The sequence below is a fragment of the Taudactylus pleione genome, unplaced genomic scaffold (assembly GCF_031769625.1).
Source record: "Taudactylus pleione unplaced genomic scaffold, aTauple2 ptg000634l, whole genome shotgun sequence".
Lineage (NCBI taxonomy): Eukaryota > Metazoa > Chordata > Amphibia > Anura > Myobatrachidae > Taudactylus > Taudactylus pleione.
The window spans coordinates 2,642,139-2,714,227 of record NW_028285036.1 but is presented as its reverse complement, the minus strand read 5'-3'; the positions used below and the strand labels follow the sequence as shown (position 1 = coordinate 2,714,227).

Sequence of the window (72,089 nt, the reverse complement as noted above, 5' to 3'; positions counted from 1 at the left end):
TACACCTCCACATACATGACCCACATCAATCACACCTCAACATACATGACCCACATCAATCTCACCTCAACAAACATGACCCAAACCATTTACACCTCCACATACATGACCCACATCAATCACACCTCCACATACATGACCCAAACCAATTACACCTCCACATACATGACCAACATCAATCACACCTACACATACATGACCCACATCAATCACACCTCCACATACATGACCCACATCAATCACACCTCCACATACATGACCCACATCATTTAAACCTCCACATACATGACCCACATAATTTGCACCTCCACATACATGGCCCACATTAATCACACATCCACATACATGACCCACATCATTTACACCTCCACATACATGACCCACATCATTCACACCTCAACATACATGACCCACATGAATCATGGCTCAACATACATAACCCACATCAATCACACCTCCGCATACATGACCCAAATGATTTACACCTCCACATTCATGACCCACAACAATCACACCTCAACAAACATGACCCACATCAATCACTCATCATCATACATGACCCACATCAATCACACCTCAACATACATGACTCACATCAATAACACCTCAACATACATGACCCACATCATTTACACCTCAACAAACATGACCCAAACCATTTACACCTCCACATACATGACCCACATCAATCACACCTCCACATACATGACCCACATCAATCACACCTCCACATACATGACCCACATCATTTACACCTCCACATACATGACCCACATCAAGCACAAGTCAACATACATGACCCATATTAATCACACATCAACATACATGACCCAAATCATTTACACCTCCACATACATGACCCACATCAATCACACCTCCGCATACATGACCCAAATGATTTACACCTCCACATTCATGACCCACAACAATCACACCTCTACATACATGACCCACTTCAATCACACCTCCACATACATGACCCACATCAATCACACCTCCATACATGACACATCATTTACACCGCCACATACATGTCCCACATCAATTACACCTCCACATACATGACCCACAACAATCACACCTCCACATACATGACCCACATAATTTGCACCACCACATACATGACCCACATAATTTGCACCTCCACATACATGACCCACATTAATCACACATCCACATACATGACCCACATCATTTACACCTCCACATACATGACCCACATCATTCACACCTCAACATACATGACCCACATCAATCATGGCTCAACATACATGACCCACATCAATCACACCTCCGCATACTTGACCCAAATGATTTACACCTCCACATTCATGACCCACAACAATCACACCTCAACAAACATGACCCACATCAATCACTCATCATCATACCTGACCCACATCAATCACACCTCCACATACATGACCCACATCAATCACACCTCAACATACATGACTCACATCAATAACACCTCAACATACATGACCCACATCATTTACACATTAAAATACATGACCCACATTAATCACACCTCAACATACATGACCCACATCAATCACACCTCAACATACATGACCCACATCAATCACACCTCAACATACATGACCCACATAATTTACACCTCCACATACAAGACCCACATCAATCACACCTCCACATACATGACCCACATCAATCACACCTACACATACATGACCCACATCAATCACACCTCCACATACATGACCCACATCATTTACACCTCCACATACATGACCCACATCAAGCACAAGTCAACATACATGACCCATATTAATCACACCTCAACATACATGACCCAAATCATTTACACCTCCACATACATGACCCACATCAATCACACCTCAACATACATGACCCACATCAATCACACCTCAACATACATGACCCAAACCATTTACACCTCCACATACATGACCCACATCAATCACACCTCCACATACATGACCCAAACCATTTACACCTTCACATACATGACCAACATCAATCACACCTACACATACATGACCCACATCAATCACACCTCCACATACATGACCCACATCAATCACAACTCCACATACATGACCCACATCATTTAAACCTCCACATACATGACCCACATAATTTGCACCTCCACATACATGGCCCACATTAATCACACATCCACATACATGACCCACATCATTTACACCTCCACATACATGACCCACATCATTCACACCTCAACATACATGAGCCACATGAATCATGGCTCAACATACATGACCCACATCAATCACACCTCCGCATACATGACCCAAATGATTTACACCTCCACATTCATGACCCACAACAATCACACCTCAACAAACATGACCCACATCAATCACTCATCAACATACATGACCCACATCAATCACACCTCCACATACATGACCCACATCAATCACACCTCAACATACATGACTCACATCAATAACACCTCAACATACATGACCCACATCATTTACACCTCAACAAACATGACCCAAACCATTTACACCTCCACATACATGACCCACATCAATCACACCTCCACATACATGACCCACATCAATCACACCTCCACATACATGACCCACATCATTTACACCTCCACATACATGACCCACATCAAGCACAAGTCAACATACATGACCCATATTAATCACACATCAACATACATGACCCAAATCATTTACACCTCCACATACATGACCCACATCAATCACACCTCCACATACATGACCCACATCATTTACACCTCCACATACATGACCCACATCAAGCACAAGTCAACATACATGACCCACATCAATCACTCATCAACATACATGACCCACATCAATCACACCTCCACATACATGACCCACATCAATCACACCTCCATACATGACACATCATTTACACCGCCACATACATGTCCCACATCAATTACACCTCCACATACATGACCCACATCAATCACACCTCCACATACATGACCCACATAATTTGCACCTCCACATACATGACCCACATAATTTGCACCTCCACATACATGACCCACATTAATCACACATCCACATACATGACCCACATCATTTACACCTCCACATACATGACCCACATCATTCACACCTCAACATACATGACCCACATCATTCACACCTCAACATACATGACCCACATCAATCATGGCTCAACATACATGACCCACATCAATCACACCTCCGCATACATGACCCAAATGATTTACACCTCCACATACATGACCCACATCAATCACACCTCCACATACATGACCCACATAATTTGCACCTCCACATACATGATCCACATTAATCACACATCCACATACATGACCCACATCATTTACACCTCCACATACATGACCCACATCATTCACACCTCCACATTCATGACCCACAACAATCACACCTCAACAAACATGACCCACATCAATCAATCATCATACATGACCCACATGAATCACACCTCCACATACATGACCCACAACAATCACACCTCAACAAACATGACCCACATCAATCAATCATACATGACCCACATCAATCACACCTCCACATACATGACCCACATCAATCACACCTCAACATACATGAGTCACATCAATAACACCTCAACATACATGACCCACATCATTTACACATTAAAATACATGACCCACATTAATCACACCTCAACATACATGACCCACATCAATCACACCTCAACATACATGACCCAAACCATTTACACCTCTACATACATGACCCACATCAATCACACCACAACATACATGACCCACATCAATCACACCTCAACAAACATGACCCAAACCATTTACACCTCCACATACATGACCCACATCAATCACACCTCCACATACATGACCCACATCATTTAAACCTCCACATACATGACCCACATAATTTGCACCTCCACATACATGGCCCACATTAATCACACATCCACATACATGACCCACATCATTTACACCTCCACATACATGACCCACATCATTCACACCTCAACATACATGACCCACATGAATCATGGCTCAACATACATGACCCACATCAATCACACCTCCGCATACATGACCCAAATGATTTACACCTCCACATTCATGACCCACAACAAACATGACCCACATCAATCACTCATCATCATACATGACCCACATCAATCACACCTCCACATACATGACCCACATCATTTACACCTCCACATACATGACCCACATCAAGCACAAGTCAACAATATATGACCCATATTAATCACACATCCACATACATGACCCACATAATTTGCACCTCCACATACATGACCCACATTAATCACACATCCACATACATGACCCACATCATTTACACCTCCACATACATGACCCACATCAATCACACCTCCACATACATGACCCACATAATTTGCACCTCCACATACATGACCCACATTAATCACACATCCACATACATGACCCACATCATTTACACCTCCACATACATGACCCACATCATTCACACCTCCACATTCATGACCCACAACAATCACACCTCAACAAACATGACCCACATCAATCAATCATCATACATGACCCACATCAATCACACCTCCACATACATGACCCACAACAATCACACCTCAACAAACATGACCCACATCAATCAATCATCATACATGACCCACATCAATCACACCTCCACATACATGACCCACATCAATCACACCTCAACATACATGACTCACATCAATAACACCTCAACATACAAGACCCACATCATTTACACATTAAAATACATGACCCACATTAATCACACCTCAACATACATGACCCACATCAATCACACCTCAACATACATGACCAAACCATTTACACCTCCACATACATGACCCACATCAATCACACCACAACATACATGACCCACATCAATCACACCTCAACAAACATGACCCAAACCATTTACACCTCCACATACATGACCCACATCAATCACACCTCCACATACATGACCCACATCAATCACACCTCCACATACATGACCCACATCATTTAAACCTCCACATACATGACCCACATAATTTGCACCTCCACATACATGGCCCACATTAATCACACATCCACATACATGACCCACATCATTTACACCTCCACATACATGACCCACATCATTCACACCTCAACATACATGACCCACATGAATCATGGCTCAACATACATGACCCACATCAATCACACCTCCGCATACATGACCCAAATGATTTACACCTCCACATTCAAGACCCACAACAATCACACCTCAACAAACATGACCCACATCAATCACTCATCATCATACATGACCCACATCAATCACACCTCAACATACATGACCCACATCAATCACACCTCCACATACATGACCCACATCAATCACACCTCCACATACATGACCCACATCATTTACACCTCCACATACATGACCCACATCAAGCACAAGTCAACAATATATGACCCATATTAATCACACATCCACATACATGACCCACATAATTTGCACCTCCACATACATGACCCACATTAATCACACATCCACATACATGACCCACATCATTCACACCTCCACATTCATGACCCACAACAATCACACCTCAACAAACATGACCCACATCAATCAATCATCATACATGACCCACATGAATCACACCTCCACATACATGACCCACAACAATCACACCTCAACAAACATGACCCACATCAATCAATCATCATACATGACCCACATCAATCACACCTCCACATACATGACCCACATCAATCACACCTCCACCTACAAGACCCACATCAATCACACCTCCGCATACATGACCCACATCAATCACACCTCAACATACATGACCCACATCAATCTCACCTCAACAAACATGACCCAAACCATTTACACCTCCACATACATGACCCACATCAATCACACCTCCACATACATGACCCAAACCAATTACACCTCCACATACATGACCAACATCAATCACACCTACACATACATGACCCACATCATTTACACATTAAAATACATGACCCACATTAATCACACCTCAACATACATGACCCACATCAATCACACCTCAACATACATGACCCAAACCATTTACACCTCCACATACATGACCCACATCAATCACACCTCAACATACATGACCCACATCAATCTCACCTCAACAAACATGACCCAAACCATTTACACCTCCACATACATGACCCACATCAATCACACCTCCACATACATGACCCAAACCAATTACACCTCCACATACATGACCAACATCAATCACACCTACACATACATGACCCACATCAATCACACCTCCACATACATGACCCACATCAATCACACCTCCACATACATGACCCACATCATTTAAACCTCCACATACATGACCCACATAATTTGCACCTCCACATACATGGCCCACATTAATCACACATCCACATACATGACCCACATCATTTACACCTCCACATACATGACCCACATCATTCACACCTCAACATACATGACCCACATGAATCATGGCTCAACATACATAACCCACATCAATCACACCTCCGCATACATGACCCAAATGATTTACACCTCCACATTCATGACCCACAACAATCACACCTCAACAAACATGACCCACATCAATCACTCATCATCATACATGACCCACATCAATCACACCTCAACATACATGACTCACATCAATAACACCTCAACATACATGACCCACATAATTTACACCTCCACATACAAGACCCACATCAATCACACCTCCACATACATGACCCACATCAATCACACCTCAACATACATGACCCACATCAATCACACCTCAACATACATGACCCACATAATTTACACCTCCACATACAAGACCCACATCAATCACACCTCCACATACATGACCCACATCAATCACACCTACACATACATGACCCACATCAATCACACCTCCACATACATGACCCACATCAATCACACCTCCACATACATGACCCACATCATTTACACGTCCACATACATGACCCACATCAAGCACAAGTCAACATACATGACCCATATTAATCACACATCAACATACATGACCCAAATCATTTACACCTCCACATACATGACCCACATCAATCACACCTCCGCATACATGACCCAAATGATTTACACCTCCACATTCATGACCCACAACAATCACACCTCTACATACATGACCCACTTCAATCACACCTCCACATACATGACCCACATCAATCACACCTCCACATACATGACCCACAACAATCACACCTCCACATACATGACCCACATAATTTGCACCACCACATACATGACCCACATAATTTGCACCTCCACATACATGACCCACATTAATCACACATCCACATACATGACCCACATCATTTACACCTCCACATACATGACCCAGATCATTCACACCTCAACATACATGACCCACATCAATCATGGCTCAACATACATGACCCACATCAATCACACCTCAACATACATGACCCACATCAATCACACCTCAACATACATGACCCACATCAATCACACCTCAACATACATGACCCACATAATTTACACCTCCACATACAAGACCCACATCAATCACACCTCCACATACATGACCCACATCAATCACACCTCAACATACATGACCCACATCAATCACACCTCAACATACATGACCCACATAATTTACACCTCCACATACAAGACCCACATCAATCACACCTCCACATACATGACCCACATCAATCACACCTACACATACATGACCCACATCAATCACACCTCCACATACATGACCCACATCATTTACACCTCCACATACATGACCCACATCAAGCACAAGTCAACATACATGACCCATATTAATCACACCTCAACATACATGACCCAAATTATTTACACCTCCACATACATGACCCACATCAATCACACCTCAACTTACATGACCCACATCAATCACTCCTCAACATACATGACCCAAACCATTTACACCTCCACATACATGACCCACATCAATCACACCTCCACATACATGACCCAAACCATTTACACCTTCACATACATGACCAACATCAATCACACCTACACATACATGACCCACATCAATCACACCTCCACATACATGACCCACATCAATCACAACTCCACATACATGACCCACATCATTTAAACCTCCACATACATGACCCACATAATTTGCACCTCCACATACATGGCCCACATTAATCACACATCCACATACATGACCCACATCATTTACACCTCCACATACATGACCCACATCATTCACACCTCAACATACATGAGCCACATGAATCATGGCTCAACATACATGACCCACATCAATCACACCTCCGCATACATGACCCAAATGATTTACACCTCCACATTCATGACCCACAACAATCACACCTCAACAAACATGACCCACATCAATCACTCATCAACATACATGACCCACATCAATCACACCTCCACATACATGACCCACATCAATCACACCTCAACATACATGACCCAAACCATTTACACCTCCACATACATGACCCACATCAATCACACCTCCACATACATGACCCACATCAATCACACCTCCACATACATGACCCACATCATTTACACCTCCACATACATGACCCACATCAAGCACAAGTCAACATACATGACCCATATTAATCACACATCAACATACATGACCCAAATCATTTACACCTCCACATACATGACCCACATCAATCACACCTCCACATACATGACCCACATCATTTACACCTCCACATACATGACCCACATCAAGCACAAGTCAACATACATGACCCACATCATTCACACCTCAACATACATGACCCACATCAATCATGGCTCAACATACATGACCCACATCAATCACACCTCCGCATACATGACCCAAATGATTTACACCTCCACATACATGACCCACATCATTCACACCTCAACAAACATGACCCACATCAATCACTCATCATCATACATGACCCACATCAATCACACCTCCACATACATGACCCACATCAATCACACCTCAACATACATGACTCACATCATTTACACATTAAAATACATGACCCACATTAATCACACCTCAACATACATGACCCACATCAATCACACCTCAACATACATGACCAAACCATTTACACCTCCACATACATGACCCACATCAATCACACCACAACATACATGACCCACATCAATCACACCTCAACAAACATGACCCAAACCATTTACACCTCCACATACATGACCCACATCAATCACACCTCCACATACATGACCCACATCAATCACACCTCCACATACATGACCCACATCATTTAAACCTCCACATACATGACCCACATAATTTGCACCTCCACATACATGGCCCACATTAATCACACATCCACATACATGACCCACATCATTTACACCTCCACATACATGACCCACATCATTCACACCTCAACATACATGACCCACATGAATCATGGCTCAACATACATGACCCACATCAATCACACCTCCGCATACATGACCCAAATGATTTACACCTCCACATTCATGACCCACAACAATCACACCTCAACAAACATGACCCACATCAATCACTCATCATCATACATGACCCACATCAATCACACCTCAACATACATGACCCACATCAATCACACCTCCACATACATGACCCACATCAATCACACCTCCACATACATGACCCACATCATTTACACCTCCACATACATGACCCACATCAAGCACAAGTCAACAATATATGACCCATATTAATCACACATCCACATACATGACCCACATAATTTGCACCTCCACATACATGACCCACATTAATCACACATCCACATACATGACCCACATCATTCACACCTCCACATTCATGACCCACAACAATCACACCTCAACAAACATGACCCACATCAATCAATCATCATACATGACCCACATGAATCACACCTCCACATACATGACCCACAACAATCACACCTCAACAAACATGACCCACATCAATCAATCATCATACATGACCCACATCAATCACACCTCCACATACATGACCCACATCAATCACACCTCCACCTACAAGACCCACATCAATCACACCTCCGCATACATGACCCACATCAATCACACCTCAACATACATGACCCACATCAATCACACCTCAACATACATGACTCACATCATTTACACATTAAAATACATGACCCACATTAATCACACCTCAACATACATGACCCACATCAATCACACCTCAACATACATGACCCAAACCATTTACACCTCCACATACATGACCCACATCAATCACACCTCAACATACATGACCCACATCAATCTCACCTCAACAAACATGACCCAAACCATTTACACCTCCACATACATGACCCACATCAATCACACCTCCACATACATGACCCAAACCAATTACACCTCCACATACATGACCAACATCAATCACACCTACACATACATGACCCACATCAATCACACCTCCACATACATGACCCACATCAATCACACCTCCACATACATGACCCACATCATTTAAACCTCCACATACATGACCCACATAATTTGCACCTCCACATACATGGCCCACATTAATCACACATCCACATACATGACCCACATCATTTACACCTCCACATACATGACCCACATCATTCACACCTCAACATACATGACCCACATGAATCATGGCTCAACATACATAACCCACATCAATCACACCTCCGCATACATGACCCAAATGATTTACACCTCCACATTCATGACCCACAACAATCACACCTCAACAAACATGACCCACATCAATCACTCATCATCATACATGACCCACATCAATCACACCTCAACATACATGACTCACATCAATAACACCTCAACATACATGACCCACATCATTTACACCTCAACAAACATGACCCAAACCATTTACACCTCCACATACATGACCCACATCAATCACACCTCCACATACATGACCCACATCAATCACACCTCCACATACATGACCCACATCATTTACACGTCCACATACATGACCCACATCAAGCACAAGTCAACATACATGACCCATATTAATCACACATCAACATACATGACCCAAATCATTTACACCTCCACATACATGACCCACATCAATCACACCTCCGCATACATGACCCAAATGATTTACACCTCCACATTCATGACCCACAACAATCACACCTCTACATACATGACCCACTTCAATCACACCTCCACATACATGACCCACATCAATCACACCTCCATACATGACACATCATTTACACCGCCACATACATGTCCCACATCAATTACACCTCCACATACATGACCCACAACAATCACACCTCCACATACATGACCCACATAATTTGCACCACCACATACATGACCCACATAATTTGCACCTCCACATACATGACCCACATTAATCACACATCCACATACATGACCCACATCATTTACACCTCCACATACATGACCCAGATCATTCACACCTCAACATACATGACCCACATCAATCATGGCTCAACATACATGACCCACATCAATCACACCTCCGCATACATGACCCAAATGATTTACACCTCCACATTCATGACCCACAACAATCACACCTCAACAAACATGACCCACATCAATCACTCATCATCATACCTGACCCACATCAATCACACCTCCACATACATGACCCACATCAATCACACCTCACCATACATGACTCACATCAATAACACCTCAACATACATGACCCACATCATTTACACATTAAAATACATGACCCACATTAATCACACCTCAACATACATGACCCACATCAATCACACCTCAACATACATGACCCACATCAATCACACCTCAACATACATGACCCACATAATTTACACCTCCACATACAAGACCCACATCAATCACACCTCCACATACATGACCCACATCAATCACACCTACACATACATGACCCACATCAATCACACCTCCACATACATGACCCACATCATTTACACCTCCACATACATGACCCACATCAAGCACAAGTCAACATACATGACCCATATTAATCACACCTCAACATACATGACCCAAATCATTTACACCTCCACATACATGACCCACATCAATCACACCTCAACTTACATGACCCACATCAATCACTCCTCAACATACATGACCCAAACCATTTACACCTCCACATACATGACCCACATCAATCACACCTCCACATACATGACCCAAACCATTTACACCTTCACATACATGACCAACATCAATCACACCTACACATACATGACCCACATCAATCACACCTCCACATACATGACCCACATCAATCACAACTCCACATACATGACCCACATCATTTAAACCTCCACATACATGACCCACATAATTTGCACCTCCACATACATGGCCCACATTAATCACACATCCACATACATGACCCACATCATTTACACCTCCACATACATGACCCACATCATTCACACCTCAACATACATGAGCCACATGAATCATGGCTCAACATACATGACCCACATCAATCACACCTCCGCATACATGACCCAAATGATTTACACCTCCACATTCATGACCCACAACAATCACACCTCAACAAACATGACCCACATCAATCACTCATCAACATACATGACCCACATCAATCACACCTCCACATACATGACCCACATCAATCACACCTCAACATACATGACTCACATCAATAACACCTCAACATACATGACCCACATCATTTACACCTCAACAAACATGACCCAAACCATTTACACCTCCACATACATGACCCACATCAATCACACCTCCACATACATGACCCACATCAATCACACCTCCACATACATGACCCACATCATTTACACCTCCACATACATGACCCACATCAAGCACAAGTCAACATACATGACCCATATTAATCACACATCAACATACATGACCCAAATCATTTACACCTCCACATACATGACCCACATCAATCACACCTCCACATACATGACCCACATCATTTACACCTCCACATACATGACCCACATCAAGCACAAGTCAACATACATGACCCACATCATTCACACCTCAACATACATGACCCACATCAATCATGGCTCAACATACATGACCCACATCAATCACACCTCCGCATACATGACCCAAATGATTTACACCTCCACATACATGACCCACATCATTCACACCTCAACAAACATGACCCACATCAATCACTCATCATCATACATGACCCACATCAATCACACCTCCACATACATGACCCACATCAATCACACCTCAACATACATGCCTCACATCAATAACACCTCAACATACATGACCCACATCATTCACACATTAAAATACATGACCCACATTAATCACACCTCAACATACATGACCCACATCAATCACACCTCAACATACATGACCCATATTAATCACACCTCAACATACATGACCCAAATCATTTACACCTCCACATACATGACCCACATCAATCACACCTCCATACATAACACATCATTTGCACCGCCACATACATGTCCCACATCAATTACACCTCAACATACATGGCCCACATCATTTAGACCTCCACATACAAGACCCACATCAATCACACCTCCACATACATGACCCACATCAATCACACCTACACATACATGACCCACATCAATCACACCTCCACATACATGACCCACATCATTTACACCTCCACATACATGACCCACATCAAGCACAAGTCAACATACATGACCCATATTAATCACACCTCAACATACATGACCCAAATCATTTACACCTCCACATACATGACCCACATCAATCACACCTCCGCATACATGACCCAAATGATTTACACCTCCACATTCATGACCCACAACAATCACACCTCTACATATATGACCCACATCAATCACTCAACAAACATGACCCACATCAATCACACCTCCACATACATGACCCACATCAATCACATCTCAACATACATGACCCAAATCATTTACACCTCCACATACATGACCCACATCAATCACACCTCAAAATACATGACCCACATCATTTACTCATCAACATACATGACCCAGATCATCTACGCCCTCACATGACCCACATCATTTACACCTCAACATACATGACCCACATCATTTACACCTCAACGAACATGACCCACATCAATCACACCTCCATACATGACCCACATCATCTACGCCCTCACATGACCCACATAATTTACACCTCCACATACATGACCCACATCAATCACACCTCCACATAGATGACCCACATCAATCACACCTCCACATACATGACCCACTTCAATCACACCTCCACCTACATGACCATCATAAATAAAACCTCCTCATACATGACCCACATCAATAACACCTCCACATTCATGACCCAGATCATATGCACCTCCACATTCATGACCCACAACAATGACACCTCTACATACATGACCCACATCAATCACTCAACATACATGACCCATATCAATCACACCTCCACATACATGACCCACATCAATCACACCTCCATACATAACACATCATTTGCACCGCCACATACATGTCCCACATCAATTACACCTCAACATACATGGCCCACATCATTTAGACCTCCACATACAAGACCCACATCAATCACACCTCCACATACATGACCCACATCAATCACACCTACACATACATGACCCACATCAATCACACCTCCACATACATGACCCACATCATTTACACCTCCACATACATGACCCACATCAAGCACAAGTCAACATACATGACCCATATTAATCACACCTCAACATACATGACCCAAATCATTTACACCTCCACATACATGACCCACATCAATCACACCTCCGCATACATGACCCAAATGATTTACACCTCCACATTCATGACCCACAACAATCACACCTCTACATATATGACCCACATCAATCACTCAACAAACATGACCCACATCAATCACACCTCCACATACATGACCCACATCAATCACATCTCAACATACATGACCCAAATCATTTACACCTCCACATACATGACCCACATCAATCACACCTCAAAATACATGACCCACATCATTTACTCATCAACATACATGACCCAGATCATCTACGCCCTCACATGACCCACATCATTTACACCTCAACATACATGACCCACATCATTTACACCTCAACGAACATGACCCACATCAATCACACCTCCATACATGACCCACATCATCTACGCCCTCACATGACCCACATAATTTACACCTCCACATACATGACCCACATCAATCACACCTCCACATAGATGACCCACATCAATCACACCTCCACATACATGACCCACTTCAATCACACCTCCACATACATGACCATCATAAATAAAACCTCCTCATACATGACCCACATCAATAACACCTCCACATTCATGACCCAAATCATATGCACCTCAACATACATGACCCACAGCATTTACACCTCCACATACATGACCCACATCAATCACACCTCTATACATGACCCACATCAATCACACCTCCATACATGACACATATCATTTACACCTCCACATATAAATGTCCCACAATCACACCTCAACATAAATGACCCACATCATTTACACCTCAACGTACATGACCCACATCATTCACACCTCAACGTACATGACCCAAATCATTCACACCTCAACGTACATGACCCACATCATTCACACCTCAACGTACATGACCCACATCATTCACACCTCCACGTAAATGACCCACATCATTCACACCTCCACGTAAATGACCCACATCATTCACACCTCCACGTATATGACCCACATCATTCACACCTCCACAAATATGAACCACATCAATCACACCTCCATACATGACCCACATCATTAACACCTCCACATACATGACCCACATCAATCACACCTCAAAATACATGACCCACATCATTTACACCTCCACATACATGACCCACATCATTCACACCTCAACATACATGACCCACATCATTCACACCTCAACATACATGACCCACATCAATCATGGCTCAACATACATGACCCACATCAATCACACCTCCGCATACATGACCCAAATGATTTACACCTCCACATACATGACCCACATCATTCACACCTCAACAAACATGACCCACATCAATCACTCATCATCATACATGACCCACATCAATCACACCTCCACATACATGACCCACATCAATCACACCTCAACATACATGACCCATATTAATCACACCTCAACATACATGACCCAAATCATTTACACCTCCACATACATGACCCACATCAATCACACCTCCGCATACATGACCCAAATGATTTACACCTCCACATTCATGACCCACAACAATCACACCTCTACATATATGACCCACATCAATCACTCAACAAACATGACCCACATCAATCACACCTCCACATACATGACCCACATCAATCACATCTCAACATACATGACCCAAATCATTTACACCTCCACATACATGACCCACATCAATCACACCTCAAAATACATGACCCACATCATTTACTCATCAACATACATGACCCAGATCATCTACGCCCTCACATGACCCACATCATTTACACCTCAACATACATGACCCACATCATTTACACCTCAACGAACATGACCCACATCAATCACACCTCCATACATGACCCACATCATCTACGCCCTCACATGACCCACATAATTTACACCTCCACATACATGACCCACATCAATCACACCTCCACATAGATGACCCACATCAATCACACCTCCACATACATGACCCACTTCAATCACACCTCCACATACATGACCATCATAAATAAAACCTCCTCATACATGACCCACATCAATAACACCTCCACATTCATGACCCAGATCATATGCACCTCAACATACATGACCCACAGCATTTACACCTCCACATACATGACCCACATCAATCACACCTCTATACATGACCCACATCAATCACACCTCCATACATGACACATATCATTTACACCTCCACATACATGTCCCACAATCACACCTCAACATAAATGACCCACATCATTTACACCTCAACGTACATGACCCACATCATTCACACCTCAACGTACATGACCCACATCATTCACACCTCAACGTACATGACCCACATCATTTACACCTCCACATACATGACCCACATCAATCACACTTCCGCATACATGACCCAAATGATTTACACCTCCACGTAAATGACCCACATCATTCACACCTCCACGTATATGACCCACATCATTCACACCTCCACAAATATGAACCACATCAATCACACCTCCATACATGACCCACATCATTAACACCTCCACATACATGACCCACATCAATCACACCTCAAAATACATGACCCACATCATTTACACCTCCACATACATGACCCACATCATTCACACCTCAACATACATGACCCACATCATTCACACCTCAACATACATGACCCACATCAATCATGGCTCAACATACATGACCCACATCAATCACACCTCCGCATACATGACCCAAATGATTTACACCTCCACATACATGACCCACATCATTCACACCTCAACAAACATGACCCACATCAATCACTCATCATCATACATGACCCACATCAATCACACCTCCACATACATGACCCACATCAATCACACCTCAACATACATGACCCACATCATTCACACATTAAAATACATGACCCACATTAATCACACCTCAACATACATGACCCACATCAATCACACCTCAACATACATGACCCATATTAATCACACCTCAACATACATGACCCAAATCATTTACACCTCCACATACATGACCCACATCAATCACACCTCCACATTCATGACCCACAACAATGACACCTCTACATACATGACCCACATCAATCACTCAATATACATGAACCATATCAATCACACCTCCACATACATGACCCACATCAATCACACCTCCATACATAACACATCATTTGCACCGCCACATACATGTCCCACATCAATTACACCTCAACATACATGGCCCACATCATTTAGACCTCCACATACAAGACCCACATCAATCACAACTCCACATACATGACCCACATCAATCACACCTACACATACATGACCCACATCAATCACACCTCCACATACATGACCCACATCATTTACACCTCCACATACATGACCCACATCAAGCACAAGTCAACATACATGACCCATATTAATCACACCTCAACATACATGACCCAAATCATTTACACCTCCACATACATGACCCACATCAATCACACCTCCGCATACATGACCCAAATGATTTACACCTCCACATTCATGACCCACAACAATCACACCTCTACATATATGACCCACATCAATCACTCAACAAACATGACCCACATCAATCACACCTCCACATACATGACCCACATCAATCACATCTCAACATACATGACCCAAATCATTTACACCTCCACATACATGACCCACATCAATCACTCCTCAAAATACATGACCCACATCATTTACTCATCAACATACATGACCCAGATCATCTACGCCCTCACATGACCCACATCATTTACACCTCAACATACATGACCCACATCATTTACACCTCAACGAACATGACCCACATCAATCACACCTCCATACATGACCCACATCATCTACGCCCTCACATGACCCACATAATTTACACCTCCACATACATGACCCACATCAATCACACCTCCACATAGATGACCCACATCAATCACACCTCCACATACATGACCCACTTCAATCACACCTCCACATACATGACCATCATAAATAAAACCTCCTCATACATGACCCACATCAATAACACCTCCACATTCATGACCCAGATCATATGCACCTCCACATTCATGACCCACAACAATGACACCTCTACATACATGACCCACATCAATCACTCAACATACATGACCCATATCAATCACACCTCCACATACATGACCCACATCAATCACACCTCCATACATAACACATCATTTGCACCGCCACATACATGTCCCACATCAATTACACCTCAACATACATGGCCCACATCATTTAGACCTCCACATACAAGACCCACATCAATCACACCTCCACATACATGACCCACATCAATCACACCTACACATACATGACCCACATCAATCACACCTCCACATACATGACCCACATCATTTACACCTCCACATACATGACCCACATCAAGCACAAGTCAACATACATGACCCATATTAATCACACCTCAACATACATGACCCAAATCATTTACACCTCCACATACATGACCCACATCAATCACACCTCCGCATACATGACCCAAATGATTTACACCTCCACATTCATGACCCACAACAATCACACCTCTACATATATGACCCACATCAATCACTCAACAAACATGACCCACATCAATCACACCTCCACATACATGACCCACATCAATCACATCTCAACATGCATGACCCAAATCATTTACACCTCCACATACATGACCCACATCAATCACACCTCAAAATACATGACCCACATCATTTACTCATCAACATACATGACCCAGATCATCTACGCCCTCACATGACCCACATCATTTACACCTCAACATACATGACCCACATCATTTACACCTCAACGAACATGACCCACATCAATCACACCTCCATACATGACCCACATCATCTACGCCCTCACATGACCCACATAATTTACACCTCCACATACATGACCCACATCAATCACACCTCCACATAGATGACCCACATCAATCACACCTCCACATACATGACCCACTTCAATCACACCTCCACATACATGACCATCATAAATAAAACCTCCTCATACATGACCCACATCAATAACACCTCCACATTCATGACCCAGATCATATGCACCTCAACATACATGACCCACAGCATTTACACCTCCACATACATGACCCACATCAATCACACCTCTATACATGACCCACATCAATCACACCTCCATACATGACACATATCATTTACACCTCCACATACATGTCCCACAATCAAACCTCAACATAAATGACCCACATCATTTACACCTCAACGTACATGACCCACATCATTCACACCTCAACGTACATGACCCACATCATTCACACCTCAACGTACATGACCCACATCATTCACACCTCAACGTACATGACCCACATCATTCACACCTCCACGTAAATGACCCACATCATTCTCACCTCCACGTAAATGACCCACATCATTCACACCTCCACGTATATGACCCACATCATTCACACCTCCACAAATATGAACCACATCAATCACACCTCCATACATGACCCACATCATTAACACCTCAAAATACATGACCCACATCATTTACACCTCCACATACATGACCCACATCATTTACACCTCCACATACCTGACCCACATCATTTACACCTCAACGTACATGACCCACATCATTTACACCTCCACGTACATGACCCACATCATTCACACCTCCACGTATATGACCCACATCATTCACACCTCCACAAATATGACCCACATCAATCACACCTCCATACATGACCCACATCATTTACACCTCCACATACATGACCCACATCAATCACACCTCAACATACATGACCCAAATGATTTGCTCCTCCACTTTCATGACCCACATCAATCACTCATCAACATACATGACCCAGATCATTTACAGCTAAACATACATAACCCACATCATTTACACATTAAAATACATGACCCACATCAATGACACCTCTACATACATGACGCACATCATTTACACCTAAACATACATGACCCACATCAATCACACCTCCACATACATGACCCACATCATTTACACCTCCACATACATATCCCACATCAATAACACCTCAACATACATGACCCACATCAATCACACCACAACATACATTACCTACATCAACCTCACCTGAACATACATGATCCACATCAATCACACCTCCACATACATGACCCACATCATTTACACCTAACGTACATGACCCACATCATTTACACCTCAACGTACATGACCCACATCATTTACACCTCAATGTACATGACCCACATCATTTACACCTCCACATACATGACCCACATCATTTACACCTCAACGTACATGACCCACATCATTTACACCTCAATGTACATGATCCACATCAACCTCACCTGAACATACATGACCCACATCAATCACACCTCCACATACATGACCCACATCATTTACACTTCCTAATAGATGACCCACATCAATCACACCTCCACATACATGACCCACATCATTTACACCTCAACATACATGACCCACATCATTTACACTTCCTCATAGATGACCCACATCAATCACACCTCTACTACATGACCCACATCATTTAAACCTCCACATACATGACCCACATCATTTACACCTCAATGTACATGACCCATATCAATCACACCTCAAAATACATGACCCACATCATTTACACCTCCACATACATGACCCACATCAATCACACCTCAACATACATGACTCACATCATTTACATCTCAACATACATGACCCACATCAATCACTCCTCAATATACAAGACCCACATCAATCTCTACATAGCATACATGACCCACATCATTTACACCACCACATACATGACCCACATAATTTGCACCTCCACATACATCAGCCACATCAATCTGCACCTCCACATACATGACCCACATCAAGCACAAGTCAACATACATGACCCACATTAATCACACCGGAACATACATGACCCACATCAATCACACCAGAACATACATGACCCACATCAATCACACCTGAGCATACATGACCCACATCAATCACACCTCAACATACATGACCCACATCATTTGCACTTCAACATACATGACCCACATCATGTACACCTCAACTTACATGACCCACATCATTTACACCTCAACTTACATGACCCACATCATTTACACATTAAAATACATGACCCACATCAATCACACCTCCATATACATGAGACACATCAATCACACCTCAGCATACATGACCCACATCATTTACACCTCCATATACATGACCCACATCAATCACACCTCAACTTACATGACCCACATCAATTACATTTTAAAATACATGACCCACATAATTTACACATTAAAATACATGACCCAGATCAATCACACCTCCACATACATGACCCACATCATGGCTCAACATACATGACCCACATCAAGCACACCTCGATACATGACCCACATCATTTACAGCTCCATATAGATGACCCACATCATTTACACATTAAAATACATGACCCACATCAATCACACCTCCGCATACATGACCCAAATGATTTACTCCTCCACATTCATGACCCACATCAATCACTCATCAACATACATGACCCACATCAATCACACCTCCACATACATGACCCACATCAATCACACCTCAACATACATGACCCATATCATTTACACCTAAACATACATGACCCACATAATTTACACATTAAAATACATGACCCAGATCAATCACACCTCCACATACATGACCCACATCAATCACACATCCATACATGACCCACATCATATAAACCTCAACATACATGACCCACATCATTCATACCTCCACATACATGACCCACATCATTTACACCTCCTCATACATGACCCACATCAATTACACCGAAACATACATGACCCACATCAATCACACCTCCACATACATGACCCAAATCATTTACACCTCCACATACATGACCCACATCAATCACACCTCCACATACATGACCCACATAATTTAGACCTCAACATACATGACCCACATCAATCACACGTCCACATACATGACCCAAATCATTTACACCTCCACATACATGACCCACATCAATCACACCTCCACATACATGACCCACATCATACGCTCATCAACATACATGACCCACATCAATCACACCTCCACATACATGACCCACATCATTTGCTCCTCAACATACATGACCCACATCATTTAAACCTCAACATACATGACCCACATCATTTAAACCTCCACATACATGACCGACATAATTTGCATCTCCACATACATGACCCACAACAATCACACCTCTATATACATGACCCACATCAATCACACCTCCATACATGACCCACATCATTTACACCTCCACATACATGACCCACATCAATCACACCTCCACATACATGACCCACATCATTCACACCTCCACATACATGACCCACATCATTCACACCTCCACATACATGACCCACATCATTCACACCTCCTCATACATGACCCACATCATTCACACCTCCACATTAATGATCCACATCATTCACACCTTCAAATACATGAGCCTCATCAATCACACCTCCACATAAATGACCCACATCATTTACGCCTCAACAAACATGACCCACATTATTTATACCTCAACTTACATGACCCACATAATATACACATTAAAATACATGACCCACATCAATCACACCTCCATATACATGACCCACATCAATCACACCTCAACATACATGACCCACATCATTTACACCTCCACATACATGACCCACATCAATCACACCTCCACATACATGACCCACATCAATCGCACCTCCACATACATGACCCACATCAATCGCACCTCCACATACATGACCCACATCGTTTACTCCTCAACTTACATTACCCACATCAATCACATCTCCACATACATGACCCACATCATTCATACCTCCACATACATGATCCACATCAATCACACCTCCACATAAATGACCCACATCAATCACACCTCCACATAAATGACCCAGATCATTTACGCCTCAATATACATGTCCCACATATTTTAAACCTCCACATACATGACCCACATCAATCACACCTCCACATACATGACCCACATCATTCACAACTCCACATACATGACCCACAGCATTCACACATGCACATACATGACACACAACAATCACACCTCAACATACATGACCCACATAAATTACACCTTAACATACATGACCCACATCATTTCAACCTCCACATACATGACCCACATCAATCACACCTCCACATACATGACCCACATCAATCGCACCTCCACATACATGACCCACATCATTTACACCTCCACATACATGACCCACATCAATCACACCTCAACATACATGACCCACATAATTTACACCTCAACATACATGACCCACATCATTTAAACCTCCACATACATGACCCACATCAATCACACCTCCACATACATGACCCACATCAATCGCACCTCCACATACATGACCCACATCAATCACACCTCAACATACATGACCCACATCATTTACACCTCCACATACATGACCCACATCAATCACACCTCAACATACATGACCCACATCAATCACACTCCACATACATGACCCGCATCATTTATACCTCAACTTACATGACCCACATAATTTACACATTAAAATACATGACCCACATCAATCACACCTCCATATACATGACCCACATCAATCACACCTCAACATACATGACTCACATAATTTACACATTAAAATACATGACCCACATCAATCACACCTCCATATACATGATCCACATCAATCTCACCTCCACATACATGACCCACATCAGTCACACCTCCACATACATGACCCACATAATTTGCACCTCCACATACATGACCCACATTAATCACACATCCACATACATGACCCAAATCATTTACACCTCCACATAAATGACCCACATCATTCACACCTCAACATACATGACCCACATCAATCAATCATCATACATGACCCACATCAATCACACCTCCGCATACATGACCCACATCAATCACACCTCAACATACATGACTCACATCAATAACACCTCAACATACATGACCCACATCATTTACACATTAAAATACATGACCCACATTAATCACACCTCAACATACATGACCCACATCAATCACACCTCAACATACATGACCCACATCAATCACACCTCCACATACATGACCCACATCAATCACACCTCCACATACATGACCCAAACCATTTACACCTCCATATACATGGCCCACATCAATCACACCTCCACATACATGACCCACATCAATCACACCTCCACATACATGACCCACATCATTTAAACCTCCACATACATGACCCACATAATTTGCACCTCCACATACATGACCCACATTAATCACACATCCACATACATGACCCACATCATTTACACCTCCACATACATGACCCACATCATTCACACCTCAACATACATGACCCACATCAATCATGGCTCAACATACATGACCCACATCAATCAAACATCCGCATACATGACCCAAATGATTTACACCTCCACATTCATGACCCACAACAATCACACCTCAACAAACATGACCCACATCAATCACTCATCATCATACATGACCCACATCAATCACACCTTCACATACATGACTCACATCAATAACACATCAACATACATGCCCACATCATTTACACATTAAAATACATGACCCACATTAATCACACCTCAACATACATGACCCACATCAATCACACCTCAACATACATGACCCACATCAATCACACCTCAACATACATGACCCACAACAATCACACCTCAACATACATGACCCAAACCATTTACACCTCCACATACATAACTCACATCAATCACACCTCCACATACATGACCCAAATGATTTACACCTCCACATTCATGACCCACAACAATCACACCTCTACATACATGACCCACATCAATCACTCATCAACATACATGACCCACATCAATCACACCTTCACATACATGACCCACATCAAGCACAAGTCAACATACATGACCCATATTAATCACACATCAACATACATGACCCAAATCATTTACACCTCCACATACATGACCCACATCAATCACACCTCCACATACATGACCCAAATGATTTACACCTCCACATTCATGACCCACAACAATCACACCTCTACATACATGACCCACATCAATCACTCATCAACATACATGACCCACATCAATCACACCTTCACATACATGACCCACATCAATCACACCTCCATACATGACACATCATTTACACTGCCACATACATGTCCCACATCAATTACACCTCCACATACATGACCACATCAATCACACCTCCACATACATGACCCACATAATTTGCACCTCCACATACATGACCCACATTAATCACACATCCACATACATGACCCACATCATTTACACCTCCACATACATGACCCACATCAATCATGGCTCAACATACATGACCCACATCAATCACACCTCCGCATACATGACCCAAATGATTTACACCTCCACATTCATGACCCACAACAATCACACCTCAACAAACATGACCCACATCACTCATCATCATACATGACCCACATCAATCACACCTCCACATACATGACCCACATCAATCACACCTCAACATACATGACTCACATCAATAACACCTCAACATACATGACCCACATCATTTACACTTTAAAATACATGACCCACATTAATCACACCTCAACATACATGACCCACATCAATCACACCTCCACATACATGACCCACATCAATCACACCTCCACATACATGACCCACATCATTTACACCTCCACATACATGACCCACATCAAGCACAAGTCAACATACATGACCCATATTAATCACACCTCAACATACATGACCCAAATCATTTACACCTCCACATACATGACCCACATCAATCACACCTCCGCATACATGACCCAAATGATTTACACCTCCACATTCATGACCCACAACAATCACACCTCTACATACATGACCCACATCAATCACTCATCAACATACATGACCCACATCAATCACACCTCCACATATATGACCCACATCAATCACATCTCAACATACATGACCAAAATCATTTACACCTCAACGTACATGCCCCACATCATTTACACCTCCACGCATATGACCCACATCATTCACACCTGCACGTATATGAACCACATCAATCACACCTCCATACATGACCCACATCATTAACACCTCCATATACATGACCCACATCATTTACAGCTAAACATACATGACCCACATCATTTACACATTAAAATACATGACCCACATCAATGACACCTCTACATACATGACCCACATCATTTACACCTAAACATACATGACCCACATCAATCACACCTCCACATACATGACCCACATCATTTACACCTCCACATACATGTCCCACATCAATAACACCTCAACATACATGACCCACATCAATCACACCTCCACATACATGACCCAAATCATTTACACCTCCACATACATGACTCACATCAATCACACCTCCACATACATGACCCACATCATTTACACCTCCATATACATGACCCACATCATTTACACATTAAAATACATGACCCACATCAATCACACCTCCGCATCCATGACCCAAATTATTTACTCCTCCACATTCATGACCCACATCAATCACTCATCAACATACATGACCCACATCAATCACACCTCCACATACATGACCCAGATCAATCACACCTCCACATACATGACCCACATCAATCACACATCCATACATGACCCACATCATATACACCTCAACATACATGACCCACATCAATCACACCTCAACATACATGACCCACATCATTCATACCTCCACATACATGACCCACATCATTTACACCTCCACATACATGACCCACATCAATCAAACCTCAACATACATGACCCACATCAATCACACCTCCACATAAATGACCAACATCATTTACACCTAAACATACATGACCCACATCATTTACACATTAAAATACATGACCCACATCAATCACACCTCCACATACATGACTCACATCATTTACACCTCCTCATACATGTCCCACATCAATCACACCTCCACATACATGACCCACATAAATCACACCTCTACATACATGACCCAAATCATTTACACCTCCACATACATGACCCACATCAATCACACCTCCACATACATGACCCACATCAATCACACCTCAACATACATGACCCACATCAATCACACCTCCACATACATGACCCACATCATACGCTCCTCAACATACATGACCCACATCAATCACACTTCCACATACATGACCCACATCATTTAAACCTCAACATACATGACCCACATCATTTAAACCTCCACATACATGACCCACATAATTTGCATCTCCACATACATGACCCACAACAATCACACCTCTATATACATGACCCACATCAATCACACCTCAACATACATGACCCACATCAATTAAACCTCAACTTACATGACCCACATAATTTACACCTCAATATACATGACCCACATCAATCACACCTCCATACATGACCTACATCATTTACACCTCAATATACATGACCCACAAACAAACCTCCACATACATGACCCACATCATTCACACCTCCACATACATGACACACATCATTCACAACTCCACATACATGACCCACATCATTCACACCTCCACATACATGACCCACATCATTCACACCTCCTCATACATGACCCACATCATTCACACCTCCACATTAATGACCCACATCATTCACGCCTTCAAATACATGAGCCACATCAATCACACCTCCACATAAATGACCCACATCATTTACGCCTCAACATACATGACCCACATCATTTATACCTCAACTTACATGACCCACATCAATCACACCTCAACATACATGACCCACATCATTTACACCTCAACATACATTACCCAAATCATTTAAACCTCCACATACATGACCCACATCAATCACACCTCCACATACATGACCCACATCAATCGCACCTCCACATACATGACCCACATCAATCGCACCTCCACATACATGACCCACATCGTTTACTCCTCAACTTACATGACCCACATAATTTACACATTAAAATACATGACCCACATCAATCACACCTCCATATACATGACCCACATCAATCACACCTCCACATACATGACCCAAATCATTTACACCTCCACATACATGACCCACATCAATCACACCTCCACATACATGACCCACATCAATCACACCTCCACATACATGACCCACATCATTCATACCTCCACATACATGACCCACATCAATGACACCTCCACATAAATGACCCACATCATTCACACCTCCACATAAATGACCCACATCATTTACGCCTCAATATACATGTCCCACATCATTTAAACCTCCACATACATGACCCACATCAATCACACCTCCACATACATGACCCACATCATTCACACCTCCACATACATGACCCACATCATTCACAACTCCACATACATGACCCACAGCATTCACACCTCCACATACATGACCCACATCAATCACACCTCCACATAGATGACCCACATCAATCACACTCCACATACATGACCCGCATCGTTTACTCCTCAACTTACATGACCCACATAATTTACACATTAAAATACATGACCCACATCAATCACACCTCCATATACATGACCCACATCAATCACACCTCAACATACATGACCGACATCATTTACACCTCCACATACATGACCCACATCAACCTCACCTGAACATACATGACCCACATCAATCTCACCTCCACATACATGACCCACGTCATTTACACCTCAACATACATGACCCACATCAATCATACCTCCACATACAAAACCCATATCAATCACACCTCCACATATATGACCCACATCATTTACACCTCAACATACATGACCCACATCAATCATGGCTGAACATACATGACCACATCAATCACACCTCCACATACATGACCCACATCAATCACACCTCCACATACATGACCCACATCATTTACACCTCCACATATATGACCCACATCATTTACACCTCCACATACATGACCCACATCATTTACACCTCCAAATACATGACCCACATCATTTACACCTCAACATACAAAACCCATATCAATCACACCTCCACATATATGACCCACATCAATTACACCTCAACATACATGACCCACATCAATCAGGGCTCAACATACAGGACCCACATCAATCACACCTCCATACATGACCCACATCAATCACACCTCCACATACATGACCCACATCAATCACACCTCCGCATACATGACCCAAATGATTTACACCTCCACATTCATGACCCACAACAATCACACCTCTACATACATGACCTACATCAATCACTCAACATACATGACCCACATCATTTACACCTCAACATACATGACCCACATCAATCACGGCTCAACATACATGACCCACATCAATCACACCTCCACATACATGACCCACATCAATCACACCTCCACATACATGACCCACATCAATCACACCTCCATACATGACCCACATCAATCATACCTCCACATACAGGACCCACATCAATCACACCTCCACATACATGACCCACATCAATCACACCTCCACATACATGACCCACATCATTTACACCTCCACATATATGACCCACATCATTTACACCTCCACATACATGACCCACATCATTCATACCTCCACATACAAAACCCATATCAATCACACCTCCACATATATGACCCACATCATTTACACCTCAACATACATGACCCACATCAATCATGGCTCAACATACATGACCCACATCAATCACACCTCCATACATGACCCACATCATTTACACCTCCACATACATGACCCACATCAATCACACCTCCGCATACATGACTCAAATGATTTACACCTCCACATTCATGACCCACAACAATCACACCTCTACATACATGACCCACATCAATCACTCATGAACATACATGACCCACATCAATCACCTCCACATACATGACCCACATCAATCACACCTCAACATACATGACCCACATCAATCACACCTCCACATACATGACCCACATCAATCACACCTCCACATACATGACCCACATCAATCACACCTCCACATACATGACCCACATCAATCACACCTCCACATACATGACCCACATCATTTACACCTCCACATATATGACCCACATCATTTACACATCCACATACATGACCCACATCATTCATACCTCCACATACATGACCCACATCAATCACACCTCCATACATGACCCACATCATTTACACCTCCACATACATGACCCACATCAATCACACCTCCGCATACATGACTCAAATGATTTACACCTCCACATTCATGACCCACAACAATCACTCATCATACATGACCCACATCATTTACACCTCCACATACATGACCCACATCATTTACACCTCCACATACATGATCCACATCATTCACACCTCCACATACATGACCCACATCATTTACACCTCCACGTACATGACCCACATCATTTATACCTCCACGTACATGACCAACATCAATCACACCTGAACATACATGACCCACATCATTTACACCTCAATGTACATGACCCACATCATTTACACCTCAACGTACATGACCCACATCATTCACACCTCCACGTACATGACCCACATAATTCACACCTCCACGTACATGACCCACATCATTCACACCTCCACATACATGACCCAAATCATTCACACCTCCACATACATGACCCACATCATTCACACCTTAAAATACATGACCCACATAATTTACACCTCAACATACAAAACCCACATCAATCACACCTCCACATATATGACCCACATCATTTACACCTCAACATACATGACCCACATCAATCATGGCTCAACATACATGACCTACATCAATCACACCTCCATACATGACCCACATCATTTACACCTCCACATACATGACCCACATCATTTACACATTAAAATACATGACCCACATCAATCACACCTCCGCATACATGACCCAAATGATTTACACCTCCACATTCATGACCCACAACAATCACACCTCTACATACATGACCCACATCAATCACTCATGAACATACATGACCCACATCAATCACACCTCCACATACATGACCCACATCAATCACACCTCAACATACATGACCCACATCAATAACACCTCAACATACATGACCCACATCATTTACACCTCAACATACATGACCCACATCATTTACACCTAAACATACATGACCCACATCATTTACCCATTAAAGTACATGACCCACATCATTTACCCATTAAAATACATGACCCACAACAATCACACCTCAACATACATGACCCACATCAATCACACCTGAACATACATAACCCACATCAAATCACACTAAAACATACATGACCCACATCATATACACCTCCACATACATGACCCACATTATTTACACCTCAACATACATGACCCACATCATTTACACCTCAACATACATGACCCACATCAATCACACCTCAACATACATGACCCACATCAATCATACCTCCACATACATGACCCACATCAATTACACCGAAACATACATGACCCACATCAATCACACCTCCACATAAATGGCCCACATCATTTACGCCTCAACATACATGACCCACATCATTTAAACCTCCACATACATGACCCACATTTATCACACATCCATACATGACCCACATTTATCACACATCCATACATGACCCACATCAATCACACCTCAACATACAGGACCCACATCAATCACACCTCAACATACATGACCCACATCAATCACACCTCAACATACATGACCCACATCATTTACACCTCAACTTACATGACCCACATCATTTACACATTAAAATACATGACCCACATCAATCACACCTCCACATACATGACCCACATCGTTTACTCCTCCACATACATGACCCACATCATTTACACCTCAACATACATGACCCACATCAATCACACCACAACATACATGACCCACATCAATCACACCTCCACATACCTGACCCACATCATTTACACCTCCACATACATGACCCACATCATTTACACCTCCACATACATGACCCACATCAATCACAGCTCAACATACATGACCCACATCATTCACACCTCCACATACATGACCCACATCATTCACACCTCCGCATACATGACCCACATCATTCACACCTCCGCATACATGACCCACATCATTCACACCTCCGCATACATGACCCACATCATTCACACCTCCGCATACATGACCCACATCATTCACACCTCCGCATACATGACCCACATCATTCACACCTCCGCATACAGGACCCACATCATTCACACCTCTACATACAGGACCCACATCATTCACACCTCCACATACAGGACCCACATCATTCACACGTCCACATACAGGACCCACATCATTCACACCTCCAGATACATGATCCACATCATTCACACCTCCACATACAGGACCCACATCAATCACACTCCACATACATGACCCACATCATTTACACCTCCACATACATGTCCCACATCATTTACACCTTAAAATACATGACCCACATAATTTACACCTCAACATACAAAACCCACATCAATCACACCTCCAGATATATGACCCACATCAAGCAAACCTAAACATACATAACCAACATCATTTTCACCTCAACGTACATGATTCACATCATTTACACCTCCACGTACTTGATCCACATCATTTACACCTTCACGTACATGACCAACACTGCACAAGAGACACTGCATAGCTGAAAAAACAAGGGAGCTGAACAGATAGATGGGTTGGAGACGCACTGGGCAGCTGGAGAGACAGAAGGGGACCGAAACGGCAACGACACAGGGGTCTGGAGAGACAAGGAGGCTGGAGTGACACCAAAAGACTGGAGAAACATTGATTATCTGTAGAGACACTGGGGGGCCTGGAGAGACATTGGAGTGCTATAGAGACACAAGGGGGTTGAGACTGAAGAGATAGAAGAGGCAGTGGCTGGAGATTATCCATGACTGGCAGGATTAGATGGAAAAGGCTCTGGAACAGTAATCTTCATTAAGGCACACATTTTAAAGAAACTGTCACATTTTGCCATGCACCAATACCTCTCTTACTATGTATTAGCTGGCTGAACCTTTGCTATATGGTGCTGACATTTGTTATATTCCTACGCAAAAAGACATCTACCAGACCATTCAATCACCTATGTGAATAGTAAATACAGACTAAAGCTGGCCACACATCTAAAGATTATCTGTCCAACCAGCCAACTTGTTGATTGGTTGGAATGAAAATCTGGTAATGTTTGGGAGTAACTGATGATCAGCAATTTGCTCCTAAATGCCAGAAAACAGATGAAAATGGCGTCAGACAAGTTTGTTAAATGTTTGATCTAAACAATTTGTTCAAACAACAGTTTTTGTCCATTTTCCGGAGTTTGGGAGCAAATTGCTGATTGTCAATTACTCCCATTCCTTACCAGATTTTCATTCCAACCAATCAACAAGTTGGCTGGTTGGATGTAAGTTGGTCTAGTGTGTGGCCAGCTTAAGGGCCTGATTCAGAGCCAGACGCAATTTGCGGACGGTCGTTCAGGAAAAGGGGGTGGCTATTCAAATGAACCGTTCGCTCTTTGCGGTCTGTTCACGCCTCTATGTCTGAACGAGCGAACAAAACTTGCGGTCGTTTTTTGGATAACTACGCCCCCTGGCCGCTCGCATCCTACCTCATGTCCGCTATTTATTAGATTAATCGAGTACATCGACCAGGGTATGAACTGCTCGCTATTCTCGTGGTTGGATTTTCCTACCACAATCTTGCAAGCAGTTCTGACTATAAAATAACCCAGTGACGTGGTCAATGACGCTGCTGTATTAATTATGCACACCCATAAAACGCCCGTTTTGACCTTTAAGCACGCCTGCGTTCGGATCTCCACTCCCCGTTTACAAGCACCTTCCCCTGTTACCACCCACATACGCCTCCTCCTGTCACTCATATTAGCAGGCATTCGCTATTTAGCGAACAAACGATTTTCGCCCGCACTGACTGGTTCGCGCATGCGTATTATGATCCGTACGCATGCGCAGTTGGGCAAACATCGCTCGGAGCTTACGAGCGGCTCTGAATAAGGCCCTAAAGCCACCTTCTGCCCAGGGAGGATCAATTGCTACAGAGGTTCCCCATTGCAGAGAAACCACCATTTAGGTAAGGAAGACTCTTGTGCCAACTGACCTGTACCGGCCGAGGACTAGGGATGGACATCGGAATCCCGGCATCGAATAGTTGCCAGGCTTCCGACATCAAATCAGATGCGATGCCATGGCAACTAGCCATTGCATAGCAACAATTCAATGCGATGGTCATAGTACCGGCCGAAAAGGGGACGGAAACTCTGGGAAAGGGGTGGAGCCTTTCGGCACCCCAGCTCGTGTCACTGTGGGGGCATGCCCAGCACTCTCCGAGATGCTGGGCTGCCCCCAGGCTCCCCCTATACAGAACATACGCACTGCATCTATTCTCCTGCTGCTTTGCAGAGCAGGGGTGTGTGCTCCCCCTTCACAGCCAGCCATCTGGGCATCGGAAAGCTGCATTCAATGGCTGGCAACCATCGAGTTTCCGGTATTTGATGAAAAAAGTATTTCCATCGAATCAGAAACATTGATGATTGCTAACCATCGGCTTCCGATGTCCATCACTACCGAGGACAGGGGGTATGGAAAGCTCATTGTATAGTATAAGTGAAATGGCAGAGGGGGAGCTACTGCACAAGTCACTCCTCATGGCTCCAGCAGCAACACAAGAGGTAAGGTGTGGCTGGCGATGCTGTTCTGACTGCATCACAGTTAATATTGACACAAGGCCTGATTCAGTTGTGCGCAATGCTGGTTGCAGATTCCAGATTAGAAATATGAGCGTGCGCAGGAGCCGTTCTATGAATGTGCAGAAGCCTGGTTGACAGGCAGAGGCATTTAAGGGGCGATGCGGGCTTTCCCAGAAACGGGGGCGTTGGCCCCATTTTCCGGGAGTGGCAAAGCCAGGGACTGTGTCTACGGATGCAGTTTCCTACCATCGCAAGGTGGCCAGCCTGAGTAAACCTCAGCTGACCAGCCGCTGCCCGCCGCCGGCCACCATCACAACTACAGAGCTGACACTCTACATGAGGTGTAATGGGGAGGAGCGCTCAGCAATAAGAACAGCCAGCTCCCTGCACCCACAGAGCTGACACTCTACATGAGGTGTAATGGGGAGGAGCGCTCAACAATAAGAACAGCCATCTCCCTGCACACAGAGTTGACACTCTACATGATATGTAATGGGGAGGAGCGCTCAGCAATAAGGAGAACAGCCATCTCCCTGCACCCACAGAGCTGACACTCTACATGAGGCGCAATGGGGAGGAATACTCAACAATAACAACAGCCAGCTCCCTGCACCCACAGAGCTGACACTCTACATGAGGTGTAATGGGGAGGAGTGCTCAACAATAAGAACAGCCAGCTCCCTGCACCCACAGAGCTGACACTCTACATGAGGCGCAATGGGGAGGAATACTCAACAATAACAACAGCCAGCTCCCTGCACCCACAGAGCTGACACTCTACATGAGGTGTAATGGGGAGGAGTGCTCAACAATAAGAACAGCCAGCTCCCTGCACCCACAGAGCTGACACTCTACATGAGGTGTAATGGGGAGGAGTGCTCAGCAATAAGAACAGCCATCTCCCTGCACCCACAGAGCTGACAATCTCATGAGGTGTAATGGGGAGGAGTGCTCAGCAATAAGGAGAACAGCCATCTCCTTGCACCCACAGAGCTGACACTCCATATGAGGCGTAATGGGAAGGAGTGCTCAGCAATAAGAACAGCCAGCTCCCTGCACCCACAGAGCTGACACTCAACATGAGGTGTAATGGGGAGGAGTGCTCAACAATAAGAACAGCCATCTCACTGCACCCACAGAGCTGACACTCTACATGATATGTAATGGGGAGGAGCGCTCAGCAATAAGGAGAACAGCCATCTCCCTGCACCCACAGAGCTGACACTCTACATGAGGTGTAATGGGGGGGAGTGCTCAGCAATAAGAACAGCCAGCTCCCTGCACCCACAGAGCTGACACTCTACATGATGTGTAATGGGGAGGAGTGCTCAGCAATAACAGCCAGCTCCCTGCACCCACAGAGCTGACACTCTACATGAGGTGTAATGGGGAGGAGCGCTCAACAATAAGAACAGCCATCTCCCTGCACCCAGAACTGACACTCTACATGATGTGTAATGGGGAGGAGTGCTCAGCAATAAGAACAGCCATCTCCCTGCACCCACAGAGCTGACACTCTACATGAGGCGCAATGGGGAGGAGCGCTCAATAAGAACAGCCAGCTCCCTGCACCCACAGAGCTGACACTCTACATGAGGCGTAATGGGGAGGAGTACTCAGCAATAAGGAGAACAGCCATCTCCCTGCACCCACAGAGCTGACACTCTACATGAGGCGCAATGGGGAGGAGCGCTCAATAAGAACAGCCAGCTCCCTGCACCCACAGAGCTGACACTCTACATGAGGCGTAATGGGGAGGAGCGCTCAGCAATAAGGAGAACAGCCATCTCCCTGCACCCACAGAGCTGACACTCTACATGAGGTGTAATGGGGAGGAGTGCTCAGCAATAAGAACAGCCAGCTCCCTGCACCCACAGAGCTGACACTCTACATGAGGTGTAATGGGGAGGAATGCTCAACAATAAGAACAGCCATCTCCCTGCACCCAGAGCTGACACTCTACATGAGGTGTAATGGGGAGGAGTGCTCAGCAATAAGAACAGCCATCTCCCTGCACCCACAGAGCTGACACTCTACATGAGGTGTAATGGGGAGGAGTGCTCAACAATAAGAACAGCCATCTCACTGCACCCACAGAGCTGACACTCTACATGATATGTAATGGGGAGGAGCGCTCAGCAATAAGGAGAACAGCCATCTCCCTGCACCCACAGAGCTGACACTCTACATGAGGTGTAATGGGGGGGGAGTGCTCAACAATAAGAACAGCCAGCTCCCTGCACCCACAGAGCTGACACTCTACATGATGTGTAATGGGGAGGAGTGCTCAGCAATAACAGCCAGCTCCCTGCACCCACAGAGCTGACACTCTACATGAGGTGTAATGGGGAGGAGTGCTCAGCAATAACAGCCAGCTCCCTGCACCCACAGAGCTGACACTCTACATGAGGTGTAATGGGGAGGAGCGCTCAACAATAAGAACAGCCATCTCCCTGCACCCAGAACTGACACTCTACATGATGTGTAATGGGGAGGAGTGCTCAGCAATAAGAACAGCCATCTCCCTGCACCCACAGAGCTGACACTCTACATGAGGCGCAATGGGGAGGAGCGCTCAATAAGAACAGCCAGCTCCCTGCACCCACAGAGCTGACACTCTACATGAGGCGTAATGGGGAGTACTCAGCAATAAGGAGAACAGCCATCTCCCTGCACCCACAGAGCTGACACTCTACATGAGGCGCAATGGGGAGGAGCGCTCAATAAGAACAGCCAGCTCCCTGCACCCACAGAGCTGACACTCTACATGAGGCGTAATGGGGAGGAGCGCTCAGCAATAAGGAGAACAGCCATCTCCCTGCACCCACAGAGCTGACACTCTACATGAGGTGTAATGGGGAGGAGTGCTCAGCAATAAGAACAGCCAGCTCCCTGCACCCACAGAGCTGACACTCTACATGAGGTGTAATGGGGAGGAATGCTCAACAATAAGAACAGCCATCTCCCTGCACCCAGAGCTGACACTCTACATGAGGTGTAATGGGGAGGAGTGCTCAGCAATAAGAACAGCCATCTCCCTGCACCCACAGAGCTGACACTCTACATGATGTGTAATGGGGAGGAATGCTCAACAATAAGAACAGCCATCTCCCTGCACCCAGAGCTGACACTCTACATGAGGTGTAATGGGGAGGAGTGCTCAGCAATAAGAATAGCCAGCTCTCTGCACCCACAGAGCTGACACTCTACATGAGGTGTAATGGGGAGGAGTGCTCAACAATAAGGAGAACAGCCAGCTCCCTGCACCCACAGAGCTGACACTCTACATGAGGTGTAATGGGGAGGAGTGCTCAACAATAAGGAGAACAGCCAGCTCCCTGCACCCACAGAGCTGACACTCTACATGAGGTGTAATGGGGAGGAGTGCTCAGCAACAATAAGAACAGCCATCTCCCTGCACCCAGAGCTGACACTCTACATGAGGTGTAATGGGGAGGAGTGCTCAGCAATAAGAACAGCCATCTCCCTGCACCCACAGAGCTGACACTCTACATGAGGTGTAATGGGGAGGAGTGCTCAACAATAAGAACAGCCATCTCACTGCACCCACAGAGCTGACACTCTACATGATATGTAATGGGGAGGAGCGCTCAGCAATAAGGAGAACAGCCATCTCCCTGCACCCACAGAGCTGACACTCTACATGAGGTGTAATGGGGGGGAGTGCTCAGCAATAAGAACAGCCAGCTCCCTGCACCCACAGAGCTGACACTCTACATGATGTGTAATGGGGAGGAGTGCTCAGCAATAACAGCCAGCTCCCTGCACCCACAGAGCTGACACTCTACATGAGGTGTAATGGGGAGGAGCGCTCAACAATAAGAACAGCCATCTCCCTGCACCCAGAACTGACACTCTACATGATGTGTAATGGGGAGGAGTGCTCAGCAATAAGGAGAACAGCCATCTCCCTGCACCCACAGAGCTGACACTCTACATGAGGCGCAATGGGGAGGAGCGCTCAATAAGAACAGCCAACTCCCTGCACCCACAGAGCTGACACTCTACATGAGGCGTAATGGGGAGGAGTACTCAGCAATAAGGAGAACAGCCATCTCCCTGCACCCACAGAGCTGACACTCTACATGAGGCGCAATGGGGAGGAGCGCTCAATAAGAACAGCCAGCTCCCTGCACCCACAGAGCTGACACTCTACATGAGGCGTAATGGGGAGGAGCGCTCAGCAATAATGAGAACAGCCATCTCCCTGCACCCACAGAGCTGACACTCTACATGAGGTGTAATGGGGAGGAGTGCTCAGCAATAAGAACAGCCAGCTCCCTGCACCCACAGAGCTGACACTCTACATGAGGTGTAATGGGGAGGAATGCTCAACAATAAGAACAGCCATCTCCCTGCACCCAGAGCTGACACTCTACATGAGGTGTAATGGGGAGGAGTGCTCAGCAATAAGAACAGCCATCTCCCTGCACCCACAGAGCTGACACTCTACATGATGTGTAATGGGGAGGAATGCTCAACAATAAGAACAGCCATCTCCCTGCACCCAGAGCTGACACTCTACATGAGGTGTAATGGGGAGGAGTGCTCAGCAATAAGAATAGCCAGCTCTCTGCACCCACAGAGCTGACACTCTACATGATGTGTAATGGGGAGGAGTGCTCAGCAATAACAGCCAGCTCCCTGCACCCACAGAGCTGACACTCTACATGAGGTGTAATGGGGAGGAGCGCTCAACAATAAGAACAGCCATCTCCCTGCACCCAGAACTGACACTCTACATGATGTGTAATGGGGAGGAGTGCTCAGCAATAAGGAGAACAGCCATCTCCCTGCACCCACAGAGCTGACACTCTACATGAGGCGCAATGGGGAGGAGCGCTCAATAAGAACAGCCAGCTCCCTGCACCCACAGAGCTGACACTCTACATGAGGCGTAATGGGGAGGAGTACTCAGCAATAAGGAGAACAGCCATCTCCCTGCACCCACAGAGCTGACAGTCTACATGAGGCGCAATGGGGAGGAGCGCTCAATAAGAACAGCCAGCTCCCTGCACCCACAGAGCTGACACTCTACATGAGGCGTAATGGGGAGGAGCGCTCAGCAATAAGGAGAACAGCCATCTCCCTGCACCCACAGAGCTGACACTCTACATGAGGTGTAATGGGGAGGAGTGCTCAGCAATAAGAACAGCCAGCTCCCTGCACCCACAGAGCTGACACTCTACATGAGGTGTAATGGGGAGGAATGCTCAACAATAAGAACAGCCATCTCCCTGCACCCAGAGCTGACACTCTACATGAGGTGTAATGGGGAGGAGTGCTCAGCAATAAGAACAGCCATCTCCCTGCACCCACAGAGCTGACACTCTACATGATGTGTAATGGGGAGGAATGCTCAACAATAAGAACAGCCATCTCCCTGCACCCAGAGCTGACACTCTACATGAGGTGTAATGGGGAGGAGTGCTCAGCAATAAGAATAGCCAGCTCTCTGCACCCACAGAGCTGACACTCTACATGATGTGTAATGGGGAGGAGTGCTCAGCAATAACAGCCAGCTCCCTGCACCCACAGAGCTGACACTCTACATGAGGTGTAATGGGGAGGAGCGCTCAACAATAAGAACAGCCATCTCCCTGCACCCAGAACTGACACTCTACATGATGTGTAATGGGGAGGAGTGCTCAGCAATAAGGAGAACAGCCATCTCCCTGCACCCACAGAGCTGACACTCTACATGAGGCGCAATGGGGAGGAGCGCTCAATAAGAACAGCCAGCTCCCTGCACCCACAGAGCTGACACTCTACATGAGGCGTAATGGGGAGGAGTACTCAGCAATAAGGAGAACAGCCATCTCCCTGCACCCACAGAGCTGACACTCTACATGAGGCGCAATGGGGAGGAGCGCTCAATAAGAACAGCCAGCTCCCTGCACCCACAGAGCTGACACTCTACATGAGGCGTAATGGGGAGGAGCGCTCAGCAATAAGAACAGCCATCTCCCTGCACCCACAGAGCTGACACTCTACATGAGGTGTAATGGGGAGGAGTGCTCAGCAATAAGAACAGCCAGCTCCCTGCACCCACAGAGCTGACACTCTACATGAGGTGTAATGGGGAGGAATGCTCAACAATAAGAACAGCCATCTCCCTGCACCCAGAGCTGACACTCTACATGAGGTGTAATGGGGAGGAGTGCTCAGCAATAAGAACAGCCATCTCCCTGCACCCACAGAGCTGACACTCTACATGAGGTGTAATGGGGAGGAATGCTCAGCAATAAGAACAGCCATCTCCCTGCACCCACAGAGCTGACACTCTACATGAGGTGTAATGGGGAGGAATGCTCAGCAATAAGAACAGCCATCTCCCTGCACCCACAGAGCTGACACTCTACATGAGGTGTAATGGGGAGGAATGCTCAGCAATAAGAACAGCCATCTCCCTGCACCCACAGAGCTGACACTCTACATGAGGTGTAATGGGGAGGAATGCTCAGCAATAAGAACAGCCATCTCCCTGCACCCACAGAGCTGACACTCTACATGAGGTGTAATGGGGAGGAATGCTCAGCAATAAGAACAGCCATCTCCCTGCACCCACAGAGCTGACACTCTACATGAGGTGTAATGGGGAGGAATGCTCAGCAATAAGAACAGCCATCTCCCTGCACCCACAGAGCTGACAGGTGTGTCTATAAGGGGAGAATAGAAAGACTGAGAAGTCTGCCTCATTATATAACCCTCTGTTGATGAGTCTCCTCCACCACCACCAGGGCTGGGGACAGATTCCCTTCAGTAAATGTAGAGCACCACTGGCCGGAAGCGGAGTGTGCACCGTGTTATTATGTGCCCCGGAGCTCTTGTCGCTGAGTTCCGGGGGTCGGACCGGAAGAGAAGCGGGGCCGGGGCGGGTCCTGGCTGCTGTACCCGGAGCATGTGAGGAGGCTGTGAGGAGGCTGTGGTGTGGAGCTTGGGCAGCAGAGAGAGGCAGCAGGATGCCGGGCTGGGCTCTGATAACCCTGCTCCTGGGAGCCGGCTCCGCCGCGGGTGAGTCCTGTGCCCCGGTCCCCAATTACTATTACTCCTGCTGCTGGGGGGTTGTTATAATATATACCTGGTGTAATATAGAGCTGCCTGTGCTGGGATATTATTATATACCTGGTGTAATATAGAGCTGCCTGTGCTGGGATATTATTATATATGTATATTATATACCAGGTGTAATATAGAGCTGCCTGTGCTGGGATATTATTATATATGTAAATTATATACCTGGTGTAATATAGAGCTGCCTGTGCTGGGATATTATTATATATGTATATTATATACCTGGTGTATTATAGAGCTGCATGTGCTAGTTGATTATAATATGCCTGCTGGTGTCTACATTGCACTGCAATATATGTGTGTGTATTATGTCACATACACATTTCTTCTAAAAAGAGTTATGTATTATACTGCATCTTTCGTATTATATAAGAAATGTTTCTGCATTTCTCTCCTGCTATATTAGATACATCCCTGTATTTCCCTTTTGCTATATTACATAGATTCCTGCATTTCTCTCCTGCTATATTAGATACATTCCTCTATATTAGATACATCCCTGTATTTCCCTTTTGCTATATTACATAGATTCCTGCATTTCTCTCCTGCTATATTAGATACATTCCTGTATTTCCCTTCTGCTATATTTGATATGACGCTGTATCTCTCAAGGTGCCTACACACATAGCGATGTGCTCACGGTCAGCCGATGTGTACGATTTCCCTTGACACTCTCCCCGGCAGCTCTGCACATGATCTGCACAGGATTTGGTGTCTAATCTTCACACGATCTCCCCTGCATCTAGACTTTTTACATTGCTTTGCGTCCTAGATTGTCAGATCTGCCCTACAGCACGGCAGATCTGACGATGCGACCTGCGGGGACGCGCATCGTATCGCCATCGTGAGTGGGGATTCACAATTTGGGCATTTTTTACACGATCTGTCGTTCCGATGCATCAGAATCGTCCAGATCGGGTAAAACATCGCTGTGTGTGTGTAGGTACCTTTACAGTGTTTACATATTACATCACTGCATTTCCCAACTACTAGATATGTGACTGTGTATTTGTCCTGTGCTATACATGCTTCTGCTTTCCCTCTTATTATATCCTATACCCTGTTGCACATCTCTTCCAGTTTTGTCATACTCATTATTTTGGTATACATATCTTTCTGTTATGTTACTGTATTGTCACACTCTATATTGTATACGTTATTGAGTGTCTAAGCACCATCACACGTTACTGTATCTCTCTACTGGTTTATATCATATACATTATTGCATCTCTGCTGAATACGTGTGTGGGAGGAGTTTCTATTACCAGCAGTGCATTAAAAATAAACCATGAGCAGATACATCCTTATAACTAGGTTCTGGTTTTCCATGTTTGGCCAGTAAATTCATAGGCGCATATAGCTGGTGTGTGCGCGTGTCCTATTGTTCTATATATTTTCTTGTATTGTCTGTATAAAGTGGGTGTGGCTTGTATCATCCTGTAACCAATCACAGCATTTTTACTTACCACTGATCACCACAAAATACTTTCTCGCTTTTAATAATTATAGTTAAAAAACCCCTTCATTACAAATAAAGAAGACAGCAGTTAATTACGTGTCACCCGCCTTGTTTTAATACTCGGTAGACTCTCCTTGTGCTGCAGTTAATGCCAGGAGTGAGTATTTGGGCACATCGTGAACTTTATAACATTGGAATCTGCAATTTTCACCCGTTTCTTTTTTTGCAGCACTGCGAACATTCCACTGATCTCTATGGGATTAAGGTCTGAGCGCCCCCTGGGCCGCCCCAATTCAATTTTGTTTTCTTTATCTTTTTGCTTTTTAAGTCACTACAATGTGGCTTTTAAAAAAAATTCTTTGTGGGCATTTATCTCTCGTCCAAAGTGCCCAGGAGCTATTCAACTGATTTTCTCAGCAACCCCCGAAGCTGCATTTATCTCGGAGGGTGCAAAAAGAGATCGGCGTAAAATAGGGCTTCGTGGCTGGTTACAAGTGCCGGCGCGCCGTAACTGCAGAGCGTCCTCCACTTAGCATAGTTTAAGTTGCTTAACACGGCCAATCCCGTGCGTTCACATGCGAGAAAGTGTCCGTCATGGGAATTAATTGAATAGCTGTTGGGCACTTGCATGCTAAATTAGCCTAACGATGAAATCGCCCCCATTATGGGTCCACCTGTGTAGTTAGTGTTGGGATGATGCACAATTTTAGGCTCGTGACAAACATTTCTCCTACCAGTGAGGCCAAGAAAGTGATATCTTGGTCCTGTTAGACCAGCATGCGTTCTCCACTCAGTAGTACCCTCTGCCAAACTCTAGGCAAATATTTTATGGGGCCTTTTCACTATCGAGCTCCATTGGCCCCCGTTGATTTAAGTATCCAACTCGCGGCGAGTTGCCGCATCAGATATTAATATACCGGGGCAATGCCAGGACAACTGCTTGGTGACGCAGCTGACCTGCGAGCCACTTTCACCGACGATGATGGTTTCCCCTGACAGGCAGTGTCACTGCGCAAGTGTGACCTTCTTCCAATAGTAAGGAGTTGGGCTCCAGGGGCTGGCTTCATCTGAAAAGAGCTTGATGAATAAAGGGAATCCACATTGGGACTCCAATAATGAATGGGCCTATTATAGAAAAAAACAAAAAAAAAACAAACGTATACGGCTTCTACATGTATAACAGGCCTGTTCACCTTGTCGGTGTCGGTAAGTATCATATATAGGTCTTAAGTCTAGCAATTCTAGGGGTGTCTCATTCTGCTCTGGTGCTTCTAGCACACTCAGCTGATGCAACAAACTACTGATATATGGACCAGTGTGTGCTAGAAGCACCAGAGCAAAGCGCGCCACCCCAGGCAAGTAAGAGGAACTGCAGGGCGCTAGAACGAAGACTACTATATAATTTCACAGTACTAGTATTGTGCTCTTTTCCGCCAAATCCATTTTGATTTGATGATAACGGAAAGGTGAGTTCTGGTGATCTCTGTAAAACATTCTGGACCTCCTCCTCTATCTCTATTTCCAACTAACCCTTCAACAAACTTTCCTATGTATTGCTAATCAATACAGAATATAGCTGAGCCTTACTGCATAGTATTTACTAAACTAAACCCCATCAGCTAACAAACCTCTATCTCACATAATTATACCTTCTCTTATGAAGCAATATGTAAATGCATATTTGGAAGTGAACTATGTAACTGGGGCTGTGTGACTGACACGCACTAAATTACACTTGTCTTATCACTGGGACGCACAGTGCAATCTGCAGCATCAGGTTTGTGATGGCAGGGGGCGTGGCTACAGAGCTTGTGACCTATCGCATTGCAGTTTAATAAATAGTGGGTGTTCCCAATAAATTTCAAATAATATTGCTCTTGGCAAATGAAAACTTCTACTGGTACACTAAAACCTATTTAGGAGGCCATGGTTTATAAATGTAATTACATATTGATACTTTGCCTTGGTCTGTGCAAAGAATGCCCCCTTGTTTAAATATATGAACTCGCGAGACAGTGTAGGGTTACTAATCTGCTGGCGTTTTGTACCACTAGTAGTGCGTTTGACAAGCGTGTCCGCAAGGTTTGAAAAAGCTTCCTCTAGCCATCCTGATCCGTGCAGCCGTGTTAAACGCGAAGCAATGGAAGATGATGTGTTCCGTAAAACTAAACGCAATGCAACGCCGGTGGCAGCAGGTCTGGTAAACGCAATGATTTATACAGTCAGACCTGCTAATGTGCTTTTTTACTTTGTGTTTAGAAGTGCAAGTAAAACGCGTGTTACAAATGGCAGTGGCGAGGTGGCTTTAGAGCTTACGGTACTAGGCAATTTGCCACGTTGGTTACCGAGACCCACTCTGGCGTCCATTAGAAAATGCCCCCATCGCTGATTGTATGGGAGCCTCTCCTCCTATAATTAAGTTAAGCTCTCACTGACAGGAATAGAGCAGCTTTGTAAGCCTCAATGAGACGCATTTCACAGCTGATCACAAGTTCTGTCATGGGTTGTGAACAGTGTATTTCATGTGCAAGTCTCTCTGGCCCCCCGCTGGCACGTCCTAGTTCTAATGAGTGAGATGTGATGCTTCCAGCGACCTTGTGGTCATTGACCTCTTAAAGCAAAATTCCGTCTTTAGGTTCATTATTTCAAATTGGATGAAATAAAAGGACTTGGCATTTACACATTTGTCATAGCGCCATAACGATGTTTGTGATTAGTTCTCGGAAGACTTGCCCTAATGGTTTATGGTTATACTGTTGCGTTTCTTATGTTCACATAAATCTTACTTTGGATGTCAGGCCGATACATTATATCAGTCACTAGTTTTATTGTAGTATGGCGGTACTATAAAGGCCTTGACCCGCCACTGATTGAACACCAAGAGGTGTTGGTGAGGTCCTATCTTGAATCAATCAGTTCTTTACTGTAAGCAATATTTTTGCTAATCATTTTAAATAAATTTTATGGTTAATTGATTGGCCATTTATTAATATTTGGCCTATATGGCCGTTTTTTGGGTGTACATTTGGTGAAGGGTTCCATCTATAGTGTCCCCTCTAGGCTGTTTTAGGAGGGCAAAAAGCACCCTGCGCTCACAGCCTGCGGGTGCCGTCTTCACCCGCGGAACGGCATCTATTCTCACTGTCTGCAGCGCTTGGGGGCTGCCCGGCGTGTCTGTAAGTGCCGGGCACGCTCCCAAGTACGACGAAAAGGGGACGCGTCTTATAGACACGCCCCTTTTCATGGCCACGCCCCTTTTTCGGACGTGCGCGCCTTCGACGCGCGCACAAAGTTGCCCTCTCTAGCTCCAGCGCCCTGCCTCCCTCCGGAGCTAGAGTGAACACTACATCCAGATTCGCTTGGATTGTCGTTTGGACTACCTATGAAGTCATCAAGTCCATTTGGTTGAAAGAATACATCTCTTAAAGAACTAAAGGCCCCAACCAGTCTATTGAGGCTAAAAATCATCTGGACTGCAGAGCCATATAAGACGTGTCGAATCATCTTTTATGAACTGCCAAAAAGACTTCTAGAGGTTAATTATTGTGCACCCTAATATATAAACCCCATAGGGGTTGATGACAAAGTGGAGAATCATAGTATGTACATGAGAATGAACAAACTATTCTCTGATAAGGATTAGGAATGTAATATTATGTTGGATAATACGGTCGCTGCGATATCACCACACTTTTTTCTTTTCTTGTCCTCCGCCTGCCTGTCTGGAGAGAAGAGTAGTCGATTATGTTGGATTTGTTGTGACACAAACTTTTTAGGGAGTCTTCCTGGAAATACTTCTGCAATAGCTGCAGTACTTCTGCTTCATGTCACAGTTCCGTAGTGCTGAGTGTGTGCAGTTATTTAAGTATTTCCCTTTTTTTTAGTGGTCACCACAACACTAGCCTCCGGGGTCTCGGGCGTTGTAAAATGCGATGAGCATCTGATTGTGGTCTTCTATGAATATCCCCTGTGCTAGGGATGCTTTCTTCTCTCTGACCCTTATCACTGCATCTACACAGCAGAGGTTTACTTATTTGACCTCTTTTGCTGCTGAGACTTTACCCAGCCCTGTGCTGAACCTATTTTGGCTGGTCACATTGCAAAATCACTATTAACAATTTTTCGCAGAAGACTTTTCAGAAAATAGTATTAGTCTGCCTATTCCTCCCGACACAGCAAATAAAATCTTTAAAGAATTTGGCCGAATTTATTACCCTTATGTGTTGTGACAAGTGCAATGTTTGTAGTCCTTCACCAGTCACTAACTTGCGGTGCTGATGAGTTGAAGTGCACAAGAGTGTGGGCCTGATTCAGAGTCGCTCGCTCTGAATCATGGCGGGGATTTTTTTTAATTTTTTTACCAGGCCGCTCGCTAAGCTGTGGGTGACCACCCACAGCTTTTGCGAGCGGCCTGGAGTCCGTCGCGATTATTGTGACCATTGGGATTGCGAGGAGACCCTGTGGTAGGGTCTCAGGTCTCGCAAGTCCGAGTGGACTCCCTGCTCTAATAGAGCAGGGAGTCCACTACTGACATCACGAGTGATGTCAGTAGGGCCGCCTACAAACGCCAGGCGTTCCTAAGGGAACGCCTGCTTCTGTGCAGCCCCCCCCCTCCTCGCCTACAAAATGGAGCGAGCTGTCAATCAACATCGACAGCCGCCACGTCTTGTAGCGAGACCCGTAGCGACGGAGCTGCCATCGCAGGACGGGTCTCGCGCATGCCGGAGGCGGTGCATGCCCAGAGGGGGACCTGTGCGCTTGCGAGCGGGTCTGAATCGGCCCCTGTGGCTGAAGTACAGTACGTGTGCTGGGGTTAGAACTAAAGTACAATAGCCCCAAGCTTTACCAGATTCCCCTGTTGCAGAGTGTGTCCTGTAATGTTCTGTAATAATGCTTGGCTGTTTATTAGTTCTCTGTCCACTGTAGGGGTTCCCAGCAACCATCCACTACTTCTGTTTTTCCTTCCCATAGTATGGGGTCTATATTTCTCTAAAGGTGCCCATACACGGGGCAATTTGTATCAGATCCGATCTCCTATACAATTACCTTGAAATTTCTTCCCTTGACATTCTCTGCGGTTTGTATTTAGAAAAGGTACGATTGTACAAACGCCCATACGATCCGATGTATTAAGATGCATCACATCGTACTGTTTGCTCGAAATTCTTCTGCAAAACCATTTGATCTACGATGCCGATACACGACTGCGGGGACGCGCATCAGCATTTTTTTTTTACACGATTGGTCATTACGATCAGACAAAAACAGCCATATCGTGTGAAAAATCGCCTTAAAGCAGCTATAACATATTTTTTTCTCTGTTTGATGCATGGACTTAAAATTTTTTGCTGCAACATTTATATAAAAAAAAAGGAAAAGAGTATTTTTAATATATTTGTCTTAAGAAAAGCATTTTTGTGAAATTAGAACGCATTTTATTCTAGTAAGCGTCCTGTGCTCCTCGCCATCCTGAGATGGCAATAGGGGGGCAGTGGCGGTCCACTGGCCTTGTTACGTAGGACGCTTTGTCAAAGATGCTGCGAACGTGATCTCCAGCTGGGGGGCTTCACAAGATGGGGGCGGGGGGGAGGGCAACCCAATCTCTGGGTAAAATGGGTGTTTTTGCAGGACATATGGCTTTTCTCCCTATAATAAATAGGCCCGTATTGCAGTTAGAGACCCCACCGCTAACTCTGTGCGGCTTCTCCCAATACTTGGCAGCGGGCACATCCCGTGGGTTAACTTTTAAATCTTTATTAAGGGCAGTTAAGTTCCTCTTGAAAAAGTTGCTCTCGGAACCAATTGGATAGAATTTGTTTTACTGATTGCCGACCATTCCTAATCATGGGCCGGGCAATGCCGTATAATGGCCCCTTATTGCTGGGAGATAACACTCCCACGTACTGTAACACGTGATAATTGGGTTTGTTGATGACAGGAAACGCTGGACATGTGCTAGACATGTGCTGCAATGTTTCCTACTGATCAGTATGAGGCAGCGCTTTCATGTGACTAATGAAATAATCAAAATGAAGACAGGACCCCAGTCAGTATCCACAGGGGTAAATTATCCAGTAATGGCCATAAATCCGGCTGCTCCTCCGGCTCTTTAAATAACTGTGTGTGTGTCTCTGTGTGTGTGTGTGTCTCTGTGTGTGTGTGTGTCTCTGTGTGTGTGTGTGTCTCTGTGTGTGTGTGTGTCTCTGTGTGTGTGTGTGTCTCTGTCTCTGTGTGTGTGTCTCTGTCTCTGTGTGTGTGTGTGTCTCTGTGTGTGTGTGTGTCTCTGTGTGTGTCTCTGTGTGTGTCTCTGTCTGTCTCTGTCTGTCTGTCTGTGTCGTGTTTTCCAGCAAAAGGTACCGGTTCCTGCTCGGCACGGTCAAACAGGCTGACCTGCAGAAGGGGGCTACGGGGGGGGGGGGTGTTGTACAATAGTTTCTAATATTGCACCCACCCCGCACTGGATCTGCCATTGTTGAGCAGGCATTGCTCTAACCCCCCCCCCCTTACCCAATTAAACTATCATACCCTAAAAAGTACCTCCAACAGATGCAGGAAGCATAGCGCCTAGCAGGTGAGTAATAGTATGGGTTTTATTTGTCTTTTATATATTTCAATGGCGCCTCAATGTCTTCCTCTGTATGGCTATGGTAGTATTTTATATGCAGGTCCACTGTATTGTCTAGAAGAACCTTGCACAGCTGTCTGGTCTCGCTCGGTGGTCTGGCTCGTACTTGTCACTCATGGTGTCTGCGGTAGACTCCAAGCGTTAGGCAACATTATCAGCCAATCAGTGATTTAAATTAGAACAATAATAAGTTTGGTAAAGTCTGCTGTGCTCACGATTATCGTCTCCCCTTTGGAAAGAATCGTGTTTCATTGATTCTTGCATTTCCAGGTAATTATTTTGCACGGATACAGTATGTTGTGTTCAGCTGAGCATAAGAGACCATTAGGATCTGTCTGGGCATCGTGCAGGGGTGGAAATCTATGTATCGGTGAGCTAGAAATCTGCTGCGTGCAGCCTGAGTGAATAAACATGAACCAAACCCTGAGTAAATACTCGCACAGCTGCCACAAGACATCATGGTGGTTGTATAAACAGATTTACTATACATCTTATCTGATCTTTCTGTCTCCATCTGTCCAGGACTTCTGGAAGTCTCCATGGGGCGGTTTGTGGACGTGAAGCTGGGGGTCTCCTCGCCCACCGAATTTGTTCTGCAGAACATTCCCGGGAATGTCTCCCTCATCCTATTCCAAGTCCACAGCCAGTACATGAATGTGACCCTCTCCTTCAACAAGGTATGTCCCCAGCGCGCGGAGCGCTACCGAACATTAAAGGGAACCCCGCCACCAGGAGACACTCTCTATCATGATTGGCTGGGAGCTGGGAAGCAGTGTGTGTGTGGGTGGGGGGCACCTAGCCAATGAGGTAGCATTGACTGATCACTTACCCGGGGATCCACTCTTTTTTTAGATTTATACGTCCCATTGCTGCTGTGTTAATCTGCTGGTCACAATACTGAGATTGGAGATTTCCTTCCTTGTAACGAACAAAGTTAATAGACTTGTGTGGAAATAATACTTAACGGCGTGTACTTGGAGGATTGAAACCTGTGGTTGTATCGTTAGATTATTCTGTTTATAAGAGGAAGCGCTTATGTAACCGATGAGAAGTTTGTAACTAAGTAATAAAAAAATGTTGAAACTTTTTAATTTGACTCCACGAGGAGGTAACGTTTTCTGTCCTAATCGCTGTTCCTTACCCCAACCAGCCCTATATAAATGTGCCCTGTACTATGGGCTGATTTGCTAATGTCACCGTCCGGTCTCACTGACTATACATCACGCCATACTTTATTGCTCCTACACAAAACATAGGATTACAGTGAGACAGACAGACGCTACACACGACTAAAAACCAGAGCTGGCATTTGTAGTTCAGCTTGGCTGTAATTGTGGCGCCCTAAGTTGCCTGCAGCGTCTATTTGATGTTACACAAAGGTAATAATAAGGTGTTTTCCACGGCGGGTGGTTACTATAATGCGCTCGCTGTATGTTATGTAAGTGATGACTGCTGGTACATTATCTTTGGGAGTCCTTCTGTTGGTGCAGATTGTTCCCGGCTCCTGTTAGACGTCACTCGCTGGCTCCTGGGTTTTCACGTAGTTTGTCCTCTCCTGGTTACTGTAAATATGTTGCTGGAAAGCTCCGGAGAGAACCAGTGGTGATTATAGGGTATGAGTAATGTGTGGGTTACCCTGATAAAGAGGATGTCGCTGAACGCTGTGCGTAATATCCCTGCAAACTAGGGCCACAGTGTAGATCTAATTATTGTGCTATTGTTCTTTGGTTTCATTTAGGGAAAACCCTGGTTACTTCCATCAGATGTCACATTTGTTACCTGATGTATGGAACCATTGTCCCATAGCTGATGGCTGAAGAACAATCACGTTCTGCCGTCTGGCCTGTTTGCTGGCTGACGTTCTGCCGTCTGGCCTGTTTGCTGGCTGACGTTCTGCCGTCTGGCCTGTTTGCTGGCTGACGTTCTGCCGTCTGGCCTGTTTGCTGGCTGACGTTCTGCCGTCTGGCCTGTTTGCTGGCTGACGTTCTGCCGTCTGGCCTGTTTGCTGGCTGACGTTCTGCCGTCTGGCCTGTTTGCTGGCTGACGTTCTGCCGTCTGGCCTGTTTGCTGGCTGACGTTCTGCCGTCTGGCCTGTTTGCTGGCTGACGTTCTGCCGTCTGGCCTGTTTGCTGGCTGACGTTCTGCCGTCTGGCCTGTTTGCTGGCTGACGTTCTGCCGTCTGGCCTGTTTGCTGGCTGACGTTCTGCCGTCTGGCCTGTTTGCTGGCTGACGTTCTGCCGTCTGGCCTGTTTGCTGGCTGACGTTCTGCCGTCTGGCCTGTTTGCTGGCTGACGTTCTGCCGTCTGGCCTGTTTGCTGGCTGACGTTCTGCCGTCTGGCCTGTTTGCTGGCTGACGGCCCCACGTCTGAGCAACCTGGTAGACAAAGTGATGCCTCTAGTAATTAAGGGAGATCTGTGAAATATTATAGTATCATTTTGGAAAGCTGATCACTTCGGGAAACAGTCCATTTAGTGTTACCCACATGCAGGGCTGTATAGATCCTTGTTGTCATGATGACTAAATGACAAGCATCCTGGCTACTGGCGCTGGGGCACATGTTGGGAAAAAGGCAACCTGTGGCTTGTTGCTGCTGATGGTGGTAGGAAATGTGATTGCGATGAGAGAGTTAAAGCCGCATATCCTCTTGGCGATTAAAATGAGCGATAACGACATCGTTATTCAACCGCTCATTAATCGGGCATGAAAATGGCGAACGACCAGCGATGCGCGCTCCCGCTGGTCGTTTCCGTCATCAATCATCGCCCCGAGCAGGCCAATAACGACAGATTGGGCATGTTCGTGGTTGAGGGAGGGTGCCTGCGCTGAACGACATATCAGGCAGTGTGGGCACCTGCAGGTTGAGGAATGACTGAACGATTACAATGTTGCAATCATTCAAACGTTCCTCAGTCGGCAAGTGGATACGCACCTTAACACTGTTACTTCAATGAACATGACCTGTGGACACGTGTTCTGGTGACGTCAATAAGTGGCTGCTGGTTCTAGTAGAAAAAAAATGGCGTTTCAGCACCAGCAATTAGAATATAGCAGAGGCTGCCCGCACTGGGTACGTAGTGGGATACAGGCTGTTACAAGAATCTCCGTACCATAACCTTCTTGTGTGTGATGATGAGCGATGAGGCTGCTATTAAATATATTTCTTGGCTTTTAGGTGCGGAGTGCAAATAGCTCCGAGACTGGCAGCGACGCTGGTCTCCTGACGGTCCTCCTTCCCAAGCAGACAAACTGCACCTGGTACCTGGAAACTTCATACCCGGATCCGCAGCTGGCATCAGCGGTCACCGTCCCGTACACGGAGAGGGGTAAACGCATGTCCTGTGACACATACCGTTAGCGTGTTGTTAATTTTCACACCTCACAGATTAATGAAACCCAATAACCGAATTCTCGCCCCCCCTAATGTAACCATTACTGTCCCCTGTTTTCAGATCCAATCCCTGGCGCATGTAACTTGGAGTTTAATTTGGACATTGACCCGAACTTGTATCTCCAGTACAATTTATATGAAACCGTCATTAAATTTGCCCCGGCCAATTTGGGCCATGCAAGGTAAGGGTAACTCTTGTCTGTCCTCCTCCTCTTGAGCGTATTCGGGGGAAATTGCTCACTCGCTGTAACCAAACAGACCGTAACGCGGGTACAGTGCTCTGAGACTCGTCCAGGCCTCTGTAACTTGGATAAACCTGTAGTCCGAGCAGCGGCCGTGTAGTTGGTGAACCAGTCCCATGTGTTGAGGGGGCTTATTTTCAGTCGCATGCTAGTCCGTTTTCCAGCTGGATCTTGAAAATGTTCGCCCTGCGAGAGTGTCGGAGCGTGCATACGGAACTTTGAGCCACTACAGGTTCTTCAGCGGGAGTAACTAGACCATCGCATGCAGGCCGTAACAGCAGGAATAGCGAACTACAGAGATCCGTCGTGATGGGGGGGCAGTGCGGATACCTAGGTGTGGCTGATTATGAATACAAGCAAAGATCCACATTTATTCCCAAGTGTGCAATGCGGCTGACCTGCGCGTGACCCTGAATCAGCCGTGACGTGCGCAAGCAATGATCCGGATACCTGTGCAGTTTTTAGAGCAGTTGGCCTATGTTGCGCACCTTTTGGAAACCAATAAATAAATGACCTAAACGCGTTCATCTGAATGTATGAAATCCCTTATAGTGACGGTTCTGAGTTCAACCAAGAACAGATAGGGTACGGTAGTTTGAGTGAAGCCACCCCAACACGTGGTTACATCCTATGACTAAGGCCCTCATTCAGACCCACTCGCGAGCGGCTGTCCGCTCGCAAGTGGGTCGATGGTCTGCACTGCGCATGCGCACGACGGAGGGAGCTCCGTCGTGCGCATGCGCGAGACGCGACGAGCGAAGGACTTTCCTTCGCTCGGAGTGTCTCATCAAAGGGGGCGTGCTGTCGATGTTGACTGACAGCACGCCCCCTTTGGTGGGCGTGCCTGCCAGACAGAGGCGTTCCCAAGGGAACGCCTACCGTCTGAAGCCGGCCCCACTGACATCACTAGTGATGTCAGTGGGAGTGATTTTGGCTCTGATAGAGCCAAAATCACTCCTGGCCTTGCGGTTGAAAAACTGAACCGCAGGCTTCTGCTCGCAGTTTCGATGGTCGCGATGGTCAAGACCATCGCGACCATCATCCTGCACGCTCGTATATGCTGTGGGTGGTGACCCACAGCTATACGAGCGTCCAGGAGGGCGCTCCATATTAATGGAGGTGGGCCCTGATTCAGAGCGAGCGCTCTGGTCAGAGCGTCCGGCTCTGAATCAGGGCCTAAGTGGCTTGGTTAATTTTCTTGTCAGACTTTTTTTTTTCTTCAGGGGCCAGCTTATGATTGACCCCTCAACCTAAAATTGTCTTATAATAACAGAGAAATGATCTAAAAGAGCCACTAGCAACATTTGCAAAAAAACAAAAAAAAGTATAAAATGATAACTAGGAGAAAAAAGAAAAAACTGCTCCTGCAGAACAGCTCCCCCTAGTGGCCATTGTATAATATAACATGACGTGCAGCCTCCTTGCAAATTATGAGCATATAACGTTCTTAGAAAATTATCTGCAAGGCACGGACGGTCACTTGCGTAGTGCTGCCGCCTTACACACACTAGGACCAGCCTAGCCGCTGGATTTCTGGTAACTGTTGTCCGCTTAATCAGTGATTTATTACTCTTTGCACACAACTCTTCTCCCTCCTCCCCAGAGCGGCCAGTGCGGCGCCTTGCGATGTCCAGGTCGGCCAGGACTCTCGGTGGCGCCTGCAGTATGACGTCTATCAGTACTTCCTGCCGGAGAACAATCTCAATGACTCTGTGCTGATGGCTCACCTGCAGAAGATGGCGATGGTCCCACAGGTCATTGCTAATGGAGTCAAGGTGAGATCTCCATCCTGCTAAAATGCTATTCTCCTTCTCGTCATAATTATAATATGGGTTTAATTCGGGGCAGAGCAGCTTTTTGTTATCAATCTTCATTTTCTGCGCATATGTGCGACACCTGTTTTCAAGATGTAGAATCGCCTGTAGTCAGTCAGGTCGTCCTACTGCTCAGAGCTGCACAGAGTGTTTTAGGAATTGAGTGAGCTGGTCATGTGGGATGCAGAGCAGTGTCCCCAGCAGCACAGAGTATATCAGGAGATGAGTAATGTGTTAGTGAGGACAGGGCTGCATGTGACAGGGGCAGTGACATGATGTGAGGAGGGGAATGGAGGCAGCAGGAAGCCACAGACTGTGCTGCTGGGGACCCTGCTCCTCCCACTATGTAACTCTCTGTCTGTGACTTCCTGCTGCCTCCATTCCTCTCCTCACATCCTGTCACTGCCCCTGTCACATGCAGCCCTGTCCTCACTAACACATCACTCATCTCCTGATATACTCTGTTCTGCTGGGGACCCTGCTCCTCCCACTATATAACTCTCAGTCTGTAGCTTCCTGCTGCCTCCATTCCCCTCCTCACATCATTTCATTGCCCCTGTCACATGCAGCAGGCTTCTTTTCCTACGATTAGTGGGGATCTCTGCTGTCCAGCTCTGTGATGATCACCGAGAGATCTGACGCAGGGCTAGAAATGAACGCCAGCCTTTAATTGGGACAGTGCTGCGACCATCAAACAGGGATCCGACTTATCCCTAGCTAGAGCATTAGTGGGGCTGGCCACCTCGACTCCCCAAACATTTTAGGCTTCAGTACTTTGAATTGAGTGAGCGGCTGGGGACCCACAAGGGTGTAGGGAATCAGTTTAGTACTACATGGGGGGGGGGGAGGCTTCTTAAACCAGCTGGATGTTGGAAATGCCCTTTTAAATGATCCATAAGACTGAAACGCTGCTTACAAAATCTGACAACTTTTTATAATGAAATAATGTTGAATATATTTATTTTGCATTATTATTTATTTTCCCCCCTGACAGCTGGCCACGCTGATATCTAGCGACCGCACCGCCGTGTCCTTTTCATCCATTCCCGGGCAAGGAGTCATTTATAACGTGGTGGTCCGGGATCCTCTTCTGAACACGTCCGCGGCCTACGTTCCGGTTCACACATACGCCTGCAACTTCACTGCGGCCGTGGACAGCTGCTCTACGCTCGGTAGGAACACCTATGGGAACATGTGTTACAGCATGAACGAAACGTGATGTATGACCCCTAATTCCCACAGAGGCATCTTTACCTTCTGTCATCATACCCTGAGAGGTGGGGACGGACATGGACAGGACGGCATACTGATTAGTGCACAGCGCAGGTCTATATAGCTGTAGTCTCAGCTCTGATGCTGGGACGCTAGAGCACCACTGACCTGGAAGCGATTACAGTCGGCGCTGATACCTCTGTAACGCGTGCACTAATGTATTGTCCATTGTGCTGCTCATAGTAAAAGTGCAACTGTTATTGACAGTTACTTTATGGGGTTTAGTATAAAAGATCTACATAAAGATGGTGTTCCCGCTAGGCTGGTTTAGCGGGACACCGTGCCCTGCCCGATTTTACAGGTGCAAAATGTGCTCTGCCCTTTTTAGCAGCGCCACGCTAAAAAAGCCTTCCCTGTGCCTTCCCCCACCTGCGGGACGCAGTGTCCCGCGGGTGGGAAAAGTTGCGGCGACCGATCGTTGCCGGAAGAATAGATACTGTGCGCATGGCGTTTATTCACAGTGAGGGGAGAGCTTGGGGGGCTAGCCCGGCCCCTCTGTAAGTACTGGGCACACCCTTATTGGGCGGTCACTCCCCTTTTTCAGGGGCGCGTGCGCATAGATTCTTTACCCGTCCCCCTTAGCGCCCTGACGTGCACGAGATCTAGCGGGAACACTAAGATAGACAGTGTATAAATAGACCTCACCTGGTAGACAGTCAGTAGGTCGACAGGGACAAAAGGTTGACACATGAATGGTCGATGGGTTCAAAATGTCGACACAAAAATGGTCTACACAAGGTTTTTTTGGGAGGTTTTCTAACCCTGATCTTCACCCTAACTGTCCCTCGTAGTGCCACACCCTAACTGTCCCTCGTAGTGCCACACCCTAATACTACAGTAAGTGCCACACCCTAACTGTCCCTCGTAGTGCCACACCCTAACTGTCCCTCGTAGTGCCACACCCTAACTGTCCCTCGTAGTGCCACACCCTAACTGTCCCTCGCAGTGCCACACCCTAACTGTCCCTCGCAGTGCCACACCCTAACTGTCCCTCGCAGTGCCACACCCTAACTGTCCCTCGCAGTGCCACACCCTAACTGTCCCTCGCAGTGCCACACCCTAACTGTCCCTCGCAGTGCCACACCCTAACTGTCCCTCGCAGTGCCACACCCTAACTGTCCCTCGCAGTGCCACACCCTAACTGTCCCTCGCAGTGCCACACCCTAACTGTCCCTCGCAGTGCCACACCCTAACTGTCCCTCGCAGTGCCACACCCTAACTGTCCCTCGCAGTGCCACACCCTAACTGTCCCTCGCAGTGCCACACCCTAACTGTCCCTCGCAGTGCCACACCCTAACTGTCCCTCGCAGTGCCACACCCTAACTGTCCCTCGCAGTGCCACACCCTAACTGTCCCTCGCAGTGCCACACCCTAACTGTCCCTCGCAGTGCCACACCCTAATACTACAGTAAGTGCCTAAACCTTACAAACCAAAAAAACAAAATGTACCATTTCAGTGTTGACCCTTTGCACCTTTTTATCTTCATCCATGTTGACCTTTTGTCCCTTTTTGACCTATTGACTGTCTGCCATGTGGTGTCTATCTCTAGACATTGTCGACCTTTTTAATGTAGATCCATAGACTGGATCCCTCTCTATGTAATAGTTACTGTAGAGCAAATCTTGTTATGGGGATGATTACGGGATATTCATGAATGTGCGACTATGTCCTGTACGTTCATACATGTGTCTATCTCAGTGCTGCCAAGGGGTGTAGTAGGTATCAAATCCCGACAGCAGCAGCCCGGCAAGGGTGAAAATCCTGATCGTACCTAAGGTAAGTATCTCTAACCTAATTCATACCCCCCTGAACCCTAACCCTCCCTTAGGGGTGCCTAACCCTAACCCTGCCTTCCCCGCTGCCTAACCCTAACCCCCCCTTCCCCTAGCCTAAACCTAACCCTCCTGGGGGGTGCCTAACACTAAGTCTCCCCAGGAGCCCTAAACCTAACCCTCCCCCCCCCCTGTGGCTGCCCGCGCCCAGCTTACCTTCGTTCGGTATGCTGGGCGTCGGTCTTCCGGCATCTGGTTAATGACAGGCATCGAGTTTTTGACGCCTGTCATTAGTTCCACGCTGGGATTAGAAAGTCTGGAAGCCGGCGGTCGGCATTCAGGCCGTCGGCTTCCAAACTACATCCCCTGCCGAAAATCTGATATGATTGTAATATATCTGACAGGCGCACTAATAAACAACTAAAATATAACTTTTCTTAATTTATTCCATTAATAAACCAGAACCATATCACTCGGTTCAGGTTGGAGATCAGTGAAATATGTAACTAAAAAGGGAATTTATTATGATGTGAAATAAATGTATGTTGGTGATCAAACAGAAAATAATACATAAAAATAAATGAAAAAACGATCTGGTTTTATGGTGTCTAATGTGTTTATGAATTCTGAAAATCATTGTCCATAAATTAGACTATATAAATAATTCACCACAGTTAGTGCTCCCGATTGGTCATAATTCAGCAAATATCACGTATATAATATGAGTGGTATATATTGGGGTCATGCACTACCAATGTTAGGTTATTATATCTTCTGTGGGATTATTATGTCAGTATCATATCTGCAACATAGAGCCGTATTCAATTTGAGCTCAGCCACAATGCTTTTTCGCCTCCCGGACTTTTCGTCTGTTTTGTAGGCGGAAAAGTATCGCGCGCGTGCTCTCGTATCCCCATATTCAGTTTGAAAGTAGGCGAAATCGGGACCCGGCGAAACTTGAACAGGCGGAAAGTGCTGTCAGATTTGGGTAAATCAGCCTGACACCCCCCAAAAGATGCTCTGACATGGGGGTTCGCTATGGTAACCCCCCGATTTGGCTTGCTGAAGGTATTTGGTGTTTTTAAACGGGCTCAATAGCTGCTAAATAGCGTTTTTCTATTCGTGGTGCAGAATAGTATTCAGGAGTATATTTTCCAGAAAATAACTTATCCCAGCAAATTCGGGGTACTTGAAAATGGGGGTCAGCATATTTTAAAGTTGCTAAAGTGAAGTTGAAAAAATTGTGAAAAATCCACCTTCTGCAAGCTTCCGCAATGTAAAAACACTTGGGGTATACTTGGGAACCCCCCAGAGTCAAGTTCTCTAGTTTTTAACTTTGTCCCCCAACATTTTTTTTTTTCGCCCCCAAATTCAAAGCGATTTTTTTTGGGTGTCCTTAAGAGTTTTGACACAGTTTACCTTCGGGATGCTGTCTGAAGGCTGCAGGGGGTTCCCGCAACGTTGCACCCCAAAACCCCAATTCTGCACTTTTTTCCGCCTGCTATTCATAGGCGAAACTTTTCTGCCTAGTACATTGCATTGACTTTCCGCCTAGGCAGAAAGTCTTTCAAATTGAATACGGGGTAAAACCAAAACAGGCGAAAATGACGTCATTGGCGAAAAGTTTTTGCCCAAAACACGCGAAAACGGCTTTTCGCTCCAAATTGAATACGACCCATAGTCTGCACTGTGAATCAGACTGTTACCATTCTGTATCCAGTACTGACATAGAGCAACGATGTCAGGATATCAATCCAGTAATCTTGAGACTTGCTGTGTTTAGGTTTAGATGAAGGGTTTATAACTTTATATTAAGTACTCATGCATTACTGAACAGCCGAATTATTAGGGATATAACATATACAGAGTAAAGAAGCCAGTCCCTCTGTCGTTTGATCTCATATGTGTATCAACATAAAATCCTGCTTGAAAATAATCTATATATTTTTTATATCATCTGTCAGTCGATAATTAGTGCACGCAGCACCATTTGCTTATCGATATTCAATATGAGATTGTATGGGATATCCGATACACTGACAGAGGTTGAAATCCATATGGTACTATGATACTGAAATATTAATCCCACAGAAGATATAATAACTTAACATTGGTAGTGCATGACCCAATATATACCACTCATATAATATGTGATATATGCTGAATTATGACCAATAACTGTGGTGAATTATTTACACAGACTAATTTATGGACAGTGCATATCAGAATTCGTAAATACATTAGACACCATAAAACCAGATCGTTTTAATTTATTTTTATTTATTATTTTCTGTTTGATCACCACACACACTTTTTCACATCATAAGAAATTAAATTTTTAGCTATTTATTTCACTGATCTCCAACCTGAACCGAGTGATATGGTCCTGGCTTATTAATGGAATAAATTAATAAAAGTTATATTTTAGTTGTTTATTAATGCGCCTGTCAGATACAGTCACTTTTCCTCTCTTTCTTTACGTTTCTAGTAATGGTCGTCCAGGCAGCGCCCCCTACTACAATATATACAATAGAAATCAGGGGTTTTTCATGAGGCTTTTTTGACCACAACAGAAATGTACTGTGTGCAGATATACTCCTTTTTGTCTTTAGAATGATTGTAAAATAACATTTATTTGACTCCGATTCTTTTCGCCAACTTTACGAAAGCTCGTATCTGAAAAGGAGGCAAAAAGTCATCTTTCACGGATCTCTTGGATCTCCCGCAGCGGAATGATGGCGATTTGTCTCGTTTACAGATACAAACTTGACAAGAAGATCCCAGTCAAATCCGAACCGCTTATCTCTAATTTAAACTTGCGTTAACAGATAAAGGAATAAATGTGTAAATAACCTTCTGGTCAATTGAGAAATGTGAGAGAAAAATACCAAATATATATATATTTTTTTTTCTTTTAGGCAGAGTTTCGACCAAAGTGTTTTTCACGCTGTGCGCAGTCTACAGTCTTTTTATTTGCTTTTTTGGACACAGTTTTTTAAAGGCGGGTGAGTTATTCCAGTCATGAGCGTTGTGCAGTGAAATCCTCACGGTGTAGTGTTTCACACCCGAGTGCCTCAGCTGCTGCGGAAACTCTTAGGGAGCTGAGTGGTCTGACACTCGCTGACGTGTTCGCTCTCTCTCTCTCTAGATTTCTTCGCCATGGGATATATTATCTTTGGCTTTTTCATGTTCGTTCTTCTCACAAGAGCCTCACACCTTAATTACGATGGTAATGTTTGTTAGAGTTATTACTATATCTTGTTACTTATACTGTAAATACCGTTACTAGTATCTGGTAAATATTCTATCCTGGTGTAAAAATTCTTCAGTGTAAGATTATATATTTTTTTTCCTATTACTTTTTATATGAAAAGTTGCATCATGTTAGTGACATTACATAGTACAGCGCAAGATTGAATGTGCACAAATTAGATGCTAAAGCAGTGATGGGCGACAGGACGCCCCCCCCCCCGCCCAGGTTTTACTTGAAGCCCCAACCCCTTTCTGCTTTATGTGTAACGTCCCCTGATATGCTAATACAGATAGGTGTCTCTGTCATTGATAAACGTATTACTTTAGCTTACTGCTGATATTACGAGTAATGTTTGGCCCATTTAAAAATGAAAGTGCCGCCCGTTGTTGTGTAGATTACAAATGATGATTGTATGTAGGGTTGCGCCGGGGTCAGGGTGGGATAAAGGGAGAGTAGACTGCACTATAGACCAGCTTTGATGGGACTGACTCTCTCTTTCTCTCTACAGCGCGTCTCGCAGTGACTGCCCTCACTGGGGTCATCGGGGGGCTGCTGCTGGTGTCCTACTGGTGGCGATTTGGCTGCTTCTACCTCTGCGTGCTGCTGGTGGGGCTGGTGCTGGGATTCCTGGTTGCGTGCATCATATTTTTCACCCCAATAGGTAAAGTATTGGTTTCCGTGAGGCTGTCGGCACCAGGCGGTTGGTGAGGATGAGTTGCTGTCTGTCTGACGTTAGTGCAGATGTCCTACCCGCAGAGCTGAGCTCGCCCGTCACATACAGGAGACAGATCGTACTGTATTTGTTGTAAGCTTAGCTTGTCTCTGAATGTATGACAGGGATTAAATGGAAATCTCTAGTACAGGGGTATTAGCAATAAACCAGAAAAGGAGAGCGAGTGTAAAGCTGCATACACACGTAAAGATTTTCTGTCCAACCATCCAACTAGTTGGTTGGAATGAAAATCTGGTAAGGTATGAAAGTAAATGACAATCAGCAATTTGCTCCCAAACGCCAGAAAATGGACAAAAACTGTTCAAACATTTAACAAACTTGTCTGACGCCATTTTCATCTGTTTTCTGGCATTTAGGAGCAAATTGCTGATCATCAGTTACTCCCATACATTACCAGATTTTCATTCCAACCAATCAATTAGTTGGACAGAAAATCTTTACGTGTGTACCCAGCTTACGGCAGACGTGTGGCACGTAGAGGTAAGCCTGCTTTCCACATTAGGGTGTAGCCAGGTAAGCGGGCCCCTATTCCTGTGTGTCAGATATGGTAGCGTGTAATGAGGTGCATATAGACAGTGAGAGAAGCGATCTTGGCTCATTGCACGTTATAATGTTATAGCTCCTGTTTACCTCCTATGCTCACAGTCGGCCTTGTTGTAAATACACGAAGCCGGAGCTGTCTGTATGTAACTGCCCAGCCGCATCTGGTTTCAGCCCTGTTCTGTAAGCGGCTAGCAGGGCTGGATCCTGGTGCCAGATACTCTTATCTCCCCTCTTCTGACCTCCCTGGGAGAATGGGGGTTCCAGTGCGGCTCCGCAGGGGCCTGTTTCCAGCAGCTAACCTCATTGGCTGACAGCATGGTGCTATTTCGTGCTCATACTGAGTTCCCGCAGCCTATTGGTTTGGGAAGAGTGCCTGTGGCCTGGAAGAAATGGGGAAAATGCTTATTCACTTACACCATTCACAGCTGTGTGTTTGGGGTATGCAGCTGAATTTGGGAGCTGTGACTGTTATTTTGCGGTGTGTGTGTGTTTGTTTTGGGTGGAGGAGACAGGAGCTGCCCCCTCCCTCCTTCATGTTATACGCGCACAGCTTGTGTCTCTCTAGGTGTTGTCACACCTAATTAGTCCCGGGACCCTAAGGGCTAACAGGCTGGGGCATGCTTCACAAAGGATCGTCACTGTTAAAATATTTGTGTGATGTTTGTATGTAATTTAGGGAACGTTATTCTCCTCCTTTCTTACAGGGGACTACGCCACATTTCGGCATGACGCCATTTTTTGGTTGACGTTCACTTGTATCGCCCTGCTGGTGCCTGTCTGCCTGCTCCCCAGCCCAAAAATAGTAAGTGTGCCCCTCCCTCCAATTTATTTATGCTATTTATTTCCATTTAAAATATCATCATGGAGGCAGCCATTTTGAAAAACAAAAGGCGCTCATACAATACCACAGGTTCAGAGTTTGAAGTCCAGACTTATTTTCACTCCTTATTCGCTCCGGTAGTTGTTGCTTTGTCGCCATAGTTTGTTATGGCTTCTCTTTTAGCTAACAATCTGCACTTGATGGTAACCACATCAGTGTCCTCCCTATATTGTCAGTCTTCTGGATGATGGTGCTGCCCAGGACCAGCTAAATTAACCAATAGCTCTGATTTTAAATCTGGGCTCTCATGTACATGCCGGGAAGTTTGTCATGTTAATAATCTTGGGTGTGCTGTCTGTTTACTGAACTAATCAGCCTTTTCCTTTGTTCAAGCTGAACATTCTGACCTGCAGTGTAGTCGGCTCCTATACGGTGGTGTTGGCAATAGACAGTTACTTGTACACAAGCCTCAGCTACATTACCTTAAATGTCCTCAAGAGGGCGCTGAACAGCGACTTCAGTGCAGCCTACACCAGCGTGCCGTTCCAGACTAACGGTAAGTCTCTGCGCTCATGCTTCGCTCAGCGCCAGCTCCTCTTATAAGGGTCTCTGTCTTGTCTTCAAGTATCATGTACAATTTTAGACCCGTTCTCGCAAATTGTTGTTTGTTTTAGAGTATAAATTGGTCCTGTATGCAAAACGCTTGTATCGTGATCATGACACGTGTGGAAAGGATAAATGTACGGCACCCCCATAGTTTTATGTATTATAACTTGCATACTTTTATATTGCAGCCAGTTCTCCAGGGCCTAACACTAAGTCACTTGCACCAGGGAGGGGTGTTGGGGGTGTATCCCCCTGACCTAACTAATGTCTCCTGTTCCTGGCAGATTTTGTCATCATAGCGATATGGGTGGTCCTGGCGTTCAGTGGTGTGTCGACCCAGCTATACCGAGAGAGGGAGAGACCCCCATTCCCTCCAACCCCCTACTTGATATGGAAACGAGACCGAGAGCGACGGATAACAAACATTCTGGACCCCAGCTACCACACGCCACCCCTAAAAGATCGGCTACTAGCCAGCCTGGCTCGGTTCAGGGATCTGTTTCGCAAGGAGCAGCCTCTGGGGGAGAGGACCCCTCTGCTACTATAAAAAAAACATTGGTTCTGCTGCGGCCAATACGAACCTATCGGGGCTGTACTGGTGGAGGGCGGCAACGGTCTCATCCCTAATACCGGCTGGGAATGTGCGGAGGGATGCGGAGGTTTTGCAGCAACGTTCTGTGTTCTGTCTACTCCCCTCCAAGCGCGTGCCGCCTTGCAGTAACCTGTACCCAGGTTCGTCGATCCAGGGACAAGTTCTAATAAGACTTTCAGTGTTACATGATGGCTGCAGAGGAAGGGGCACAGGCCCAGGGTGCCAGGGGTAGCAGGCAGGCTGTGGCTTTCCAGCGATGGTTCAACTACAAGCCTGCTCTGGGGTTACTTCACCCGCTGTGGGGGGGGGGGGGAAGAGGGGGTGCAGGATGTTTTTAGTTGGGCAATATACTAATGATGCAACCCCAGGAGTCTCCCCATCCCCCGGGACTCTTGGATCACTCCGTGAAATACACTTGGGCTTGATGTGATCGTGATGCCGGCAGAAACTGTTTGCACACGCACGTGCGAGCGTCTGCCCTCTTCTACATTCACACCGATGAGCGACAGCGATAACATGGACGTGACCGGAAACTACTAAACATCAAACACTATGGTGGGTTTACTGAAGTATTAGAAAGCCGCCCAGTGTACTCTGCAGCCGTGAGTGAGGATCCAGGTGAGAGAAGCGGGAGATTCAGGGCTGAAGAGCGGGCAGCATGCCCAGTGTGTTGGTGGTGGCATCGTTTGTCCCGCCGTGTGGCCAGGGATCCCTCCCGTGCTATGGTCAGATCACTGTGTAACGCTGCCTCTCCCCACTGTCTGTACCACTATCCTGACACCGGCTATCGGGGGGCCACAGATGTACAAATGGGGGGCCATCGTTGCCTAGTAACCACTCTGTTCTTTGTTTTTCACATACAGTATTTTGTAAAAAAAAAAGCAGAATTGCGCACTGGGGAAATTATATATATATATATATATATATATATATATATATATATTTACTAAACTGCTCATTTTCCAAAAGTAAAATGTGACTTTGCAAATACCAGTGTTTGTGTGGTTTTATATATTTAAAAAAACAAAGTGAATGAATAACACGCTGTAGTTGTTTGCATTCCTTTTAGTACATTCAGCCATCAATTAATGCCTTTGTGTGCATATGATCTTGGCGCACACCAGGTTACATAATAGGTCACGTAACTACACAATGGACAGGGGTCTGTCTGTCCGTCCTAATCCACATCTCTTGGCTACAAGCACAGCATCAGATAACCTCCCGTTCGTGGACTCCCGGACCGGATTTGCGTTCTACGCGAAGTGGAAGGTGTTAATGGCGTTTCCATCTGCCATAAAGTGATGCCGTAACGCTACACACTTGCTTGTTGCGTATGTATGTAGCCAGCACAATATTCTATTTCAGCTAAAATCATGCTGGTAGCTTAATTGGTGTCTGACGAAGTGCTTGCGCACGCGTTCAAACTATCCGATGTTTTCTTTTCCAGCTACAAGTAACGCTGGGCGCGATCTCAGCAGGGGTAACCTCTCCAATGTGTAGTGTGATTCGATAACCAGCCCGATCCCAAACAAATTATTGCGCCGCTCTCCAGCCCTTCTGCAAACAAACTGCCTTCAGTTACAGCCAAATATTTCACATTTTGACTCATCAGTCCAGAGCACCTGCTGCCATATTTCTGCACCCCAGCTCCTAAGTTTTTCATGCATTGTTCAGTCGCTAGGCCTTTTTTCCACGTCAAAGGTATGGCTTTTTGGCAGCAATTGTTCCATGAAGACCACTTCTGGCCAGACTTCTCCAAACAGTAGATGGGTGTACCTGGGTCCTATTGGTTTATATAGAGGGAAGGGGGGGCCTAGATTGCACACCCTAAGCACAATGGCCCTCATTCAGACCCGCTCGCAAGCGGGTCGATGTTTAGGACCACAGCGGCCACACTGCGCGTGCGCAAGCCCCGGAGCGAGAGAGAGATTCTGGCTCCGGGGCTCGCTACCAACGGGTGGCTGTCGATGTTGATGGACAGCTCGCCCCGTTTGGTAGGCGGGCCTGGGGGGGGGGAGGGATGGCCGACCAAACGAAGGCGTTCCTTTAGGAACGCATGCAGTTTGTGGGCGGCCGCACAGGCATCAGCAGTGATGTCAGTGGGGAGCTTTCTGCTCGATCAGAGCAGGAAGCTCCCTGGGGCTTGCGGTTGCCGAGACCCAATCTTAGGGTCTCATCGCAAGCCCTGATGGTCTTGACCATGGCGACCATCAACCTGGTCGCTCGCTAGAGCTGTGGGTGGTAACCCACAGCTTAGCTAGCGACCAAGAGGCCGCACTTAAAAAGTTAAGCAGCCACCCTCATTCAGAGAGAGCGATCGCTTCTTGCGACCGCCTCTGAGTGAGGGCTAATGTGAGGTGCTACATGCTGAGACTAGTAGAAAAAGAAAAAAAAAAATGCAAGTGCACACTCTTAATGGCCCATACACATAACGATATCGCTGACTGATTGTTCTGCACCTGCCCGGAGTGCTGGATGATCGAGCACCCCACCAACTCCCCAACGGCTATAGCGACCAATGATCGCGGGTCCCTATAGGAACCTGCTCGATATCGAGCAGGTTGGCCAGCATGCACGGCTGATGGACGATATCGCTATCGTCCATATGTGCCCGATCATTGCTGGTCGTTGGAGGCTTGGAAAGGGCCAAAAACTGAACGATTTAAATGTTATCGTTCATTTATATCGCTCCGTGTGTACAGAGCTTAACCATGCTAAACCTAATAATAATACTGCTATATTGCGTCAATGAGGTTCTTAGCATAATAATTGTTCATAACTATGGGCCTGCCCACCACATCCTGGTGACCTCCTATCAGGCAGGTCCCTAACACTCCTTTGGAACAAGTACAGGGCACGGGACCCCCCAGGCCAACCCAGCAGGACCGCCCCATGGCATCACACTAGTGCGAGATTACAAGTGATAGGAGTTTCTTTATATTTCTCTAAGTAAGTGTTAAGTCTTACACTTTTAATTATAACCTCTTGCTTATGTAAGAAGTGCTACATATATAAAAAACAAACTAAAAGTGAAAAAGTCTACATTATGATGCCATGAAGCAGTCCAGCCACACCAGCCCCAGAGAGCCCCGCACCACAATACCAGTCCCAAAACTGACACACAGCATATATGCAGTATATAGTAGGTCTTACCCTCCCTGTGCCTTATTAGATGTGCAGTCTTGGAGTGCAAGAACTCCTTGCTAATTAAAAACACCCAGAAACAGGTGGGAGGGGTGCTAATCAGGGTATAACGAGTCTCGTCCTTCCAATGTACATACATATACACACACAGTACAGAATGCAATGGGGGAGGGGCCCTATATTGCACACCCTAAGCACAATGTGAGGTGCTACCTGCTGAGACTAGTAGTGCTGCCAGTTCTGAGCTGATGGCACTGCTGGACATCTTCCGATTTAGAAGGGAAGTAAGCATGATGTGTCTTTCATCTGATACACTTATGCTGGCCATACACACTACATTTATCGGGGCGATCCACCAGATATTCGCGGATCGTCCCGATAATGGTAGCACGTGTGCGGGTGACCGATGGTTAAATATCGCTCGGGCGGGTATGTTCATCCGATGCAATATTTATGAGTTAAAATGTCGGCCGCATTGGGCAGTGTATGCCCAGCCGCGGCTGACAGGCAGACATTTCCTGTGTTCCTTCCCATGGAAGGAACCGGAAAATGTCTCCTTCCACGGGGGCGGAGCGCAGATGTCGGGCTAATACACTGTGAGATATCTCAGTGTATGCCGTGGACATCTGCGGGCTGGCAGACTGCCAGATAAAATGTTTGTCGGTCTGACAGGCATTTTATCTGGACGTATATGCCCAGCTTGCCCGACCAATACCTCTACGGTCCTCAGCGTTGACTGTTTCTTTGTGCTTCAAAAGAGCTTGTGTGATACCCCTAAAGGTGTTTACTGTCCAGTTTATATAGATATTTTATATTTTTTTTACTGAAAATATATATATATATATATATATATATATATATATATATATATATATATAATGTATGCATGCATGTTGAGAGAATTCATATATTTACACTGTATTAAATAAGTTAGAGAGGCTAGTCCATATAGGTCCTGTAAATTATTTTGGATGCCCTTTCATGTATATATGTTAACCCCTCACAGCGGGGAACTTGGAGTGGTTTGCCCCACGGGACTATGGACACTAGGGGGACACGTGGCCAGGCACAGGACACTACCATCCGCTATATAGGGGAAAAACTGTCCCCATAGAACACGCCCAGTATGTTAGTGGGCTAGAGCGGCTCGTGCAGTGAGCGGGAAGGGGCCCGTATGTGACCGCTGGTATTAAGGAAACTCCCGCGGGGGGCTGCTTGGAGACTCTCTGATGAGAGGACCGGAGCGGGGTTCCTTAGGAGGAGAGTGGGATTTACCATGAGGTGCTGTGCGGAGCCGCGGGTGTTGAGAGGAGAGAACCGGGACTTGTACAGCCAGGAAGCTGTGAGGTCTGCCGGAGGAAGCAGGGAGCCGCCCACCAGCCTTCCCCGTCGGAGTGACTGACAGCCGGGGGCTGGCGAGGAGGCGGAGATTCTTCTGTCCAGGGTGCTGCGCATGGATCAGGTCTGTCAGCTAGTACCTGTATAAAGCACCACACTTCAATGTAGTCCCTTCAGTTACAGACAGCTATATGTTTGCACATATTTCCATTGACAGCTACTTCTTCAAATGGAGGATTAAAAAGACTTATGCATCCAGCGTTTCTCCAGGAAGTATCAGTTATTACTGTAGACCGATCCGTCTTAGCTAACAATAATTGTCAGTTTGGTCCCCAAAGTTGATCCCTGTAAGGACCAGCAAGGATAAAAAGGGACATATTAAACACTATCTGAGGTGAAAATAGAGTTGGCCAAGTGAGGTCAGAGAATACCTCAGTTAGCGAAGTTGAATCCCTCACAGCTTGGATAAAGGACAGCTAGTCTATTCTGTTTGAGATATCCTAAAGAGGAAGAACAGGACTTTCTGACAGGTCAGCAGAGGATTATAAATGCACAGGGAAAGCATACTAATAGGCTATCCTGGGGGTCAATCTAGTAAACCTTGATTCACTTTAAGAGATTGTGCAGATGTTAGAGAGAAGTCTCTACAGTATCAGCACAGGTCCGAACTTGCATCGTATAAGCAATAGAACAGCCTTAACCACTAGCTCCAGCATAGTAAAGTAAATTTGGAGGCAATTTTTTCTTCAGTTTTAAACAAACTTTTCACGTGCACCACCAAAAGAAGGTCTGGCCAGACTTCAAGTGCATTGTATGTTCCTAGGTTAGTTAATTGCATGCCGAGTAACTGAACACTAGTTTGTTTTGAGTACAAAATAATAGAGCGATTTATTTAATCCATTATTGATAATATATGGTGTGAGGAATATAGCGATATGGCACATAGTGCGAATTATAGTTTCATGTCATAACAGAGTGGTAATTTAAAAGCCATAGAATAACTGTTTTATAAATGTGAGGGCAGGAGAGCTGACTGTCTTTATTAGGTCATGTATCCTTTGAGTCCGGTTACAAGTTAATGAAAGGCAGGAAAGATGGAAAGCTAACCATGTGACATGCAAATGGCACTTAGCTCTGTATGTTCCTGAAAGGGCCTAATTTCACATTTCGGAGCCACATCTTAATTTTAAGAATTGTTAAATGTCATAGGACTCGCATGATAATTATTCTTGGAAGTGTACAAGGCAGGAAGATTTTGGTTTGAATCTTGCCCAGGTAATGAAATTAATAGGTTCCCACTAGCCTGTTAATTGAGTAAGGAAATACTACCTTAGAGCTGTGTGTCCACTCAATTACGGTAACCTTGTCACCAGGGCATGTGTATTGCTCAGCCTTTGTGTCTGCATCTATAGCCAGTCAGCACCATAGGGGGTAAAACAAAGAGTAACCAGATGAGATATGACAGATCAAAGATCAGTCATATTTGGATGGTTTATGAGATAAAATGGATGTATCAGTGATAGCTGGAGGCTTGGGAAATTATATACATATAACGGGACTCCATATCCAGGTTGTGTGCAATTCCCAGATTACTGAGACATACAGTTTTGAAGATATGAGATATCTCAGTAATGCATTATGACAACCACATCAATCATAGTTAC

General features: G+C 45.4%; 1 protein-coding gene across 1 annotated transcript; it reads left to right on the top strand.

Annotated features, from left to right (window-relative positions):
* The first annotated feature begins 42,610 nt into the window (after positions 1 to 42,610).
* On the top strand, positions 42,611 to 66,931 carry TM7SF3 (transmembrane 7 superfamily member 3). The gene is made up of 12 exons (XM_088454798.1): positions 42,611 to 42,762; positions 51,429 to 51,583; positions 54,080 to 54,230; positions 54,357 to 54,477; positions 56,141 to 56,312; positions 57,346 to 57,523; positions 62,315 to 62,401; positions 62,545 to 62,625; positions 63,158 to 63,310; positions 64,630 to 64,727; positions 65,139 to 65,301; positions 65,636 to 66,931. Exons 1-12 carry the CDS (start codon positions 42,711 to 42,713, stop codon positions 65,896 to 65,898), a joined length of 1,674 nt encoding a protein of 557 aa, XP_088310924.1. The 5' UTR covers positions 42,611 to 42,710; the 3' UTR covers positions 65,899 to 66,931.
* Positions 66,932 to 72,089: the final 5,158 nt, after the last annotated feature.

Bases quoted from the DNA above. Each gene is read 5' to 3' on its own strand.
- TM7SF3 (XM_088454798.1), top strand. From the start codon at position 42,711: ATGCCGGGCTGGGCTCTGATAACCCTGCTCCTGGGAGCCGGCTCCGCC. The intron at 54,231-54,356 runs GTAAACGCATGT...CCCTGTTTTCAG, and splicing joins CGTCCCGTACACGGAGAGGG to ATCCAATCCCTGGCGCATGT. The intron at 56,313-57,345 runs GTGAGATCTCCA...CCCCCCTGACAG, and splicing joins TCATTGCTAATGGAGTCAAG to CTGGCCACGCTGATATCTAG.